The 72089-nt window shown below is 44.2% G+C and overlaps 1 protein-coding gene across 1 annotated transcript; it reads right to left on the reverse strand.

Annotated features, from left to right (window-relative positions):
- Positions 1 to 7527: 7527 nt before the first annotated feature.
- On the reverse strand, positions 7528 to 13747 carry MSX2 (msh homeobox 2). The gene is made up of 2 exons (XM_052772141.1): positions 13290 to 13747; positions 7528 to 9564 (listed from the first exon to the last, which is right to left on the reverse strand). Exons 1-2 carry the CDS (start codon positions 13642 to 13644, stop codon positions 9140 to 9142), a joined length of 780 nt encoding a protein of 259 aa, XP_052628101.1. The 5' UTR covers positions 13645 to 13747; the 3' UTR covers positions 7528 to 9139.
- Between the last annotated feature and the right edge of the window lie 58342 nt (positions 13748 to 72089).

Genomic DNA, 72089 nt, shown 5'->3' on the forward strand with positions numbered 1-72089 from the left:
GGCAGCAGAGCTGAGCAAAACTCCCTGCAAATCACAAACTTTGACACATCCACCTCGGTGCAGCGTGACTGCAGAGCAGGAGCGCCTCGCTCAGATTCTTCCAGGTTAGCGGCCAGCTTCTCTTCCCTCCGCTTTCTTTTCCCTTGTTGCACTTTCCGTGAGCACTGACAGCAGATCTGCTGAAGGGGCAGTTTTACAACCTAATCCCAATAAAAGACAGCAGCTGCCGGTGCGGAAACCGTGGACAAGAGCAGTCCGAAGTAATATGTTTTGGTATTAATTGCAAACCCTTTTTGCATCTGCCACTTTCAAAGCAGTTTAAAAAAAAAAAAAAGGAATGGCAAATATGCCAAAAGCAATTATTTATGCACATTCAGCGTTATTTGATCTCGGTCAATTACTACTATGTTCCGAACAAGAGGCTGGAAAGGCAAATTTCCCCCTCCTCTCCCCCCCCCCCCCTTTTTTTTAAGGAGTTCGGGACTAACATTTTCACGTCGTCAAAGCGATGACGCCTCACTCCACTAGCCAGGGTGTTTAAAAAGAAAACACGCGTTTGAGGGGGAAAGCTGACTCAGTGGCCGCACGCTGCAGGGAAAAAGAGGGTGGAAAGGGTTTGTCCGCCGAGCGGGATGGGGTGCCGGCCCTGCCCGCAGCAGAGGCCCCGGCACCGCACAGGGCTCCGGGTTTTACCGGGCTATAAATAAGGTAATAAGTGGTCGGGAATGGCCTCTCGGAAGGTAGCGCCCGCGTCTCTCCTTTCCCCAGGCAAAGGGAATAAGATCTCTCTTTTTTATCTTTTCTTTCTTCTTACTTTTTTTTTTTTTAAACATAGCTTTTCCCTCTGTAAGAGGTGTACGTTTAATTATAAAAGGGCCTTTTTCTGTTGTAATCTGTTTCCAGTTCAATTCCTTTGCTGGATAAATCCCTTAAACGTGTTGTCATTCCTTATTTATTGATTGCAGGTATTTGGGGTTTAATTGAGCAAGTCGGTCGTGGCCCAGGGCAGGAGTGGCGCTACATGAGCAATTAAATCTGATTAGCCCGAGCCCTTTAAGCCCCAGCTGGGTGATTGATAACCGAGACCAACATTCTTCAATTGACTCGCTACATCAAAAAGGAGAAAGGCTTAGAGGAGAAACGCATGGGTCCAACATGAAAAATAGCAAAGGAGCCGAGCAGATTAGATTTGCAAAGGAGCTGAGCTAACGGCGAAGGGAGCAGGGAGAACAGTCCTGGTCAGCCCATAAAATAAATCCGTAAGTGTCTCCTCCTTTAAAACTCAGCCAAGGCTGCTTTTTTTTTTTTTTAAAAGAGGCTAAAGTGACCCGAGCTGCAGCAGGAATGGGCAAAGGCGGCGGAGCTTGGATTTTAACACCCCTCAGCCCTCGGAGCTGAGCTCCATCTATAAAGCTGTCGTCTGTTTGTTAGTGTGTTTGTCTGCTCCGTCATTACACTTTTTGCCCGGTAGTTTAAGAAAATAAACTAGCCGGGAGAACAGGAGTGAGTAACCCCTATTTATCAAGCTGATGGATGTCCCCTGTCTCCCTTTGGGGGCGGGGGGGGCAGTGGCCCGCCGCGGGGAGAGGGGTCTCCCTGCCCGCAGCATCCATCCCCCTGCCCCTGCACCCGGGGGAGGTGGTACCCGCCGGGCGCTCCGGGGCAGGGGCACTCCCGAGATTTGGGGGACAGGGATGCTCCGAGGTTCAAGTCACCGCCTTGGGAGACGTCGCAGTGCTGCTGCTCTTCCCAGCCGCTGAGCTGGCGAGTGCTCCATCAAGATCTAATGCATTAGCCCTGTTAAGTTCTCGGGAGCAGCTACCGAGAAGCACCCCCCCCCCCCCCAGGACATACACACGCCCCCCGAAGCAGCCTGGTTTTCTGCCTGACACCAGAAACGAGAGGGCGTGGGAGGGGGGTGCAGGCAGCTCCGGGATCCGCCGAGCCTCCGCCGTGCCAGACCTCCGGGATCCCGCCTTACGCGCGGAGCCACCGCGCCGGCACCGCCCGCCTCATCCTAAATTACAGCGAAAGCGACTTGATGGGAGAAATCAAAGCGAGGAGGGGGGGGGAACCTCGGCGGGGGGACACGGGACACACACACACACAGAGGACACGACGACAGGGGGGACCCCGGGGGCAGCGCCCCGGGCTGGGGCGGGCGCCGGTGCCACCCCCGGCGGGGGTACCGCGGGGCCGGGGAGGCTCCGAGGGCGCTCCCCTCCTGCCTGCCGACTTCTCCCTCGGATGCAAACAGCTTGAAAGCAGCAGAAATCACCGGGGAGGGGAGGAGGACGTCAGCAGGAGCTGGACTTCTAAAAACCGTTCCGCCCCATAGGCTTTAATATTAAAAACCCCCTAGGAGTCTCAGACACTGTATTAATTAGTGCAACCACCCATGAAAAGTTGGGTTTGGAACAGCATTCTTTGCCCTGTGTGAAACAGCAACCCTAATAAACAATTGTTAACTTGGCCTATTGCCTCTGGTAAATTACACAGCATTAAAAAATAATGCTTTTCATATTAGGCAGTAATTAAAGGTTGGGACAGCTTTAAAACAAGAGGGGGAGGGGGAGGAATCAAAGAAAATATAAAAATGTTCTTTCAAGAGTTATGGGAGGCTAATAAAGTATGTCTGTTATAGTGCACCACTTTGCCCCCAGCTACAGCCAAACTGGAGCCACTGCAATTGCCTCTCAATAAGATAATGATATTCCTTTCTCTGCTATTAAAAGGCTCCCAGTGCAAACTTAAAATGATTTATTTAATTTAAGAAATTATGAGGTGTAACTTCAAAGCGTAAGCCGTTAGTAATGGAAAACACCAGGTTGTTTAAAATTATAATAATAATTGTTTGGAATACAGTGACATCAAAGTGCTTTCATCACCAAATAAAATATAGCACAGACCCCCAAATCCAGTGGAGTTTATTGAGTAGACATTTTTTGGTGTGTTTTTATTATTTCCTTATCAAGAGACATTATTTTAGCAGCTCCTTTTCTCAGCTTTGATGTTTTGACAGTCTTAAATTAATTTTATTGCATTTTTTTGGCTCGGAGATGGGAGATTATTCTGACTGCTTATTTTTCATTATGACTTTTTTGTTTTCAAGAACCGGTTTGTTATTTAACACAGCACCTTGATAAGCGCAGTTGAAATGAATTGGCCATTACAGGTCATTAAAAAGCAAAGAATTCTGTTTTCAAGCAATCCATTACACGTCTGGGAAAATATTCCTACTTAAAACAAACTTTGGGTTGAACGCTGGCATAATCAGTTTAATAAAACGGGTAGCGCATACTTTTAAGGAACATGGTTTTTTCTTTACGAGATTCTTGCTTATTCAAAACACAGCAATCTAAGAAATACATATACAGAACATTTTGCCAAAAAAGACCTGCCTTTACAGTAAGACTATCACAGAATGTTTTTAATTTCCTTGAACAGTGTTATAAAACATTAATCGTACATACATTGCTTGAGACTTTTCCTTCCCAAGCAAAGCAGAATTATTCCAATCCCCTTTAAAAAAAAAATGGTAGCATTTTAAAATATACTGCAGTTGCAGCTTTATAGACCGGTATTTCCACTAAAACAGCAGGGACAGAATTGCTCTGGTGTTAAAAGACTGAAATATAATGGATGGAAAGATTTTTATTCCTTTCGTGCAACTAGTTGGGAACTGCTGGTAGCACCCGCCAAATGCCTTATGGATTACGGTGGGAAACACACATCGAGGGACTAAGGGAGTCAAGCCCAACCCAAACCAAAAAAGCTCAACAACAAGACAAGACCCCGAAGTCACCCCCTCTCCACGGTGGTGTCCGGCACCGAAAAGGAGCGTGAACCGTGCAGCGGTTTGTCCCCGGGTTTCCCAGTGCGGGGGTGAGCTATGCAGTTTCCCTGAGACCCCTGATGCTTTTCGCTGGAAAAAATAGCCCCCCTGCTCTGGAAGGGAAAAAAATCGGAATAACCGCTTTGTTTTTATTTTGCGAGAGAGACTTCCTACGCAAAGAACGTGGGCACTGCCGAAAGTAGTTTAACTTCGAGAAATGACCCCCGGAAAAAGTTTTTTTAAATCTCCCTGGTGGTTATTGATCGTAGGCACGAGAGAAATACAGTCACACCGCGGGGGAGTGTTGTTCTTTGTGTGTTTGTGGAGATGTTTTTGTCCCGTTTAATGATTTTTTTTTTTTTTTTTACTACAGAGATGGTCCGCGGGGATAAATAGAAGGGGGAGATACACTTTGGAGAAAGCAAAATGATAACTTCCCTTTCTGAACAGCCCTGGGGTCGGCGGGAGCTGGATCCACCGCAGCTGCTCCGCGGACTCTCTGGCTACTTGCGCGGGAGCTGCGCGCAGCCGGGGCACGAGTGCGTGGCTTGGAGCCTCCTCCCGCACCCCTGGGGGGGGGACCGGGTGGGGTGGGCGCTTTCCGGGCGGGTGGGTCGTCCTTTGTCATCCACCCCCTCCTGCCCTCCGTGGGCTCCCCTCCTCCTGCCGTGCGTGCCCAGCACTCACCCCCCCAAAATCCTGCAAAGCTCCGGGTGTGCGCAAATCTGACATTCGGGTGCCTATGGCATCGGTGTGGCGAGACGCACAGACACTATATGGCAATCTGCAACGTACAGCTCGCCACTATAGCGATGTATGTGCGCGCACACCCAGGCGCGTACCCGCACGGTGTACGAGTGCCTGTAAACCCCCCGGCGCGGGGTTGCCCACGCCAAGAAGACCGCGCAGGGGCTGGGAGCCGGGGGAGGGATGCTGTTGCGGGACTCCGCTTGCCACCCGCATCTGCCCGGCCTGGAGGTTAGCTGCTCCCCCCCCCGGACCCCCCTCCCGGGCTGGGATCCGCGGAGCAGGTGTCGGCTCCCGCGCGGACCGCCCCCCCCGGCGGCGCGGAGCGCTCCCCCGGTGCCGGGAGCCGGTGTCCGGCCGGGAGCGGCTCCATCCCCGCCGGTACGGCCCTTGAGGGGCCGGGGTCCTCCCGGGTCGCCTCCGCCGAGCTGGGTGCCCGCTGCCCCCGGCCTCGCAGCGAGGCTCCCGGCGGAGATCAAACCCCTGCGCTTTCGGGCACGCCGGCTCACGGCCGCGCCGCAGCCAGCGAGTTTTCCTCCTTGCCCATAAAATGCAGGAATTCCGGGCTTTGACAAGGCAACGTGACAACATGAAATGCAGGCTCCGAGCGCCCGTGGCTTTAGGTAATGAACGCCCGGCCGTAGCGAGTCAGAAAGCCCATTCCTAACTGTTTATGTCAACAAATCCATACGTCGTGAATTAAGGTCCCGGGAGAGCTGCGCTGTGCCCGGCTGGCCTGAGCCGCCGTTCAGCAAGTCGGGATTTTAAGGATCGGGATAATTTATCGCGTTGTTTTTAATGTTTATTATTTATTGCTCTAATTATTTTTCACTTTCTATTGGGAATTTAAAATATATAGATGTACCTGGAACAGATGCCAACTCCTTTCAGTCTCACTCGACTTCTAATCATCGCATCTGCTTTGTGTCAGAAAATACTTTGGGAACAATTTAACTTTGCATTAAAATAACTAATTAAAGCCACACCTCCACAGCCTCTTGCGAAAGTGGAGGAGGAATTTCAGTAAGTGCATCGCTTTTAATGGTAGCATTCTGATTTCCCTGCCTTGCTGTAATTTATTCAGTTACAGATCTGCCTGCGGGGCAGCTCCCATTAGGCCGATGATGAAGTCTCATGAGTAAAGCTTGACACCTCCCTCCTAATAAAATATAATACTCAATTAACTCGGCCTTTCTGAAGGCTTTAATTGGAACAAGTTAATAATGGGCGCAGGGTGAATTGTCATGCCATCCGCAAGCTCGGGGAAGGTGTCACGGATCCGTCCTGCCTTTCCCATAGCAGAGGTTGTAACCGAGATTTGGAAGCTTTTCCTTCAACACCCTTGTGTTCTGCAATAAATCTGTATCCATTTAAGGATCTATCATAACACACACAAAGCTCCCGCGCTCAAAGAATTTCCAGCGAAAAGATTTAGCCGTAATCCCTGACACAGCTGATTTATACTGAAGGTTAAAAAATACCGCTGGTTTATTTATAACCGGCCCGGCCCAGCTAAGAAAGCACTCGGGACAATCGGACGGGGAAGGATAGGGCCGAGGGGGGCTTCACCCTGCCCTGGAGTTAGGGGGATAATACTTCAGAAAGAGAGAGCCCGAGAAAGAAGCGGTTGTCTCCGGTTTTTATGCGGCAGTAAATGCTAATTTGAAAAGTCTGCACGGAGATTAGATTCCCCCAGCTTTGTTCCCTACAGTTGCGAAGCGGGAAGGTTAACAGGGGTTTTTTTTTTTCGGAGGGGGGTGAGCAGGGCAGGATCCGCGCTGCCCGGGCTCCCGGAGTCCTTAAGCCAGCCCGCAGCCCCCTCCTCCCAGCCCAGGTCGGGAGGTGTTTTCACCCCCCCGCCCTTTCCCTTCTCGCACGGCCGAGGCCCGATCCGGCCGGGTGCTGAGCACCGCTCTCCCGGCCCGCACGGAGGCAGGCGGGCAGCGAGGCTGGGGGTCGGGGCTGGGGCTGGGGCTGGGGGGGCGGCCGGCGCCCTCCCGGGCTCTGCCCGCCCCACCGGGCAGCGCTGCCGAGGTGGTGCCCACCGGCGTGGGCAGGGAGAGCGATCCGCCTTCGGGAGAGCTGCGAGGCTGGGGCGAGCGCTGGAGCGAGGGAAAGCTCTCCTCGGCGCAGCTGAGAGCATAGCCGAGCTAAATCGCCCAGCGGTTTCGACACAGGAAAATCCACCTTTTTGTCCAGCTGGGCTTCCAGTGGTCACTCCTAATCCGAATAAGGCTCCTACAACAAAATTTACATTGGGCCAGCATGGCACTGGGGTGTAACGTGGTAAACTACCCCCGACCTCCCGAGTACTCTTATCTGAGCAAACCCGAGCCCCCCCTCGCCAGAAAGGCCAGGGGCGGGTGGTCCAGCATCTGCTCTCCGGGCAGCACATGAGTGTGGCCCTTGAGGGAGGCCGCCCTGAAAACTATGGGACAGGCTGACAGCACATGGGAGCCCTGAAATGCAACTGTACTGAAGTATTGCAGGGTCCCTGCCAGGCCTTACCTGTACAAAATTAGCCCCAACTACTGTGGGGGTCGAGACTAGCCTCCCACTAAAGCACAGATTTGAGGTCGATGGAAAGGCAAGTCGGAGGGACAGTCTTGAGCAAAAGAGAAAGGCACACGAGCTAAGGAGTGATGGAAACATCACCAGAGTATGATGTTGTAAAGAACAGAGGCGCCTAAAAGCGGTTGTTAAAAACAAGGAAACCTCATAAAAGGTTTGGCTTTCGACTTTGAATTGTTGACTTGCAATTCACCTTCATGTGCTGCAAATTTGGCTTTAATTCAGATTCAGAAAGGGGAAATAATCATAAAGGCAACCCAAACATTCCTTTGAACTTGACCCAGCGGTGCAAAACACACACGGAGAGAAAATACTTTTTAAAGAACTCCAAACACTCACAGACCCACACGCGATTAAACATGTTTTTTCTTTTTTAATTTAATTTGAAATAAGAGATAAGAAATAATAAATCTTCAATAAAATATATAAAATTGTACAAGGCATCCCTTTCAAAGGGACTTTCCTATAATGGAAGATTGGGGGTGAGGGGAAGGGAGAGGGCAAGTTCATCTATAGTGGGTCCCAGGCGGCGACAGCGACTGGGTCAAAACAAACCAAAACCAGCAAAACCTTGTGGCTTTTTTTTCTTTCGTTTTTCTGCTTTTTTTTTGTTTGTTTCTTTTTTCTTCCACGACAACATGCTAAGAAAATAAATCCAGAAGCTCTGCCTTCAGTGCTCCACAGCCTTTGGAGTAACTTTCTCACAAAGTTTAGCAAGAGTAATACACATAATACAATAGTTACAAGGAGAAGCCTGGGGAAGATACTGCCAGCGCTCGGAGAGCTCCCACGGGGACAGACAGGTTACGCAGTCTCTTGGCACCCCACCGTCCTACTAGTAGGGTTGTTTGTGATACCTGGATCTCTCTTAAGAAGGGCTTGAAGCATGAGTCACTTATATTGGCATCCTTAGCAAGGAAAGGAGAGGAAGACTCGGGGGGTTCTTCTCTTTGATAGAGACTGTTGCAAATACTAATAAAAAACCCCAAACATCTCCCAGAAGTGTTCAACAATCCTTTGCTCACCACCACTGTGGAAACAACCCACGTCTTCTCTCCCCAGTAAGCTTCCTTCCCTCTCTCCTGGTTTTCAAAGAGCATTGGAGAGCCAAGATTACCTGGCTGTAGCCAAAAATTTCTAAGCATGCCAATAGGAAGAGATAAAGACCAGACTGCCTAATAACCCTCCCTTGCACTTTACCTCCCCTCACAGTGCTTTACAAATGCTGAAGCTATTTATACAGATAAAGGCATTACAGGAGCCAATGGTGGATAAAGCTGTGCTCTACATTTAGGGGCCCTGATGCTCATCTTGTTGCAAACATCTGTCGAGGCTTGGGATGCAAAAATTTTCCCTACCCCCAGAAATGCAGGAACTTGCTGGCTCTGAACTTCGCTCAGACTCTACTGGGTCTAGTTTCTATTTACACAGTGTCTCTAGCTAAGGGCTCTGCTTTCTTTAAAAAAAAAAAAAAAAACAAACCAAACAACAAATCCTTGATTATACCTTTTTATTTCCCTCCCCCCTGCCCCCATATTAAGTGATGGCAACTTCAATTGTGGGTTTAGGGCATGCACCCTTCTTACTTTAAACATGTGTTGGGCCCCATCAGGAAGGCATTGGGAAATCTCTGCCTCCATGAGATTGCTTTTTCACCCGTTCGTTTTTATTCTAGTTTTACGTGCACTGTATAAAAACCCTACATTTGCTCAAATGTTTTTCTTTTTTTTGTTTTTTTTTTGTTTGTTTTTACATATTTTTTTTCTTTGAGGATCAGACTCTGAGCGCTCAAAGCACTCTCAGAAGACATCCAACCCATAGCATACAGGATGCCTTGCTTTGCTAATGCAAACTCCCGTACACTCAGGATGGCAGATAGAAGCGTGCAGAAAGAACGGCCAGTACTGGTTGGGGTACTGCCTTCTCAGGGTTGGACATGATCCACCAGGAAGTCTGTCTCACTGTCGCTTTGTCTTTCTGATCTTCTTAGGATAAGTGGTACATGCTATATCCAACAGGAGTAGCATAGAGTCCAACGGGCGGGATAGGAAGCACAGGTCTGTGAAAAGGGTAGGATGTTCCATACAGTGAGGCAGCCTGGATGGGAGAGTTGATGGGGAAAGGGAGGCTGAACCCCGACGGCAACATGGGCTTCGCTGCCATTTTGAGCTTCTCTAGCTCAGCCTCCTGCAGTCTCTTGGCCTTGGCCCTCCGATTCTGGAACCAGATTTTGACCTGGGTCTCTGTGAGGTTGAGGGAGCTGGAGAACTCGGCTCTCTCGGCGATGGACAGATACTGCTTCTGGCGGAACTTGCGCTCCAGAGCCAGCAGCTGGGAAGTGGTGAATGGGGTTCGGGGCTTCCTATTCGTCTTGTGCTTCCTCAGGGTGCAGGCAGTGGGGCTCAGGTGTCCTGCAAGGAAGCGAAAGGCCGGTTATCACAAAAGCAGGGAGACCTGGGTGCTCTGGAGAAATGCTGTGCTTGAGAGGGCTGGGGCAGGAGAGAGGGGTATGTGAAGGGAGCGTCCCGCCAGGTGATACCCTCAAAACAGGGGATCCTTTTGCAAGTGGCTCTGGAAATGTTTTTCTGGCCAAACTTATGTTTGCAGGACTTCAGCAGATGTCCTGGGAAGTGAAATTTTGCCTCAGTGATTTCAAAAGGACAGCTTGTAGGCAAAGAGGGCACAAAGAATTCACAGACACACACAGCAGATCGCTTTAGGAGTCACATCATAGGGGTCTAGAGCACACAAACCAGCTGTCTTGGTAGCTGCAGAACTGGAGGAGTAACTCCAGCAAAGCGCAGGACAAACATATACGCAAAAGCAGGAGATTCACAAAAGGACAGTGGTGCAAGAGACAAGCCCAGCCCAGCCCCGCTCCAGGATTTCTCCACCAAGAACAACAAGTCAACCCTATCTTTTTTCTGACAGCTGAAGAAGTGGGTCTGATAATTTTTCTGGTTTAGATAACTGGGTGTTTTTCTTGCTATTTCTTCTTCAAGAGCAAGTTTTTCCTCTGCTTAATAACTTTTCTTTTCATGGAGTATTTTCTGTTTTTCAACAAGTATCAAAAAAAGAAGAAAGCAGCGCATTTTTCATTCAACATTTAGCTTTTATGACATTTGCCAATTAAAAACCCCCCACATAGCTGCAGCATCTGTAGCCAATACAGGTCAGGAAACCTACTACCTTTTGGGCTTGCCTTATAACCCCAGCCAGGTTAGGCACATGTGCCTGGGATGGCCCATCGCTGACTTGTCTTTAGATTAATTTTGCATTTCACTAATAATTTTGCAATCTAAAGAATTATTAAAAAGTGTGTGGCTGACTTCAAAAGCTTAGCAATTTGGCTGTGTTTCGGCTCAGTCCCGGGGCATATGACAAGCCACCCTAGGTCCCCAGCTTGATACATGAAATGACACACAGGCTGCTCTTAAGAGGCTGCTAAATTATGTAGATGGTGTAGTGTCTGGTTCAAATGCTTGTCAGTATTTACACATCGTGTTTTCTGGACCCCTTTCACTTTCCTCTTTTATTTTTTAAAAATAAACTGGACCACAAAGCTGTTTAAGTGCATATCATGCAATTAAAAAATCCCACGAGGAAAGCATTCGAAAGATCAGAAAGGGGAGGGAGAAAACAGCTACAGCAGAAAAAGTTAAACTTCTCTTCTAACACTTCTTCTAGATACTGAAAGTGAAAAATAAAGCCCTCTTAGAAAACAACTTGTCAAATACCTTCTTATGATCGCACGAGGGCATTTTAATAATTAAGGTGCTCACCGTGACATTTGGTTCACTCCTAAAACTACACTAAACCCAAACTACACTAAACCGACCCTAAATTCACCACCGCTCACCGCGTTATTCCAGTCCCTCTTTTTAAACGCAACCTATTTCTTTTCTCAAAGGGAAGCTCTCCAAAGACCCCGCTAAAAGGGGGCTCCTTCGGGGGTGGGGGGGGGCTTTACAAGGGCGACCGTCTCTCCGGGGATCGCTCCCCGTCCCAGCGCCTTCCCCGGCTTTCGGGTTAGCCCGACCCGTCCCGACTTCTGCTACGCACGGGGGAAACCGCGAAAACATGCTTTTAAATTAAATCCCGGACAAATATTTCCTCCGGAATACACCCAAGAGTTCACGGGCTTTTTCCCTCACCGTCCCCCAAGTGACTGCCAAACTCTGATAAGAAGCAGGGACGGTCGCCACCCCAGACCCTGTAATTGTGTTTATCCCGTGTCAGTCCTCAAGCACTCGCTGCAGTGATTTGTTTCGCTGTGTTTTTCTGTTTATCCTCCTTTTTCTGGCCAATGTCGGACAAAAAAAAAAATCATCACTTGGAGACGGTTCCCTCTCCGTGTTGCTCAAAAATCTAACTTTTACAGCTCTTTCCCAGTTCATCCCACCCGTAATATTAATAATAATAAATCGAGGAGCTGCTTCTAATGTCAAAACCCTCCACGGACAGACGGGCTCCTTGTGGGAGAACCGGTCATTGCCTCCTGCTGTCACACCGGCTCCGAGGGGGCCGAGCGCCGGGAGGTGGGAAATCTGGAAGATGATCGAGGGCGAAGGACCTTCCCTTCCCTGATCATAATTTTCCGCCCCAAATCCCGCTGAAATCACCGCACCTAAACTTCCTAGCTATTGAAGTCCTTCACAAAGCTATTTTTGCAGATCTCACGAACACCCGATTTTAATAGAGAAAGAGGAGGAATTTCGAAGAGGAAAAAAAAAAAAAAGTATCGGGAGAAGATTACGCCTTGTCTAGGTCTGGGGTTTAGGGCAGTTTTAGAGAAGGGCATCCGGGTAGGAGCACACGCTTCTTTTCACGCTTTTCCAGCATACTTGAGGGTCCATTAAAATCGCAAACCGGAGCTAAGCAGGGAATGACACGGGCGGGCTGCTTCCCTCCCGGCCCCTCTGCCGGGCCCTCTCGCAGCACGTTAGAAATCAAATTAATTCGGGGTTATGGCAAAGGAAAGGAAGCGACTGAAAGCCAAATCGAAATGATTGTCCAAAAAATAAAAGAGAGGAACTGTAATAGCAGTAAACTTCCTTCTTGCAATATTAGATTACAGGAGCAAATTCTGCGAGACTGTCCAGTTCAAGAGTTCGCATCTGCAGAGTCACTAACTTAAGTAAAGCAAAGCATTTAATTTACATCAGCCAAGGTAGGGATGCGTGGAGGAGAGCGGATTGATCTGCTAATACAGGTGTACAGCCGCCACGGCTCTTAGCGACGGGAAGGCAGAAAGCCGAGCACTGCCGGGCTACGTTTTTCACCTTTTCCCGAAGGTAGTTTTGGGGTTTTTTTATTTTTTAAAAGCCATTGGGTTGTTTTTGGGTTTTTTGTTGGTTTTTTTTTTTTTTTAAAGGGAATCTCACCGAAAGCGAAATGCAATTCAGCGCAGACACAGCAGTGAGGCTGGAAGAGCAAAAGGGTTTAAGAAGTGACCTGTCACCTCCGGATCGCGTGTCCCTAAGGCGGTGGGGACGGGGTCGGGAGAGATCGCAGGGGCTAAAGAGGTCAGGGCCAGCTCGGGGAACCTCGCCAGGCTGCATGCAACGAGGGAGAGAGAAACAAACACCGTGCAAACACCGGAGAGACCGCGGCGGGAGTCAGCGCGCAAGCCTGGAAGGGACAATTCCCGGCTTTAAGAGATTGCTTTGCAACGTGTGGTGTAAGGGAGAAGGAAACGGGGAGAATTTCCAGTTCTCGTTGCAACGGGATAACATAAACGGACGAACCAGCAGCCGGTGAGCCGTGTGCCGGGAAAGGGAGCTAGACCGTGGTAGCTCCTGATCTTTCTATGGTTTTAAAAGCACGATGTATTTATATACCTAGGTATCATTATATATATAAACACACAGCTGTGTAACCCTAAAGATAAGATATATGTGAAGAAATAGGTAACATACGTATGAGAATCTCACGCACGCAGACATAAACACACACGCAAAGTATTCACGTGCCTCTGTCTACACCTAGCGCGCTCCCGCGCATCCCGGCGCCCGGGGAGCCGCGCAGCTCGGCGGCCGGGGCCGGCAGCCCGGGACCGGAGCGCTGCCCGCCTGCCCCCGCTCCCCGGCCGGCGGCGGCTCCCGCGCAGCCCTCCGCCGCTTCCCCGGCCACTCACTTGGCGGAGGGGAATATCTCCCGGCCTCTTGGATCCAGGACGTGCCGTCCTCCGAGTTCTCCGATTTGACGGACGCCGTGTCGAAGGTTTTTGTAAGCGCCCCGGGGGGGCTGTGCGCGTCCCGGGAGCCGTGGCCCGGCAGCAGCAGGTTCCTGGAGGTGCCCACCGCCGCCCCGTCGGCGCTGCCCCCCGCCGCGGCCAGCGGCAGCTCTTTGGGGGGTTTCTTGTCGGACATGAGGGCTTCCACGCTGAACGGCAAGCTGGACACCTTGACTTTGTGGTGTTCCTCGGCGCCGGCCGCCGGGCCCTCCTCGTCGGAGGAGAAAACCTCCTTCGCCTTGGAAGGAGAAGCCATCGCGGGTGCGGAGGGAGGCTGGAGCGGGGCCGCCCGGGGAAGCTGCGCTGCGCCTCTGCCCGGCCCTGCGCGGGGACTGCGCGAGTGAGGCGCCGCGGAGCCGCCCCCCTCTTTTCCCCCTCTGGGGGCTCCCCGGCTCTTTCCTCCTTTGGGAAGTGGAGTAAACGCCCCGCGGGCCAATCAGGGCCCGCGCTGGGGGCTGACGTCGGGGGGTGACTCATGCCATTGGCTCGGGAGGGGGAGGGCGGGGAGAAACCTTTTTTTTTTTTTTTTTTTTTGCGGGGCTTATTTTGTTTGGGGTGTTCCCCCTCCCCCCGTCCCCTCCGAAATGAATTAGGAGTTAATGACACGGGCAGCCAGCGGAGCTGTGCTATTAAGGAGCCGTCCAGGGCTATAATCATCCCAAAGCAAGAAAAAAAGCCGCCGCGGTAATTAAGGCTGATGATTAGGCGAAGAGGAAACTTTAGAAGATCGCGGCTCTGCCTCCTCTCGCCGCCGGCCCGGCTCCTCCCGCCCACCCCCCCGGTCCCCCCAGCCTCGCCCCGGCCCCCCCGTCGGGTACCGCCGCGCCCCAGCCCCGCCGGACCCCCCCAATCCCCCGGACTGGGGTCTGCCCGGCCCACGGCCGGGTCCCCTAGAAATGAGGTGCTTTTCCGAGGGCAAGGGGTTTGGGGGGGCGGGATGCTGGACCCTCGCCCAGCGAAACGCCCCCGCGGAGAAACGCGGGCGCCTGTTCCACGCCGCTCGCTTTTCGTCCCAAAAGGGGTTTTTTGTTTGCGTTTCCTCGGCAGCAGGACCCAAGTCGGGCAAAACCACTCTGCAGAGGTTAGATCTGTAATTATTATTTTTTTTCCAGCGTCAATTACACACGTGATGAATAGATGAGCTTTAATAAATTAGGGGCACGCAGCCCTTAATTAAGAGGCATATCAAACCAGTACTATGAAAGCGATTCTCTCACTTTTTTACTTCCTAACAGTGGTATGAATAAAGAGTATCCTTTAAAAAGCGTTTCTAATTACCGTGCGGATAAAAGCAAATACATATTGTTCTTTTCATAATTATTTTAATCTTACGCCGGGTGTTATTTCATGCTGTGCCCGCAACTTTCTCTGCTTCTTTTTTTTTTTTTTTTTTTTTAAACGTCCAGGAAGCACAGAGTTTGGGAGCCGTTTTGGTGTTATAACTGAGGCTCTAAACCCCCAAATACTCTGGGAAGGTGGCAGTGCATCTGCTCTGGGGCTGTGCAGCACAGGTCCCTCACCCCAAGCCCTGGCTTCAGGGCCAGCTCAGACAAAGCTGTGGGCTTGGTCCTGGGCAGCTGCAGGGCTCTGCTTCCTACGCAGTTTTGGTTATATCCCTTCTGCAAAACATGCTGGATTTCACTAGCTCATCTTGTGCTCGATTTGGACTCCTGACTTTCCTGCCAGTCCATGCAGCAGTCTTGGAAGTCCCCAGTCCTGCTAACACAAATCACGACTTCACACTCCCTCTGCAGCCTGTGCGATTATACCTTTTCCTAGAGGGCAGTTTGGGAGCCCATTTTGGGAGAGGAACTGGGCCGGAGCGGATTTTCTTTGGGCCATGCTCCTCTGCCCAGGCCAGGCCAGGGTGTGCCTAAAGGATGGGGCTGTATTGAGTGTGCTGCTCTGGGCCCAGGGGTCCCCTTGGCCCCTTACAGACCTCATCAACCAACCTCCCTGGTCAGCCAACAAGTATCAGAGCCACCCCAGCCCTGATAGCATCTCACCTGGTGCCACGGATAGCAAATTGGGACCAGGGCATGTGATTGCGGTGTGGGAAGGAGTGTGGGAGGACGCATACAAGAAGCCGTGTTACAAAACCCCACTCATCAGTGGGTCTAATAGTAGGGTTTGCACACTCATTACTCCTTGCTAGCAGTGTTACTGCAGACCTCGATGGGTTAAGGATTAAAGTCAAGCAAGACCTGCAAAGAGAAGTGATGCCTTTCACTGCTCCAGCCCAACTAACCTGGCTGAGGCAGCCTGCAACGTTTCAGGCAACATGGCCCTGATGCGGGCTTTTCTGCAGGTGTGAAAATAATACTTGATCCCACAAGCTGATGCCTCTCCAGCTGTTCTTGCTGTCCCTAGTTTGTCACTTCTCCTTCCCCGCAGAGCTCATCTCTTTGCTGGGAGATACTTGCAGAGAGATGCAGGATTGCAGTCAGCCAGCTGTGGCCTTGCAAGCCCTGCTGCTGCAGTGGGGTTGAGTTTGTCCCTCTTCACCCCCCCCCCTTCCTTTCCCTTCTCCATGCTTCCTGCACCGTGACAAGTAAATGAGAATTGATGGACATGCAGGAACAATGCATGTGTGTCAAGAACAATGCACCGCCCGTGGAAAGCCATTGTGGGGCTGCTGAAAATGCTACAGATAATTATACTGCGCTCCCAAAGTCAATGCCCGCTGGAAGGGCGCCTGGGGAAGGAGAGCTCGCAGGAAGGCAGGTCACAGTGACACTGATCACGTCCCTTGGGTGCAGGTTCTCTCCCCCGGGGTGCCTGGCTGTGGCCCGGGTGTGCAAGCTCGCACACCGTCCTTGTGGGCTTGGGGAGGCTTCTCTGCACTGCCATCCTTTGGGAGGCTGGAGGAAGGAGGGGGACCAAGGGACAACCTTCTCTCGGCACTGTGAGGCACGGAGCAGCAGAAGGAATGAGGGATGAGCATGAGGTGGCTCATCCAGCCTGGTTTGGCTGGCTTTTGGGTGCCACAGGAGCACCTGGGATAGCAAAGCATGGCAGGGTTTGCTCATGGCGTTTGCCCTCTTCAGCATTAGCCCATCGCGAGGTTGGCACATTTTCTGTCTAAAGTCTGAGCTTGGAGGTTTCTCTCCTCCCTCACCCCTCCCCTCCTTCATCCTCCTCCTATGAGTTAAACACAGGAGAATGAAGCCCCACACGGCACTCAATGCAGGGACGGCAACCTCGCCGAGACGGGGCTTGGAGAAATTTCTAGGAATTAAGGCTTTCCCCCCTACCCAGGATCTCAGAGCGGCCGCCCAGCCTCAGACCACCAGGGAATTCTCCCGGCCCGGGGAACCGACGTGAGTCCGGGGGCTTTCCCCTGCGTCGGGCTCCCCACTCGTGTCCCCGGTGAGACCCCGCTCCCGGGGAGGGCTGTCCAGGGGCTCGGCCATCTGGGCTCGGCTGTTTCCCAGCCCCACGCCCCTGTGCCCCCCCGCTCCGAGCCGCCGTCAGAAACCGCCGCACGGGGCACGGCCGGATCCCAAGGATGCCCAGAAAGCCCCTAACCCCCCCGTGCCCCTCAGCCCCCCCCCCCCCCCCCCCCGCTCAGGCAGCATCAGCCCCCGTGAGCCGGGGCGGGCTCTGGGCGCCCCGGTCCTGGGGCTCTCAGCTGGAGTGGGACGGGGAGGGAGGGAGCGCAGGGGGAGGAGAGACGTTGCAGACAAACTGAGGCTGTTTTGCAGGCGCCAGGAGCGGGGAGATGAAAGGGAAGCTCCTGGGGGAAGTGGCTGTGCAGTTTGACCGGCTCCAGCAGCAGCAGCGGCAGCAGCGACGGCCCGTCCCGGCCAGCTCCGCCTCCCCCTCTGCCCCCCCCGGGCTCCAGGCTGCCCCTCGGCCCACCTCCGCCTCGCCTTTCCCAGCCTGGGGGCGGAGGGAGGCGACGGGCAGGCACTGCCACAGCATCCTCGCTCCTCTATCCATCGGGCCGTGGGCAGCATCCCCACCACGAAATGCCACAGCATAATTAGTCTGTGATGGCTCCTGAATTGGGGGGGGGGGCTGTCCAGTTTCTCCAGCCCCCCCCCCCCCTTACGGGCATAAATCAGGAGGAAGCCCATTCGGATCATTACACGAATGATGTCCTATATCCCCAGTCCACGCAAAGCACCAGCCCGTGTCCTTTACAGACAACTCGCGGGGACAAAACGCCCGCGGGCAGCGGGGAGCGCGTTTATTCTCCGGGAGGGACAACCCTACAAGCATTCCCCCTCCTTTTATGATCGATTTAGTTAATAAGCCGTTTTCTAAAGAGAGGAGATTTTTTTAACGAGCCACCGTGAGGCTGGCGTGTGGAAGTCCTTTAAGAAAGGAAGCTAAGGCTCCCGATTCGACTAGAAAGAAAGGCAAGAAAATGGAACGAGAGTGTGCACCAAGTTTAAGTTTTACCCCGAAATGAGGTGTACGCCGAGGTAATATTAGATGTGTCAGAGGTTGGGAGATTTTTGTCTCATCCCCTTGCTCCGGATGAGACCTGGAGCCAAGAGAAAGGCGTTGTAATAATAGATATTATGCATTTCTCTCCAGACGCTCGAAAGGAATTAAAAGGAGCTGAACATCAGAGCTTCCGAGGGATCGGGTCTGGTTAGCGACGCTTCGATCTGGATCCTCGTCTTGAGTCTTTTGGACTCTGTTTCTGAAGCCGTCTTGGCTGATGGCTGTTCCTGCGGAGCCAGCTCCCGGGCGGCTTGCGGGGGGGACCCTTCTCCGGAGCATCCTCCGGCCAGCCCCTGGTGGGTGGGGGGGCCACGACACGTGTCCCGCGATCCCGGGCAGGCTGCGCCCGGCTCCGGGGGGGGCCTCTGCCTGCCCGGGGCGGCGGGACGCGCTGCCCGGCTGAGCGCCCGGCTCCCGGTGCGCGGGGAAGGTGGGTGCGATGAAGCAAAGTTGCGCTATATTCGGTGCGGGAAATGGGCAGTAAGTGCAATCACGCGTTATAATTGTCCTCTGTGTCACCCGACAATGGTTCCTATTTATCGCACCGGTGTCATCCGCTCGTTGAGACAGTGAGTGTACAATGAACCGTGATTATTGCATAATACGAGCGTCTCCTTTCCCACCCGCCGAGGGTTGTTCTCTCCCTCTCTCTACGCAGGTATTTCATTTACGATCAGATATTTCTTCTGTTTGGCAAGAGGCAGGGGATAGTTGAGAGAGATCAGATGTTTTCCTGCTCAAAGCAGCTAACAGTTTTGCCCTTAAGGATTGAAAACGATTTTTTTTTCCGAGGTAATAACTTTTAAAATAAACACATGGGAAAGCTTCGAGGGAGGAAAGCGCTGTTAGAAAGGTTGTATTTACATGCAGAAAACTATCGGATGGAGACTTGGGTTTCGGAGGCGATACGCGGCCCCTCGCTGCGAAGAAGAGCGTGACTCCGGGGGTGCCCGTTGCCGTGGGCAGTGACCGGGGCTCCCTCAGGCGACCCGGGACCCCAGAGGGTCCCGCTCTGTCCTGGAGACCAGGGCCGGACCCTGCTCCCCTCGAAGCTAGCGCAGCCGGCGCTGCTCCCCGAGAGCGCAGGATTGGGCCCCGAGGAGACAAACCCCGGGCACCTGCTGGCGCCGTGCCGCCCGGAGCCGTCACGGAGGGACACCCCAAATCCACCATCGAAAAAAGTAACGTGGGCAAAATACTTTGGGGTTTGGCCCCAGCCAAGTGCAGGGACGGGCGCCCGGCCGGCCCGAAGCTCCCGCCCCGTCGGGGGGCCGCGGCGACGCCTCCGCTGCAAGCGGCGCCCGGAGGGCAGACGGCACAAACTCCCCGAGACTTCGCAGATCTCTTTTCTTTCTTTTTTTTTTTTTTTTTAAGAGGGAGAGAAAAGGAAAAAAAAAAAAAAGAGGATCTATGACCTCAAAACTTTTTTTCCGGGCTCCGTCTTTCCGTTTGCAAACGGTTTCCATCGAACTTGCTGCAGTGAATTTTAATTATCGCACACACCTTCCTGCTTGTCTGGGTTATGAATACATCAAAATGATTCACCCCAGCGCGGAAAATAATATGTGGAGAGTTATAAACTAAAAACTCCTGCATTGAGTTAGATTCGAGCACCCGATTATTCCCAGAGACCGCCTACACACACCCATCTCCCCATATAAACAAGCAGCTGAGTTTATTTTTATACGCGCATTTTACTTTTTTTGGTCAATTTTCATATACATTCGTTTTCGATGTTTTGCCTGCTTGCCTCCACCAACCTAAGAAATACAGGCGGGATGTGAGGTGGGCAATATACTGAATTATCCCGTGCTCAAACGGAGCTCCTATAAAAATCCTATTATTTATGCAGTACATTCGCAGTGTGGAGATGTGTCCCACGCTTGATGCAATTCTCGAATTACAGTTATCTGCTGTCAGTTATTTTTTCCCACTTAGCTTCCCGTCTTTACTTTCCAAATCTACCCCGAGCCCCCTGAATGATCGCAGCTTTCCGACGTACCGTTTGTCTCCCGTAGCTGCCCATCTCTTTTTGATTATCTGGGCTGATATAATAAACCAATCAATAAATCGCTTTTGAGTCACAGACTTAAATTTGGTACAAATTGATTGTGGGAGCGTGCCCGACTCTGTGAGATCATCTGGCTGATTTCTTTACTTCTCAAACACCATTACTTTAAAGAAAGCTTAAATTGTCATCGATTGCAATTTTTAAAATTTTTTTTCTCAGAAAAAAAAAATTAAATGAGGTTTTTATTTTTACTTGGTAGAATGAAGGCGGGGGACTGATCCACGCAGCAATCTGGCAAAGCGTTTTGGGGCTAGGTTTAGTTCTGCCCGACGAGTGAGACGAGAGATGCTTTCGACGGGACCCAGCCCTGTGCCTCAGAGAGCAGCGGTTTCAGTTCAGCCTCTCCCGGGTGGCCACAGCAGCCAACACACCGCGCTCCCCCACGCGTGATGCTGCGCCGGAGCCCTCGCGTGTCGCGCCTGCCGTCCTTGGCCAGTCGTGCTGGGTGTGAGCTCACAGCTGGCTGCTGCCAAACCCGCGGGGTTCCCCGCAGGAATCTGGAGAGAGCTAAAATCCTCAGCCCAAACGTGCTTTTACACCCAGCCCTGTCCAGCTCATTCCCGGCACTTTCTCACCCAGGGCGCGGGATGGGAGTGGGGTGGGCAGCGAGCGCCGGAGCGAGCACATTCCACTCCGGATTCCAGCCAGCCCTCCAAGGTTACAGGGTTTTTTTTCCTTTCCTTTATTTAATTACATTCAGGGTTCTTTCACGGGGTTCGCAATTACTCTGATTGCATTTCGAGATGATATTAGCTTTGCGGAGAATGCCATCAGGGTCCCGGCAATGTTATGCAGGGGTGGGAAATTTATTTGGATGCTCCTAATTCCTCTGTAGATTCTATCGGCTCCACGTTTTTTTAAGAAGGGCAACAATTTTTATTTGTGTATATATACATATTTGCACGGAAAGTTGTTACAAGCAAAGCAAATCATACTTTAGAATGTAACAGATGTTGGAAGGATGTTCATTTAGCAAATGACGAAATTAAATCCATGCAACAATTTTTTACAGCTTTATTTTGCACAGCCTCTCAGAAATCAGAATCACTAACATATCCAGTTTGCAGTCCTTAGATGCCTGTTAGTGTAGCTTTCCCGCATTCTATACATGTATTGCTGCATATGTAAGGTAGTTAGCAATATCCCACACTGTCTTGTTTCCATAATTTCCTTCTGGAAAATAACCCTCTTTCCAATGTAAGCACTATCTTTGCCTATGAACTTACAAAATACATTTTAAACAACTTCATTTATTGTCTCTAAGGTAAAAAAAAAAAAATTAAAAAATTCTTTAAGTCTAACTCAAGGCGGCTGCTTGCAGAGATTGTGGGGAGGGAGCACTTTCAGAGAGAGCTTGCCATCAGACACTGTAGTCTGTTATATGGGGTTTTGCTTCCTGTAACAGACTGACTCAGGTTTTGTGTGCTTTTTATTTAAAGTCTGCATTTTCTTCTGACTCCCCAACCCCAATTTGTTCCACTGCAAAGTTCCTTGGATAGTAGCTCCCCACAGTTCGTCATCTGCAAAAATCTGAGTTACTCTACAGTCAAGTCAAATTGTTTTTTCAACACTTGTTTTTTTTTTCCAAAGTGGTGCTAACAAGACCGCTATGCTCAGAGATGCTCTCGGTATTTTAAGGATTTGGTTTGTAGCTGGACCCTGATCCTGTCAGTGGCTTGGCATTGGTCAGCTTCCACAATTGTGCTACATAACAATGTGGTTCAAAATATTTCAGGATGCAGGCAACCAGCTCAGTCTTGATTTCCTAAGCAGCAGTGACAATGGTGGAGAAACGTGGGAAACAGAGATTTGTACCAAGCAAAGACATTTTTGCAATGTCAGGGTGTTTGACCGTGATAATGGCGAGCTCTGGATATTTAACGTTCAGTTAATAGAGGTTTTATTTCATTTGATTTACTCCAGATGGTTCTCAGCCACAACACAGAGACTTAGACAGCAACCAGAGCTCCAGCATGCAGGAGTATCTAAGTAATGAATTTTCATTTGGCCCACAACAGATAACAGCCTGGGCAACACTTGGATCTGTAGCAGTTTGGATTCCAGAGCCATACGCTGCACAGGGGGAGGAGGAGAGGGCAAGGGAAGGGGCTGCTGCTCTTTACAGCACAGTGAAGCCAGATCCACGTACGCCAAGAAAATCATCTTAAAATTATGCTAACAGTTTTCTACATTGCAGAGGGATAAATCTCAAACTAACAGCAATCAGAATAGTTTAGTCAGCCTTGGTCTGCAGTGATAATACTGGCTCTGCTTCTCCATCATTATCGGTGTAGGTCCAAAAAAGCCAACCTCGTTATGACCTAACTCCACTTCAATTACAACTGGCCTAATCAGACCAAGGTCTAATATGTTAACAAAGGCTTTGCACGATCCAAAATTCCCACCAGATCTACTGGAGCATGACAAGTACCAGCTAAATTTGCAACACATCTCTGTGCTAGCGCAGGCAACAACAGAAAAATAAAGTACCCTTTGCCTCTTTTGCACTTCCATTTGTGCTTTAAATCATACATTTTTTTTCTCTGTGTAAATACATCTTTCACAAGTATAAATTCTTAGTTTATTCAGTAAGATTTTAATTTCTTTGGTCATGTTTCAAATAGGTCAAGATTAGGTATATCCACGATTACGAGAAAAGAAGGAAAATGCCTTGCCGTGAACATCTACCAGTTAGTAATAAAGGAGAAACTGGCAGGAAACCTTGGAGGTAATTGCTAATGGTACGATTAGAGTTATTATTGGTGTGGTAGAATTCAAAGAGGATAATGCAAAAGGCAGATTATACTCAATAAATATGAAAGTTGCTGATGCCTTCTGGGAAACACTAGAAGCTTTTCTCCATAGCAACTATTTATCACAAGTGTAACATTATTGTTAGTGATTATCCCTTTGCTTTTCTTTACTAGCAAAAAGGCTAGCATGTAAAATCAGATTTTGGGTGTGTGTGTGTGTATTTTCCTTCTGCAGATCAGTTTGCAGCAAAATGCAAAGTGTTCTCTTTCAAGATGGTGAATGCCAAGAAAAGCAGCTTCTGCAGGCTACAAACAGCACAGAGCAAATCACAGGGCATAGGTGTCCTCGATTTACCTTCACCATTCCCACTGGTGCTTGGATTCAAACGCAGAACATCACTGCAGGCATAGCATGTGCTGCAGGGGCCAAAAGGTCCTAAAGAAATCAAAGGGCTGATTCTTGGTTTTGCATTGGCCTTGGCATTGGAAGAAAAGCAGATTAGAATAAGGTAGTAAATGCCCACATGGAATAATGCTTGTATAAAGTGGCGCCTGCTGCCCCTTCTCCCAGATCATTGTCGGAGACCCCCGGAGGTTGCTGGAAATGGTCTATGACTGGCGCATGTTCTGCTCTGGCCATCCTTGACTGCAGCATGGTCCTGTACACAGAGGTGTGCTGTGCTGTGGCTTCGCAGCTGGCTTTTCTCAGCCTGGCTACATGCCCACAAGATGGGCAGAGGCGAAGGAGGAATGGGACAGCATGAGCAGCAGCAAGCACACCTGGAAGAAGGGCAGTTTCACCCTCTCTCCCTAGTGCTCAGGATCTCTTCCAAGCAGCCCATGGCCAGGGAGCAGGCTGTCTCCCCACTCACCTCTGTTGCCCCCACACTGGCTTTAAACACTGCCTCCAGCCCTGGGCTTGATTCAGCAGACGCTGGAGCGCTGCCCAGGTGTGAAAGGAGAGGTTGTGAGCTCCCATCTCGCCTCTTCGGTGCCTTCCCTCCTACTGCCAAGAGAAGCATCTGTCCTGTTTGTCTCCTCCTGCCCTCCTTGCAGCCTGGTTTCCTAGCTCGTGCTAGGTTGCTCTAACTTCCCCTGAAGGGCTGGCTTCTCAATACGAGGAGCAGAAAGGTTGCTTCCAAGTCTTCAGACCCAATTCCACTTCTTTTTCCTCCAACAGTTTTTCTTCGTTCCTTCTACTAGGCTCTAAGCTGGCTCTTACGTAGCATACGAGTGGTGTAGATTGTCCACTGTTGCAGGCAGAGGGATGACACTAGCACAGGACGTACAGAGATGAGGGAAGAACAGAATTTTCTAACCACCACAGAGTATGTGTCTCTGTCAGAAAGGCAAATCAACTCTTGTCTCCTCTTTTATTTTTTTTTTTTTAGGTAAAGGTTTCCAACAACAATATAAAAAGGCAGGAGAAACATGAGATCATCCAGTGCTGGATTTGAGAGAGACAGACACTCCTTCATGTGTGTATTCTCCTGCTAGCTCTGTGCAATCTTTAGGGAGAAGCATAAATACTGAGTAATTTTATTAACTGGCTCTTCTATGGGCTTGTTCAGGCCAAATTTGGATTTTGTAAAACAAACAAACAGCATCTTTCTTTTTTGAAATCAAGAATGTAAGAAAGTATAAACAGGGGGATATTAAGTTTTCCAATTAAAAGAATTATCTTATATAATTACAATCCCCACCACCACCTCCCAAATTCTGTGGTGCCAGGAATGAAAAAAGTATAAATGCAAATGACAGTAACTTTTTCACTTCCACAACCCAAGCAAAATGAACAGCTTGGTATGAGAAAAAAAAGTAGAGAGAGAAAAAAAAATGGTGATTGAAATTCTGTTTTCTTGAGTGCAGGTGTTAGTAGTAGCATAAGAGAAAATGTTTATAGTTTTTAGGCTGTTGTTGTTTCACCAAAGTTTCTGGACTAGTAAAATGGAGATCTGAAAAAATCTGATCACCAATTAAATGGGAAAAACATAATGGTGTTTAAAGGGGAACACCAGAAGATGATAACAGCTTTTTCAGCCCTAAAATTTACTCTGGATATCCAGAGTAATGTGTGTTTGGTATCTCTGGACTGATGTCGTGAAAATCATTTGCCGCTCTCTGAAAATGTTTGTTTTATTATCTATGTTCAAGGTAGCTGATGAGTTAAAAGACGGATAGTGCCAGGGTTTCTTTAGTTACCTCCAAACAAACTCTTTTTATACTCTCCAAATTGTATCTTCATCAAACAATAACATACGAACCCTTGAGATCTGATCCCAAACATTTTTTTTAAAATGCGTGTGTGTACATCTCTCACTATACCTGTATTTATAGCAACTGCATAGAAGAGAATCTCTGCTGCTGAGATCTCAGATCATTCCTAAAATTATACAGACTTCAATTAAAAGCTGGTTAACACAAAGACGAGAGTATAAAAAGATTATTGTCTAACCTTAGTTTTATAAATCAGTGGTTGAAACAGAAACTAAGCTCTGGAGCCCTGACTTCCATTTGATTGAATGACTTTAGAATCGCATTTCCCACATCCAAAGCTAGATCCGTCTAAGTTAGTTGCAATTTGCATTTTAAGTCAAAGGAAATGCAATATCCAGTCAAATATACATTTCAGTTGAAGTTGGTTGATTCAGTCTTGCCACTTCTAAGTACTTTGAGCCAGCAGAATTCTCCATGGAGTTTGCAGGAGTGGTATTTAACTTGCATCATATGTGGCAAATTGCTCAGTGCAATTTAAGCAATATTAACCTAAAGGGAAAAGAAAGGTCTGTCACTTAAATCTGGGCTGACTCCTTCGTACAACGTCGTCGTAATTGGTAACTTTGCTTTCATCCTCCTCTCGTTTGTTTTGTCATGTTTGACAATGTACACATTTGAAAATTAATGGGTTAATCACCTGCATAATGGCTTTATACCAAACACCAAAAGGATCTTCCTGGATTTTGTTTGCAAGTTTGAATAAGCACCTTCATTTGCACTGCTGGGAGAGCACCTTTATGAAGCAGGCTGGTTTCAGGAAGGAGATTTACTTCTTTCTTTTTCAAATTCTGGAAATGTTGAAAACAAGTTTTCATTTTGCATTTTGCATTTCTTTTAAGAACAAAATCAGTCAGTACCCACATGTCTATTCACTTAATTGAGTCTGTTCTCCTTTAAAAATAAGACTTTTTTCATCACTTCAGTTATAGAGATGGATTCAAACACACAATTTAACACACACTGTGCTTCTTCACTTTTTCTGAAGTATCCAATATGACTTTCAACACATTTCTAAACATATTTTTATTAAAAAGTGAGATTAAAACATCCAAAAAGTTTTGGGAAAAAAAATATCAACCAAACACAAAAGCTGATATTTTGATGCTGGGAAAAGGGGCATTATTTTAACAAATATTTCATTTCCAAGTTGCTCAGTGCAGCATTTTTACAAAATCTGTGGCACCTTGTGCTGACTGACAGGGCACAAGCTTCTGGAAACATCTAATTGTAGGTCTTCAGGCTCGGTAGCTTATCACAGCCATTTGAATAGTCACTCTTATACAAATACAGGAGTAATATGATACCCAGCCTTACACCCTCAAACCATAATGTAAACTTGTTTTTCCATGAAGCAATTAGAAGGATACATTTAGACATATCCTTAAAATAAACAACATAAGCATATCTGAAAACATTATTTAATGTTGTAACTTGTGGGTTCTTAGAATGACAGTTTACAGTTACCGAAATACCAGAGAAAATATTGATCAAGAGGTGCAAGGAACATACATGGGAAAGTCAGGGTCATGACCGGACGGATGAAGGAATTTCTATTCTAACCCCTATTTTGCACAATGATTCCCCTTCTCTGGTTTACAACCGAGGAAGGGGCAAGTGTCAGAACACGGGAAAACTCCCCAATATCTCGCATACTTCAGGCCCTGGCACATTTATTTGCTTTTCTGTATACCATCTTCAACTATTATTTCTGTTAATTAATTCATTAATATAAAAAACCCCTCCTGATGCCATATATCTGTTATAAAGGAAACCATCTTATGGTCTTATACTGTTTAACTCTGAGTTTTGCCTAATTTACACCTGGAATCCATCGCTGCCCTTACAGCCACACTAAGTCCCCACTCAAAGCACCGTGAGTCCCCGAAAGCAGAAGTGGCAGTAACTGGAGTCTGTGTCTGGGTTGTTCTGGCTTTGCAAAAGGTCCTGTCCCGACTGCTGCTGGGTGACACCTCGGCTGATAACGAAACCCCTCCCAGACACCTCTGGAGTTTGGGAAGCGCAAGCCACTTGTATTTTTCCAACGGCCTCTTAGCCAGAATTATTTTGGGGTCCAGCCTTGCGGTGGTCAGTGTCTTCTCTAGGAGGTACCAGGTGTCCACGCTGCAGACCTGGGGACTGGGTGGTAAAGCCCTGATCCTAACCTGAGCACAGGAATAGGAATTAACTGCTGCTGTGTACGGAGCTACTGCCCAGGGTCTGCAAACCTCAAGGCACAACCCTTTCTGACTATACCAGCATCTCCCGCGCTTGCTCCTTCCATCCCCTCGGTGAAGGGCATGTTTGCTGTTCAAAGAAACAAACGCAAAGGGGGTAAAATCTGCTTCAAAATTTAAAGATAAGCTTCAAAAAGGCAAAGAATCTCAGCGCATTTATTATACCTCTCTAGCCAATGATGCAGCATTTCCACCCCCTTAAACCACTGGTTTTTTAGCTTGCTTATTTGTCTTTTTTCAAGAATTTTCAGATGCCAGTGTAACCACAGTTTTCCTGTCAGAACTGCTACACTGAAACATCTTTCAGTGGATCCAGTGTACTCTGTAGTTTCTGGAGTTTATAACACAGCCATAAAAAATTGCTCAAGGCTGAATCTTGGCATATTAAGTGTCATCACAGAGGTAATTGCTTTTCTTTAAACACCTAGGAAAAAAAAAAAAAAACAACATCTGAAGTTGCCAAAAGGCTATCATGTCCAAACACCTACACTTCCACAGAAGGTTTTCTTGGCTTTTATTCTAGTCTTTCTTTGCATTTTTTTTTCCTCTCAGCTGCTTTTGCAATTGAATGTAAGCATCAGAAAACAAGCGAGGTTATTAACCCACAAAAATGTGTCCAGTTGACAAAATGTTAGGAAACACAATGCCTAGGACAACGTGTCCTTATTACACCCTTTTCTAACACAACAAGTCTCTAGGCTATTAGAGGAATGAGTAAAGCATGGGACTGAGGTTTGAATATGGCTCCTTTATTAATCCGTCGTCAGCTCTGACAACAGAAATACTCTAATTCAGTTTATTTCTTTAGTCCTTCAAACTTTGTTACATGTCAGTAAGTTCAGATTTACACAGATTAAGTCCTGAAATAAAACGAGGATGGGGCCACGCTGGATTTTCAGGAGTAGATTGTTGTCTCTCTCTCCCAGAAATCTGCAAAAATTAGATTATGATTCACTCCTGAAAACTGCTCTGGGTTCCTAATTCTGAAAAAGCTTTCTCTAGCACCATCAGCTAGTCTGAGCCATCCCTTTGCAAATGGTACAAAAATATCTTCGATTCAAGGAGTTCCTTTGGATATTTGGATATTTACAAGCTGAAATTGGAGGACTGTGAATGAATAAAATACCCTAAAATAAAAAAAAGACCTGACAAACGAAACAGTAAATAAGTAGTAACCAAGCCAACCATTTTTCTAGTGTGTATTTCTGGTGTGATTTTCACTATTTCTCATAGCCTTTTGGTTATGGTTTTAGACTTTTCAATTTTTTTTCAGGAACCAGCCAGTCATTTCACAAACTGTTGTTGTGAAGCGTTTTGAGCAGCTGAATGACCCCACTGTACTCTCTGCAGCCTGCATTAATCCATCATGTTCTGGTTAATTTTGTGTGGCTGTCACTTTTCAAGTATGTTTGGGGAATGCTACTGTGTAGCTGATCTTTCATTTAATAATACCTCCAGCTTTCCCTGTTTCTCCGACCCAAGCTGGAGCTCCGGCTGTCTCACTTGTGCCATTGCACTGCAATAGCCGAGAGCGTGGTGCCAGTATTTCATCCCGTCTTACTGATAGATATAATGTTGTCTTTAATTAATTTTTTTTAGTGTGTAAGAGTTTCTGAGTTGAGTGATATGATGGTAGGAAATAATGTGGATCTCTGTCCATAGCTTTGAGGCTGTGATTTGGAGCATGACGTTTGGGTGCTATATGCAAAGAGGAGCATGACAGCTGTCCTCTTCTGGTGAGGGGTTCAGAGCACGCTGCTCCTGCTCCTGGAGGCTCTTGCTCTGCTCTTGTTTTTCCTAGGACCTCCTACAAGTGTAAAAGCTCCCTTTAGACCCCTCTTAATCCAGTCTGGGCCTCTCTAGCATTGCTCTTGCCACATTCGCCATGGTTGTTTGTCTTTTCCAATCCTTAAGAGATGGAGTCGTGGCTCAGGAATGAACACCACATCAAAAAGGTGCACATGAAACCAATACAGTTCTTTCCAAGAACGCTGCATGCTTGAATACAACCCTAAACAGTCATACCAATTAACATGCATATTCCAGCATTTCCCATAACTAAGTAAGAACGTCTTAGTCTGTCAGCACGTCAGGAAATTTCATCACCTCACTGTCCACTTCTTTCTGCAACTCATTAAAAAAACCAACACATTAAATCTCACTACTCTGCAGCTCTGACATGAGAACAATCCCCGGGTTTGTCTTTCCTTTGCTCCGGGGGTTACAGTGTACCTACTGCTACTTGGCAGTTTTAAGGCAAGAAGATACTTTCTCCCTTGTCCCCAAATGGCTATTTATTTTCTATAGCTACCCGTTACGGAGAAGCCTTACATAAAGTCTTCTGAAAATCCACCAAATGCCTCTCTGCCCCCAAATAAACGATCTCCATTCAAATACATTTGTTTACCATGACCTACATTTGAATTTCTCGTGAAGAAATATTCCTAGTTAATACACCCATCTGGCCAGGCACCAAGATTACACCACATTGAAGCTATGTCCCTGGTTCAGATAAATCAATGGTACAGATAGTGGAGCCAGGGTATTTACTACAGCAGCACAGTGCAGAGGATGGACAAGGTCTGCAGATGGCTCATGGGCTGCAAAGCAGAAGTCTCTGAGGAGGGTTTTGATGGGAGGGCCAAACAAGAAACTGCTGCATTTTAGGAAACAATCAAGGATTTCGTGACAGGCCGTGCATTCATAAGCAGATAGGTAGGTGGAAAGGAAAGGTAATTTTGTGGTTAGTGCTGCGTACTCTCCCACAGGAAACACAGGTGAATTTTTAAGCCCTGGCCATTGTCCCTTGCTTTAAGTAAGTCCTACGACCTCTCTGGGCCTGGGGTTGCCACATATGAAATGGGAACAATTGTATTTTCTTCCTTCTGCTCTTTGTCTCCCCATGTCCTGCCTGTTTATTTTAGCCATTATATGTTTGTACAGTACTTAGCACAATGAGATCCTGTTCTTGTCCGAGACCTCAGAGAACTCTATAACACAAAGGTCGGGTTAATGAGAGAGAGGATAAACCTCACTGGAAAAAAAAAAAAAGAATTCTTGTCATTTTTGTTGGAATTCCAATAATGACCAGCTCTGAGCGACTAAACCCCAGGTGACTCATAGAGCAAGGAAAACATGCAGCAAGTTTTTCACAGTTGGCCTCCAAACACGTGGGTTTTCTTTAAACAGCAGCAGCAACCCACTTTCCAAAGATCACAAGTCTCCTGCTTTCTGAAAGGGGAAAAGAAAAAGAGACTGTCTTTAGTGTAATCTGACACTTCCAAATCTTGGCATTAAGCTTTTCTTATTTTGGGGGTTATTTGACATTCTGCTAGTGCTTCTGAGATGAATAATGCAAGATAAGTGTTCTCATCTCATGACACAAAAGTCAGTGTTGCACCCTAGTAAAACATGACGTTTCTTGCAGGGACGAGTCTCCCACCTTATTGCATGGTTTGGAATTGGCCAGCCGTTGAGATCCCCCTCCAGCAGGTTTTCTCATCCTTTGTTGGGAGCAAGTTTTGACAACAGCAATGCTAATTGATTAAACGTTCTAATCAGAGATTACAGCTAAAAGAGAGATAACATTTTTATTTCATTGTGTCTCTGAGAACATTAGCCTGTAAAGATCTAGCCACTTTGGCTGTGGAACGGTATCAAGCTGTATTAATCGACTTGCTTCCCCCTTCCTTTTTTTGTACGCAGTCCCTGAGGTCAGGTATTTAAAAATCTCATTCAGTATTTACAATACATCTTTCACTAGGATTCAGGTGGGGGGAAGTCTCTTTAAAAGAGCTTTTGCAACTTTTATATTCCTTCTTCTTTGGTAATTTTTACATCTAAAGCCAGCTGGCATTCACAGTAAGTGTTTGGAAGCAGAAACACTCTCATTGAAGAAAATGACATAGGTTAAGCTATGGTGAAGATATTGGTGGTGAAAGGGGCTATGTCCGGAACTAGCTTTTTCACATTTATTTAGCTTACATATGTACAGATTGGCAGAATGCAAAAGTGAAATGAAGGGATCATCCTGTGGTGAGATGGAACAGAATATTCTTAAATAATGTATGGCAGTTAATTTGTAAAATTTTTTCTTTAAAACCTTTCCAAGGACTATAAAAATCAGGTGTTATAGGCTTCCAATAACATTTAGAGTATGAATAGCTGTTTTTTCAGATTGAATTAAATGGTGCAATGGGTGAGTGAATGGATGAGTGCACAGGCTCTGGAAACTCTTGCATCTTAACCTGCCACTGAAACTGATTTCCCGTGGGCCTTGCGCATGTCACTTCTATTGTTTGGATATAATCTCTAACAGAGAGAGTTATGCTTACTAATGGGCAGATCTAAAATCTTGATTTTGATTCATTTTCTTCTTTATGGACCATGTTTGTGCAATTGATATCTTTCAGATTTCAAGGAAAAATTATTGCAGAAATTTTCCAAACCATGTTTCCTAACAGGGCACTTGAAGAATCAACGAGCTGATCTCTGCAACACCTTTAATAAAAACAAAGAAACAAAAAACCCACCAAAAAACCCCACCAAACCAACCCCCCCACCTATGATGTATTTTTTTATGCATAAATAACTGACCAGTAAGATTTTTGGTTTTTTATTTTTTGAAGGATAATGCTGAGTTCATCTCATATATACAGATGGATGCTACTGCTGGAAGTGCAGTTTGCAGATAGAACTAGATTTCTCCTGTCCTCTGAATAATTTACCTCTTTAGTTTCACAGTAAAATATTTGAATGAAATCGAACTTTTGTAGGATTTCATTAATATAATTAGATGCTCAGCAGTGGCTGATACTTGGATTGGTTTTTAGATGCTGATACTGCTAGTGATATAATACTGTCATTTTTTTAATTTAACCCAGCTATCAGCTTTCCTTTCTCTTAAAAAAGGGCCAAGATTAGATGATTAGAGAAAATCTTGTAGTCCAAGTACGTTAGCAGGAAAACTCTTTAGGAATGTAAGAAGGCAGAAGATAACAGAAACGTAAAAATATGCTTGTGAATAGGAAGGGTAATATTCAGGGCCAGATTTTGATCTTTATTAGACTAGTGTAAATCTGGAGTAGCTCCACAGACCTCAGTTCAGTTGCTTTGACCTTGCAGCAGATTACAGATACACAATGTAAATCACCAGAGAGATAGCTTTGTATCTTTATGAGAAGAGGTGGGTTATAAATATATACAGATATTTATGCAAACATATGTGGCATGAAAACATCCCAATGGTTGTTTTTATATGAACATGTCCAACGTTGTTTAATGCAACCACCAACTCTGATGCCTCTACATTGATGTCTTCACCTCCTTGACCTCAGAGGCTGTACAATACTATTAGTACATTAACATTCAAGTAATAGCAAAGGTATTTTTGGCAGATTTTTTTTCCCTGTAACTGTGCTAGGAGAGAATGCCTGCTGTACATAAGCAAAGCATCAAGCAAAGCATCAGATGTATAAACTACATGTGAAACCAAGATGCTGGTATCATTCTTACTGATTAATAATTTTATCTTCTTTTTTCTGCCATATGATCAGAAAGAAACCAAGCCCAATGTTTGCACTCTGTGCTCCCATGTGTGGACTCTAGTGATAATTCACAGTAGTTTTTCATTTTTTGAGAAGTTTTCCCATCCAGTGTTCTGAGTGTGGAGTTCTGTAAGGAATTCCAATAACTAGGGGTTTCCCCTCCTGATCGCAGCAGCTCTCTTCCTTCCCCTGCAGGTATTTGAGGTGGCACAGGGCATGGGCAGCCTGCTGCCCCCAGTGGCTACTGCTGCTGCAATGCATCTGAGACTCAGGAAGACGATTTATGAAAAAACAATATTTGATACGTGCATAGCAAGAGCCAAGAAGAGAAGAGACCTTGGTTACGTGATTATGATTGACTTGAAAAGAAATGTTGTTGCTTCAGATTTCAGATATTGGCATTCCTGAAAGCTCTTCTGTGTCTCAAGGTGCTACTGTCTGCAAGGAAGAGGAGCTATTGCCCAAAGATCACATACCTGCACGAACACTTTCATCACCTTTCCTTTTCTGCTGTGTCCTGGAAGCAGGTATCTGGTGGGCCAGAAGTCCCACCTCCCTCCTCTTTTTCTATTTTTCTGTTTGCTAGGAAGGACACAATATTTGATGATACTTTATTTTTTGCTGCTTGCTGCAGCAAACGGTATTTTTCTTTTGCTTTTCTAGACAGTTCTTCTTGGGCTGACAGGCCAAGTTTGTTCTGAGGACTATAGGGGTCTGCTGCAGGACAGGGCGGCTGCAAGTGATACTCATCCTGTCCCCTTTCTCCCTCTTTTAAAAGTGCTCTCCTAAGTCATACATTAGATGCAGAGAGGCTGTAGGAAGAAACCTAGATAGAAAGTGCTCCCATCAGCTGCCAGCTTGTTACCCAAAGCTTCACTGGTGTTCAGTGCATTGCAGGAGATTTCCTGCAGATGGGCAGCACTGATGGATGTTACATATCTGCCTTGATAGAAAACCTCAAGAATCTGTGAGATGGGGTTCCCTTGGGAATGTGGCCATCATCAACTTTTCCTTGAAATTTCCCTGATTTCATTAGATTTGGCAATTCATGACTGTGCTTTATTTTGAGTTATTTGCCTCTGTAAACGAGTTGGGAAAAGAAGATATTACCTTGGAAAAGAGTAATGAATTTTTTCCCTTCCATCTCTTTCCTTGATTTTGATTTTTCTCCTCTGTTCATAGTCACATACGTGGGGACTCCTCTTCTTTCTCTGGAGGCCTCTGCTTTGGGTCAACTGGTAACACAGGAAACAGAAGTCATGCTGCAGAAATTAAAATGGGCAGCATATTGGGAAACTGCTCTGAGAGGGCAGCTGCGAATTTTGAGGGAGAAACTGCTTCATTCTCATGATAGCTCTTTTCTAAAAGCTTCATCAGATCACACCACTTAAAAAAAAAGTTATGTAGAGATGAGTAATACCCCGATCTGAAGTTCACAGTATTCGCCCAGAAAAGCCATTAGTATCCTTTCTTCCTGTAGCTGGGAGAATCTGTACATACAGTTCAGGTGTTCTGTATTATTAGTAACAAATAGTAATAATGACAGTATAGACAAAAAGGAAGTAATGGGAACTTTTTTGTCTCTATGGTAAAGGCAAATTGTGTGGAGGCAGCTGTCTGCTGTGCAATGTATAGGCAAATCCTGGCAGAGCTATTCTGTCCTTCTCCAAGTTCATTTCTTTTTTCATCTTTGTGTCTTTTTTTCTCAGGCAAGAGAAATCTTGCATTTTATTTTTTTTTACCAGTTCTGATTAATGCCCTTCTCAGCCCCCTCCAACCCTCTTTGAGTTTTTCATTTTAATGGCACACAGCTCAGATTTTCTTTTTCCTAGGGGAAATAAGACTGTTCTTGGAAGCTACCTCCACACCATTCGTGCAGAGTATTTTCTAGGGTGAGTTAAGGGCAAAATCTCCACAACATTATTACACCAGGTTTGTCATCTCACATTTCATAAATCCTTGAAAATAAGCTCCTGAAAAGCAGGGATAAAGTGACATTTGGGAATGGAGTAAAATCACAACCTAAATGTGAACTCCAGCAATGGTTGGGAGTTGGGTTACCCGCTCCTCCGTCTATTTAGAATGGCTTAGAGCTGGGCCGGAGCTGTTTGCTTAGCCCTGTTACGAACACAAGGGTTGAACTCCTGGCCCCCTCCCTCATAAATAAACTGATGTCCAGGCTAAAGTCAGATGCCCATCTTTTCTTGAAGTGACATCTACAGCTCACATCCGAAAAAATCTCTGGGGTGAGGAGGGTTAAGAAACATAAATCTCGGAAAATAGTTTATTAATACTATGATAGAAGCTCATGCCTATGAAAGTCAGCAGGATGGATTAGGCTGCCTGTGTGTACAGTAAGGAGGGTTTTTTCCCTTCCTCCCCTCCCGCCCCTTTTTAATTAGAAGCAGATTTAGAAAGTGGGACTTTCCTGAATAATCAGCCACAGTAAACCTTTAATCTCAGTCACCTCCGTGAGAAAAGAATAGGAAATCGATGTGCAGAAGGAGGGGAGGCACAAATGAAGGGAATGACAAGGGAAGGACAGGTCACTGAGTTCACCATTTTAAGACTATTGTTATTATTTTGCATATGTGTATGTGCTGGTGGCTTATACAGCTCAAAAAGCCTTTCTCTGAAGCATTTGCCATTGTGAGATATCAGGAACCAGAGCGCAGGGATGTAGAGCCACAGATATGGAGCTAGCTGAAATCTTTTTCCATAAAAATCATCCATGTGTGGTTTTGTTTTTGTTTCCCAGGATATGAGCACTTTTTGATGCACACGATTGGTGGTATATGTCAACCTCTCTTCTCAAAACAAAAATATTAGAAAAAAGGGTCCCCCAAGGAAAAGAGGTATAAGCAGCTCTGAGTCCAGAACAACCATGTTCTGCATCGTGCTGCTGGTCTGGGCGCAATCTAGGCTGAGTAACATCACTGCATGGGACCACAGTTATGCTAGCTGTAAAACAGGGCTAATGGTAACTGAAACCCTCTGCAAAGCACCTGGAGGTATGGCAGCAAAAAATTTTGTAGAAAAGCTTGATAGCAGTATTACTCAATGTCTCTTGTCTATGCAGAGGGATGCCTGCCTTCGTACTGATGTCTTGTTTGTTTTTCCCACCCTCAGCAGTGCTCCAGCAAGAGATCTGTGCCCTTCTTAACTCTGTTTTTGAATTGCACCATCAGTGCTTCACCATAATTAAAACTGGGTTTGCTACAAGCCATGACTTGCATCAATAAGCCAATGGGTCTTCTAGATGTTGTATTCCATCCCAAAATGTGGTCTCTGTAAGCCTGGCCTGCTTGATCCTGCTACTCCATAAATTGCAAAAAATCTGATTCTGGGAAGGCTCAGAGTAGTCCAAGGAAGCCCAATAGCCCAGGTTTTCAAATGGCTGGAAACTGAGCAGCAGAATAAAGGATACCTTTGTCACAGTAACTTTTGCATTTTTTGGTTATCCTCTGTCCATTTAGCTTTTGCACATGGGCAAAGCCCTGAGTTTTGCCTTGACGGACAACCCCTCTAGGTTAACATTTCCCTTCTTTAGACTGTTGCTAAAGTACATGTTTGTGGTATGGACTTCTTCAGTCTTTAATGGCATCTTTTCTTCCCCTGGGATCTGCTGAATCTGTTGCTTCACTGCATGCAGCATTTCCTATATATTTACTTGGATAACTTGTTTTTCAGCCTGTATGTATCCCCCAAGCTCCTCTGACTGCAGTGGATGAGCACCACTTTTTGCAGACTCAGTGTCATGCTTTCCTGTGCTTTCACGTTCTAAATAATTGATTTATTAAGCACAACATTTTGCAGAAATAAACTGATGATGAGCTGCCACTGAAAGCCTCCTGATATGGAAGTTCAGGCCCACTGACATGGACAGTAGAAGTCCAATGAGGCACACATTAGCACCAGAACTGGCAATGAAACAAAGCTGGTTTTGGACCCTACTTCAATCATTTCCACTTGGAACGCCCCCAAAGCCAATAAAGCAAATACGTTAATATGATTAGCTTGAAACAATCCAAGAAAATGGTTTGTGTATACATCTTGGCACAGCTTTTGACAAGTATATAAGATAAATCAGAATAAATTTACTTTAGTGAACGGGTGTAAAGTGTTTAATTTACTTAGTGCTGGGATTGCATCCGACTACAAGCAGGGAAAAATAGTTCCTGCTCTGTACTAACTTTATGATTGTAAACTGGGAGGAGGTGGGGGGAGAAAAAGAAAAAGGTCATTTTTTACTCAGTTTATCCACAAGAAATACTTTTCATTTATTCACTTAGCACCGTTTGACCTGATAAGTGTCTCGTAAAACAAACCCATAAAGAGACAAAAATTACTCGTATGGAATTAAATTACTCATCATTAGTAGCCACTGATTCTTCTAGATTAGGACTAAACTGTGTTTTCTTACCTCAAAAACCGCTTTTCATCTCTAGACATCAAAGTATGCAGGCCTTTTGAATAAATGCTGGTGGGGCTTTTGAAAACAGGAGGCAGACACAGTACAGAAATGAAGAGCTGTTTGTTTCTCTCAGGGTTATCTTCTAAGATAGACAAAGAACCACCACTTGAACTCATCTGACTTGACTCCAGCCCTGTGCTTAATCCCTTATGACTGTTTTTCCTCCTTTCCTAAATAGAGGTGAGCCTGGGAAGAGGAAAAATTAAGATATTTCCTACTCACATACCCCCGACATATTTTTCTCACGCCCCTCTGCCACACCGCTTTTCTGGGTTAAAATACACTTATGATGGGTGAGTTCAGCTACTCAATTTTCTTCTTTTCTCATTTCTTCCAGTTTTCACCTGAAAACCAAACACTATTTGTCATCTGAGAAGTACCAGAAATTTTCTAGACAAAACTGTTTGTATGAGATTTCACAGTTAAGTTTTGAAGGTCTGAAGTGGATAAGCTTCCCAACTCACAGAAATTTGACTCCAGTACTTGTAATACCAATTTTTTTTGAAGTTTCTCAGCCTGTAAGTAGCTTTGAAATGAATAAGGGCTTGCACTGTAGCTCTGTAAGGTGTCTTCTATTCAATTAGAATATGTATCATGTTAACATTCTTCAGTGTTGTCATAATTCCTCTTTTTTTTTTCAGTGAGAATTAACTTGTCAACTGCGAAGAAGCTTAGAATTTGTTCATAAATAATTTTGCTGCAGGCTAAAATTTGACATGCTGTAGGTAAACACATTTTCTCTGGAAAAAAATGACAAATATACTATTACCATTTTCCCCCTTTAGAACAGAGTCCCTGATGTCTCCAGTTTATGACTAAACCCAATTTTCTCCAAATTACATTACACTGTATTATTACATTGTCAAGGTAAGTGCTCACCACGAGGTTGAGAACTGCAGCCAGATCAATGGTGGGATAATTTCAAAATTTGGCAAGGGATTAATTTTCAATTCAGATTCCTGCTTTGTGCTTGTATCAAACTGTTTCTCCTCACCTTTGTGCATGTGAGGCTACAGGATTTTCAGGATTCTGACCTGACCTTGAAAACCCTCCAGATGTCGGTGAGATCTGTTCCTGGGGAGAGCTTGCTAGATTCACCCTAGAGAGGCTACACAACAATTCCCTCTCTTGTATTTCAAACATGCCTCACTGTGCCAGCGCTGTTGATTTGCTATTGAGGCTGAAAATTTTTGACAAGTGACTCATCACCGCTCCAGCAATATGTTACATTTGATCATGGAGTCCTAGAGGGTTTTTAGCAAGCAATTAGGAGGTGGATGTGAAAATAATTTGTACATTTGTCTGTTTGTTGTTTGTCTCCAGCTCTTCTATAATCAGTTACTTCCCTCCCTTCCGCTGTGGGCAGGAGGGGCCAAAGAAATGTGGCTGTGGTCCCTCTGGGCAGGCTGGGCTTGAGCTCGGAGGTGCCTGACCTGGGTATTCTGCGTTTCTGGTGTACAACGTGTGCTCCGGGAAGATGGGAGAGGGTTATTCTGAGCTGTCGTGCTGCTACTTGTCCTCTTCCCCAACAAAAACGCTCTCCACTAACAATTACCGCATCGCTGCAAACAGACTGAAAAGAGACATGATGTAAAAATTAAATTACTTAAAACATTTTTGGGCTAACACTTGGCTTTATATAAACTCAGAGACAATTCTATAAGGCACTCAGGGCAGATTATAGGTTTGGGCAAAGCTAGAAAATTGCTGCCATTATATTGTTATTATTAACACCTTGTAATTAGCCCTAAGGAATCCTGAAGTTCTCTCTCCTGATTTGGCTTTAATGAAGGAAAATTGCTACCTTTGCAAGTTGGATGGCGCCCGCTCTGATTAGTCTTAAGTATATAGGACTATTATTTTGAAAATGTTTGTTGTCATGTGAATATTAGTATTGCATGTAAAAGGGGGGAGGGGAGCGGGGTGGGCTCTTTTATTTCTTGACTGTGATGAGTCACATGTTCACTTTAGTTACGGTCGTCCCCTCAAAAATCAAGAATGGAAACCTTGTCAAGGTATCCCGACCACAAGCTAATGAATTCAGGAGGATCCTGCGGCAAGGGCTGCCAGCTGCCCTACCTGCTGATTGCATTGGCTGATGGAGTAATTGTTGCATGGAGATAGTTTTATGATTGCTTTGAGAGTCTGAATGAGATCATGCATGAGTTAGCACACTAAGTGCAATAAAAATGATTTTATTTGCATGTCCCAGAGCCTTTCCTGATTCCTTTGCTGCTTTCACAGGCAATGTCTTCCCAGTGAAATCAAGCCAACATTAATAAAACATCCCTTCCATACATCTCCACTCCTCTCCTCCCACATACTGTATGCTTTCATTACCATCTCTGGGAAAAAACTGACATTAAAGAAAATTCATCTGATCTTATCTGTAATTAATTTGTATTTTGATAATATAGAAGAAGAATTTTTGCATGTAATGACTTACCTGTTCATTATTTCTCTCCTTTGAACTCCTGTGACCGCTTAATAACTCATGCCAAAGCAGAACTGATTATGACATTTTCCCCACCCACTATCCAGGAAGGTTGAAGGTGTTGCCTCTCATACTTAGACAAATTGCTCCAAATAATGACTTTGTGCAAAATTAGTCATACATAATTGAGAAATTCTATAGATGAATAGGAAAGTAACTCGAGATGAAGTTATCATTTTAATGTTTTTTAAGTTAACGTGGAATTTGACATACCAGTTCAGACCAGCAGTCCACCTATAACAGTCAACTGCGTTTTGAGGGAATGGCATCAGAGTCCACTCCCACTGGAAGCAATGAAAGCTTCTTGGTTGTCATCACGGAGGGTGCAGAAAGGCCTGGAGGGTACACTGGACGGCACCGAGGAGCATGGTGTAAAACAACATGAGCTACACTGGCTATAGCATCCAAGAGGGCTCACTCCCTGGCTGGTTGGTCTTGGCTCTCAGGCTGCTGTCCCTATGCTGCCAGTGACAAGCTGGCTTTTCCAGCCTGGTGGCACTGATAGACTGTACAGCCAATGATAATTTCTAACGTTATTTGTATTCATGTAAAATGGGGATGTAGCATAGTGTCATGTTGTCCACCCAACACACTGAGACACTCTCAGCACTAATCAAAGATTCATTAGTTGGCTTAAAAACAATTCCTGAGGCCCCTGGACACATATGAATTACGGTTTCAAACTCCCTTTTGCCAACATGGGTTTTTTTAGAAATTCTTGTCCTTCTTCGTCATCCCCAGGAGAAATCTAACCTTTTTTATGCAGCTGTCAGATCCAATAAGCAGGTCTGTTATGAAAGATAGCTCACGTTTCATGATAAAAGTATCACAGGTGGTACCAGAGAAATCAAATCTAAGAGAAATAAGAATCAGGTCCCAATTCTCCTATAACAAGTGCAAACAAAATGTACAATATCACATCAAACAGGAGACATACCTTCCTCTTTCCCCAGGGAAATACTGGATTACACTGTGAAAGCTCTACCTTTATAACTGCCCAGGCCTGAATAGTAACACAAGTGTTCAGTGATCATAAAATTATCCAGTCCCTCTTTTAAAGACCCACAGGAAAGGAGGAAAGTTAAGTCAAAGTTCCAGTGATGTAATGGGATTATTTATAGCTTTTCTGTGTTAAAAGGGAGAAATACAAAGTCTAGAAAGAGGCTTGGGTTCCAGAGCTGTTCAGGGGTGAAGCTCAGGATCTAGCGTTTCTGCTCTAGCCCATCATAAAGCCATGGGTCAGTTGAACAGGTCAACACCTGAAGGTGTTCAGGTTTCAGAAGCTTTGCTCTGGCCTTGTTCTTTGTCTTCCACTGGTGGATTATTGGAATTGTTCCTTAAGTTTGCCACACTAACTAACAAACCCAACACACTTGTTCATTTTTCATTACATTTATGACATTCTATGCCTTGACTTCATTCATCAAAGGCCAATATATTAAACAAAGCATTTCTTTTAGTCTAATTTACATATATTTTGTATTATCAAGGTTACTGCCTCTCTCCCTTCTCCTTTGCTCAGATTATCGAACATTGCCTGTTCCATAATACGATCTATCTTCGGCGTATTGAAGCAAGAAAACTGGGACAGGGCAACACATTTAAAAAAAAAAATTCTTATATTTAAAACTGAAAACGTTGTGTGTTCACCATGAGGAATCATGATGGACATGAATGCAGAATGATTGCAGGCTGCCTTTTCAGTTCCCCAGTGAAACTGCTGACCCTGTTTCTGGGTGTAGGGAAAGGTAGTAACGTTCTGTTGGCGAAATGAATGATAAACTTGATAAAGACAATGATGGACAGTTGATAGACATGGCCATATCCAATGCAAATTAAAGTTCAGAAGAGTGGTTTCAATTGGTTTGTGGGATATTAGCACAGGACTCTATTGGGAATGGAAAGCATCAGAGAGAATTTATTGAACTATATGTGTTTATTGCAGCGTATAACATTTAAAAGGTGCCTGCTTGCTGTCCACCGTGCCTTTGGTGTTATTTAATTAAAATAATACAGTGAAGACCAAACTAGCATCTACCCACCCACAAACCTCTAATCTCAAGAGGGCTGGCCCCAGCAGTTTTTTAAACAAGTGCTTCATGAGGTCCTGGCTTCCATCAGGTATTATCATTACACCTACTTAGAGTGATTTAACAGGTTGTAGACAGAAAATGGAATCAACTTGCATCATAAATCAAACCAGAATAAAATAGGGGACATAGGAGCTTTTAATTCTTTGGCTACATAGGATGTTTTTTAACACAGGATGAGGGAAGCCATATGCAAGCCCAACTCTACGGTTAAAACCTTAAATAAACAAACCATTCCTTATAATGATATTGAGACTTCTGGTTGGCTTTTATCAATAATGGCCCATATTACCCATATGCAGCCTGGTGTAGAGAAGAGAAGGGAATGGCACAGGAGATTTGTGGAAAACAAATCAGCATCTTCACTAAAGCATGTTGTCACCATATTGTCACCTCTGATTCCCCAGTGGCTGCCAGGAGAGAACTGATTCATCCAGCTGAGTGGGTGGGTGGCCAGGACCTGTGAGGAATTAGAGATTCATTTCACTGCTGTTCAATTAGGCATGTTGTCTGAGAAAATGAGTGCTTATGATGCAATTTGTAGTACAAGTTCTGCTTCCCTGAGCAGAAATACTCCCTTTCCACAATTTGAGCTGACTATGGGAGAGGCAACACTGCGGTAGAGCAACGTTTCAAGTGGTGTTAGTGCAGCGGTGGGTGTCCAGAGTCCAGTGGGAATCCAGACCTCTTTACAGTCTCCAGGAGCTCATGCCAGAGAGCTTGGATTCATCTTTGGGATTTGTAAAAGACTCCCTCTTTGCAGCAGCCCCATAGCTCCCAGCCTTGCAGTAAACTGGCTGTCTAGAAATAGCATCCCTGTGAAAGGGCAGAGCATAGGGAGGCTGACCATGAAGGGTTGTCCCACAACTTCACTTGACTACAAACTCACAGAGGATTTTTGGCACTCAGCTTTCACCACTGGGAGCAGTGCAAGTGCACACTGGGTGAGAAAGCCCAGTAGAGGCAAAAGTGTGATTAAGTGTTCTGTTAGAAATGTGGAAAGGTCCTGTCTTGCCACTCCACAACAGCACTCTTAATCACGTGCTAAAATAAATTCATTGGCGTCAATGACACATATCTCTTCCTTTAAAATCAAAGGATGACGGTAATATCTGCAAATCTGTCGCAATGAGATTTCTGCAGACTGAAATCCTCTTAGTACGCAGGCAAGCAAGACAGCCTTGATGATTTTCCTACCATTTAGGCATGAACTTAGCCTGGAAGAGTCACATCAGCATGTGAAGGAATGAAATCTGGATGTTGCTATTCTGTGAAATGGAACAGGGAGAAAGGTAGTGAAGAAGGCTACACAATTAGGTAAATGCTTCCTTCTCATGTGGTTGGGGAAAGTACACGAGGCACATATTGATGCAATTGTGTTAATATTTGGCCCCTTTGTCATCTCTGAAGATCCAACCCTGGAATTAATTATTTCTTTAGGATAATTTCTAGGATTTGAAAGAAGGATGTCATGGATGGTAGCTTTTCTTCAGTGTCAGCAGCTATAAAATTTGATTGAAATGACCAAAGCCAAGACAATAAAAGGCCAGCAAAGACTAACGGGACATTTTTTAAAAAAGTTCTTAGACATTTTGTAAATTTAAAAAGGCCATCTCTATAACACAAAGACCCCTTCTGTTAATTTTATCTTTCAATTGCTGTTGCTATTTGCTTGTTTCCAATCTCAGTAATGGACATCCAGCCACTGCTCTGCAGAACGACAGAACAGTAGTTTCAGTGTCGTGGTTTCAGTGAAACGAAACCAGCTTCGGGTGCTTAGCCCAAGAGCTCAGTGATGTAAGTTCCCGCAGCAATTAGCTGCTTCGTCTTCTCTTCCAGCTTCATGAGTCAGCTGCACAGATCAAGAAGGAGTGAAAAAAAGCCCACAAAAGACTTCTATAAAAATTCACAACAATTATTTTGCAATGACTAGAAGCTACCAGGGATACTATAATTGTAACACTTTGCAGGTTGTATAATAGTGTGACCTTTATATAAGGTGCGTTGCACTATGATCTTTCCAAGCACAGAGGAGAAACTGCGAACAAAGGACTGCTCAGACTTCTGAGACTTCTGCCTTTCTAACATATGATTACCTCATCTATTTACAGTAGGTGAGGAGAGATTTTGTGTGCTTTAAGTACATGTGCTGCTTAGTTCTTTGGCATAACCTTATTTTTATAGCCTCTGCATCCTTTAATCCTGGCTGAGCCTAGTACCTACCTTTCTGCCTATCTGGCTGCCTGCTGGAAGGCACTGGTTCTCTACTACATGTTGCATTGAAAACATATGTTTGAAGGGACCCACCTTCATTGCCATCAAGAATTGGAGGATGGCCACGATTCCCTGATGAGTATCTGTGCTCCAAGGTTTCTTCCCAGGTGACAGATATTAAGAACTAAGCTTTGCACTTCCTCGGAATCATTAAAAGCATGTATAACAAACTGCATCCCAAACGAGACCATACTCCCAACTGGAGATTTGAAGAAATATGGTTAAAGTTTCCTGTAACATAATTAGCTTTGAATTCTTTATTCCACAGAATGGAACTTCTTCCAGGTATGCCCATCACCTTGACTCCAGCCTCCAAAGCATCCATGATGTTTTTGATGCCAACTGAAAAAATAAGAACTATTAGTATGAGTAGAAAAAGGGCCAAGGTTTTTCTTCATGCAGGCAGGAAGGCAATGGGGGCAGGTGATGCGAAGCATATGAACTAAGGAAGGGAACCCTGCTGAGCAAATTATTTGTCACTATTTATTGGGAAAAGTTTTTTGGGGGTTGGTTTTTTTTTTTTCTGAATTATCCAGGAACTTTTTTTTAACAAATTTGTGCATTGTTTGATGATTAGGAACATATGCTTACAGGAAATGTCATCCTGGATCAATCAGAAGTCCAGCAGGCCCAGGGGGTGGGATTTCAAAAGTGCCTAAGTGAGTTAAAACACAAATCCCAGAGAATTTCCACTAGACAAAATTTACTCCAAACCCTCATTAGTCAGAAGTTCACATAAGCCCTGAAGAATGTAGGTTTATAGCTCTTTCAAAAGTCTTATTTATTTTTTTAATCTTGATTATTATACCTGGCTATTCTTGTTACTGATACAAATATCTAATACCTTTTTGAATCCTGCTAAGCTTCTGGCCTCAGCAAGACCTTGTGGCAATAAGTTCCCCAGGCTAACAGTGCATTCGCTTTGTACACCAGTGGCTCATGGTGGGATTTCACTTTTGGTGCCAGATCACCGGTCACACGTGATGGACAAAAAGATGTCAAGAAATCCAAGGAAATGGGTACAGCTGGGCAGTCTAGACTCAGGCAAAGTAAGAAAAAAAGATTAAAGAGATGAATGGCAGAACATCAGCATACCTGAATTCCCTCTGGAGGTATCTTTGTCTCTCCCTTGACTATAAAGGGAAGCCAGGAGCAACTGGGCTTCTGATTTAAGTGTCTAAATTTAGGTGAGATGAATTTGGCCCAAGAATCTTGTTCTACCTTTAGAACCTCTGAAGTGTCAGAACAGTGTTTTCTGCCTTCAGAAAAAGGAATAAATAAACAAGAAGCAGCTCTCCAAAGCTTTGCAAGCCTGGTGGAGTTCTTCAAGAAATGTTAGAGGTACCTTAAAGCTTGATGCACACCCAGGTCCCCTCCCTGGTTCCTGCTGCCCCTCAAGAGGTTCTCCAGGAAAACCTCTTCCCTGCATTTTCTGCCACAATCCCTGCAATAGCTCAGTGTTCACCTTTAGAGAACAGAGATTTTATTCCTTTCAAAATAACCCAGCACTGATACTTTTACTTTCCAAGATTAAAGCTGAACCTGACTGACATGGGAATTAGGATCAAAGGTTAAACCCATGTCAGACTGAAGATAAAGATGCAAAAGGAACAAATGACTTGACCAAACTTCCTTTTTATAAAGTGTTTCATGTCAGCAATTAAGCTGACTGTTCATTTAGCATTAGCTGAGGAGATTCTGCAGTTCAAATGAGATGTAAAGGAAAGGTTTTCACCTGCTGGCCACTAAAAAACCAGGGAAATTATTATTCTTTTTCTGATCATTTAACTGTGCTTCGCCTTGCATCGGGCTTTTTTTGGCATTGGGAGTGTTAGCCCTTGTGATTTAGGCAACTGGCCTCAAGGTACAAAAACCAATTTATAACACAGAGAAAGAAAACTTTAAAATATACAAAACGTCTTTCATTCCTCATTTTCCCTAATGTTACTAAACCCAAATAATTATACATTTTAAATTTGAAGTTTCTCCCCCCACCCCAATGACCAAAGAGGAAAAACAAAACCAAAATAAATGACTAAGAAAATAAGGGATGTAAAACAATTTAGGCTGAAAACAGAAAGAAATAGTATGACTGACTTGCAAACAATGGATCAAAGAGATAAGTAAATAACGCACAGAACTCTCCTAAGCTTCAGCAGCAGTGCAAATAACCTCTAAAATAAATGAAACTGGAATATACAAGCTGAAAGTTTCCTTTAGGGTTGGGGAGGGTTGAGTTTTGAATCCAGTTGGCATGAGAAGAACCTTGCCTAGAGTGAGGTGTTTTTTGAGGTCAGGGCTCTCAAATTTGGTGTTTGGAGAAAAAAATCTAGTAAAGGGGAGGATGGGAGACCTCGAGGAAAATGGCAGTTTTTCCTATGTTTGAAGTATCTGACTTTTGGCAGGATTCTTTCAAGTTGAACTGACATTGAAAACATGTTGAGATTCGACCATCATTAGTCCTAAAAAAGGATCCCTTTGGCTGTGTATTAAAGCTTTGATATAGTATGTAACTGGAAAAGGGGGGTAATTTCTCCTGATCTGCCCTTCTTCAGCCCTGAAGCCCAGAAAGCTGAGCGCAAAGATGGCTCTGTCCCCCTTGATTCATCCCTCCTTCATACCAGTTCAGTCTGGGGGCCCCCATTCTTATTAGCACGCAGTAAGGGGTAACTGCTCAAGGTTGTTGTATTTGGCTTCGTATGAGTCAGAGCTATAGCCAAGGACTAATTTTCTTTACAAGAAAGAGGCTTTTACTTTGAGCAGCCACCCCCCGCCCTGCCATTCTGACCAAACAGAATTTTAGTGCACTGCAAACTGCTTAATGAAGCTTAAAACAATTCCCATCCTTTATTGGTGTGAATTCCCCTCTTCTTTTTCATCTCTCTCTTCTGTTTTGGTATGCTGTAACCCACATTTTCCAAACAATGGAAAATTTCCCCCCCACCTACCTACCCACTGGTTCTCTCGAGTGATTCTCTAAAATGACAGTAGGTTGGGGAAACCTTCCCACCAACAGAGTACTAGGTATCTATCTATCTATCTATCCCTTCAGAGTGCTGAAATTATATTTTATTCTGCTTTAGAGAATTCCTCTGGTTTGCCACAAATACCTGAGCATTTTACATCCTGGCTTTGGGATATCTTTACAACAGGCTTTCCATGGTACTCTACAGATCAAGGACTATATCCTGCTTCTGCAGAATCTCTTGATGTTGATTTGGAATAGTTGTAACTAGCGTTCATTTGTGTACACAGGCAATATAAAAGGATCACTTTACCTTTTGCTGGGATACAATCACCTCTTGAGTGCATCATCTCTGCTATTTAGCAACATACGACCATGTTCCAGGGATGGAAGTAAAGAACAACAGAACCATACCCAACTGAAACTGCAAGGGGGACCATGGCAGGCAGAATGCAATTTACTTCAGATGAAACCGTCAAACCCTATTCCTCCAGGGCTGCTATTATTAATCTTGAGAAAACTGTCATGGGATTTTTAACAACCGTAAGTGGTCAAACCTTGGTCGTCTATCTCATTCAAATAAGAGCGCCTCCAGCTCTACCATGCTTTTACCATACAAAGACAGCTGATCAACCCTGAATTGCTCCCAGAAGTCCACTTCAGAAGAATCATCCAAACTTAGCTGTAATCAATGAAAAAAACTCAACAAAACCAAGCTTTTGTAGGCTTTGTAACCAACTGGGTGGATGTTTACTAATGAAAAGGACCAACAATAGAAGCTGTGTCTTTGTTGCTGGATGTGCCAACCTGGATCTGCCCATATTCCCCTTCCATTCCTCTGCAGAACAGTGAAGAATTGAGTGACAAGGAGGAGTTAGACTGCCCTTCATCTAGCTTGTGGTTAGCAGGCACTTTGTAAAGGATACTATATAGGTATTTTTAAGCTGGTTTATTTAAGTATGATTCCTGAGGATGTACAATCACTTCACCACACCCCTGTCCCCCCAGAATAGTGCATCTTCTTGGAGAGGCATCATGTCAAACAGTAAGATACGACATTCACAACCTTTGGCTGTATCACAAGATAATATATCTGCCTGGGAAATCTGAAAAAAGGCACTGACAACTGCCTCAGGAAAAAAAAAAAAAGAGAGATGTAAACCGTTGTTATATGGAGAGAGGGAGAGAGAGAGAAGAGAATATTTGCAGTAGAAGTTTTGCTTCTAGAGACCTGACTTGCCGAGTAAATAACTTCATCAAGTGCTGTCTAATGTACAAAATTACTTTTAGCTGTCTGCCACATAGGACAGAACAGCCCTTGTTTACTAACCATTTATCAGCATTTATGACTTCTCTTAAATTCAGCACTTAAAAACAAGTGTAGAAAGCGAACTTTGTGACATATCTGTCTTATGCTCTTACAACATCATGACATTGAATACAGCCCTCAACTGCTATAAATAGACACAGTCCCAATAGAATGAATGAGCTTACACTCTTCTCGATTTACAGCAAGTGAGAAGCTAGCCCAGCATGTTTGACCAAGCAATTGGGGCCAGCCCTATGAAAACAAACCTTCTCCAAAGCAAATGTATTCTAGGATTCTCCATTCCACCCACTTTCTCCTCTCCTGTGTCACTGCCATGCCCAGTGCTGTCACAGCAGCTTCACATGTGTTCCCTTGTTTCCCATGTAGGGAGGAGAGTTATGACATATTTCATCACTCTTTATCCAGATGAAAGCCCATCAGCAAAAAGCAAATTCTAGCTCTACTGTTTTTTAAACTATTCTGACTTATACAGGTTAGCCAGAAGTATAAACGAGATAATGTAGACCTTTGTCCTTCAGATAATTTGGGTCCATTAAGAAGCCTTAGTGTGTTCTTATTTATTTTTAAACAGTAGGTTCTAGCAATAGCATAACTTAAAAAACCCTTTTATTCAAGGGAATGGGAACTGAAATACATCATGCTGCTAATCTTCAAGTGCAAATGTAAAAATCTTGAGTAACACTAATCTAATGTTCTCTGTCACTTGCTTTTTTTCCTTCCCTTTCCCTTCAAACAAAATGTTACTGTTTGAAAATCTATTAGAGAGATCAAGATTACATTTTCCCATGACAAAAACAAAATCAGAACCACATATCCAGGCAAAGGATCAATGGAAAAGTACCGGCAGAGCTGCTCAAGGTAGCTCAGCTGGCCTGGGATTTGTCAGCATGATGGGCCAAACAGGCTTGAGCATCTTCAGAAAATTGTCCTAACCCCAAGGGACACCTCTGGGCAGTGCCCTGCCTTCAGCATGCTGTGGAGATTGCACTTCAAACCAGCGTGGTGGGGAGTACATCAGCCTTTGCTATCTTCCCAAGGGCATCGAGACCCACCTCGCTCCAGAGTGATATATCTTAGTCCAGAAACACAGAGGAGAGGAAAAAATAACTCTCAGATTTAAGTGAATTTTTCAAAATTCAGAATGAACATTTGGCTAACAATTCGTACTGGATTGTTCTGCTTCCTATGTGGTTATCCAGTCCCCAGTCTGGGGGACAGAGTACCTGTGAAGGTATCCTTTCTCGCTCTTCCACACGAACAAGTAATTAACTGTCTTTGCTTTTCCTGGTTTGACTTGATTTTTTTTTTTAAACTGCATTTGGTCTTACATGTACAAATATGTAACTGTCAATTATAGGATTACGGCATTTATTAGTCAGGAAAATTGTTAGAGTCCCTTCATGCCTGTAGCAAAAAATTGTGGCCTGCCCCCCTCTCCCCTCAGTTCATAAAACCTTTTACATTTTGTTGATTTTTTACTCCATCTCAGGCAAACCTTAGAGATTCACTTCTGATTTCACTTCATATTCTTAGGTGCAGTGCTTTACACGAGACTTTTCACAACTCTGCTCGACCCAGACAAGACACTGATTTTGCTGTCAAATACACTGATGGGAAAGAAGTAGAATTTTTAATCACAAATTGTTTGAAAAATTTGTTCTATTTTTTTGTCTGTGACACAGGAAATAACCACATTGACTGCCTTAATCCCATGGTGGGCCATTGTCCTGGTTTTGGCTACGATTGAGTTAATTTTCTGTCTAGTAACTGGTCTAGTGTTATGTTTTGGATTTAGTATGAGAATAATGGTGATAATACAGATACAGAGGTGTTTTCGTTACTGCTGAGCAGTGCTTACACAGAGTCAAGGCCTTTTCTGCTCCTCACCCCACCCCACCAGCGAGCAGGCTGGGGGAGCACAAGGAGTTGGGAGGGGACACAGCCGGGACAGCTGACCCCAGCTGACCCAAGGGATATTCCTGACCATATGATGCCATGCTCAGTATATGAAGCTGGGGGAAGAAGGAAGGCGGATGTTCATAGTGATGGCGTTTGTCTTCCCAAGTCACCGTTAGGCACGATGGAGCCCGGCTTTCCTGGAGATGGCTGAACACCTGCCTGCCCATGGGAAGCGGTGAGTGAATTCCTTGGTTTGCTTTGCCTGCGTGCGCAGCTTTTGCTTTACCTATTAAACTGTCTTTATCCCAACCCACGAATTTTCTTGCTTTTACCCTTCTGATTCTCTCCCCCATCCCACTGTGATGGAGGTGAGCGAGCGGCTGCATGGGGCTTGGTTGCTGGCTGGGGTTAAACCACAACAACCATAGAGAACAGCTTATATCAGGATGCCATTGTGGTGGGAAGGCTTTCTCCAGGTGCATTTGTCTTATGGGGCAAATGATTGTGGGTCTGTCTCAGGAGCAGGCAGATGAGACATGGGGAACTCTGTTCTGCTGGGCGAGACCTGGCTGTGAACACAAGGATCCCCCACCAACATTTATTAGTGTCCCAGAACTTGGACCTCGGCTTTGGAGATCCTGCCAGCTTTGTGCAATGTTGAAGAACTGGATGAATACGCTGTTACATAATAAATGAATGATGATTTCCCTGCCCTTCTTTTTCTCTCTTTTTCTGTTGTCTGTGAAAAGTTCCTGATTTTTTTTTTTCCTTTAGCTCCTTGTTCAGAATTGGCTGGCCTACATTTCTGATCTTTGACCAAAAGTTGCTTGAAAATATTTCTTGTTTGAAGCCCTCAGATCCATTTCTTCTGCTCGAGGGTAGGATCATTAGGGTGCCCTTTAGCCACGGGTCAGACCAGGAGAAAAACAGATCTTGTACACGTTTCCTGGCTCTGCTTCTGGCCGCAGGAACCAGGCTCAGTCACACCATAGTTTCAGAGCCACCAGAAGGGTCAGTAGCCAAAGCAAAATATCCAAAGACATGTTTCAGCCCTGAAACATGCTTCCTTCTTGATATATGCATACTCTGGGAGCTGTTAAGGGTGGTGTGGGGGAGGTCTTTGGTTGTCTCTTAGTTCCCCAGAGCAACAAAAAATGCCCAAGAATTTGCTTACTGTTAACGTTCTGCACAAGTTGCTTAAAATGGCTGCTTCCAGTCATTTTCTTGTTAATTAGACTTGTCTAGAGTTGAAAACAAAACCAAGCATAAGTTCTGGGAACCAATTCAGAGCAAAATCTCTCTCCTTTTCAGAAACAGATAAATATTCATGGCCATGCCTCATTTTTTTCTTTTCTCCGGATCAGTGGCATACTTCAATATTAAAAAAAAATCAGTGTCCTTACCCAAATTATACCATGGTGGCGGCTATATTTATCAGAAATAATACTGAGATCACCATTCTCCCATTGTGCCTCAGAAGGATTGCTAAACAAAGTATTATAGTATTTCAGTCCCAGCCCCAAAGCCCATTTGCCCTATATATTTTCCAGTTGTAGAAAGTTGTCTCCATTTGAAAGACCCAGAAAGTACATGGATGAAAAGAAAAAAAGAGGAAATTTCTAAGGTAGTAATATATCCATCAGGCCCTTATAAAAATACAACAGGTCTTAACATTTATAACTGCACCTGGTCCACGGCGGAACATGGTAATCTTACCTCCCGTAATTTTGGAAAACAGGCTTTTGGGACCAAATGTTGTTCACGCTACTTCCACTTGCTGGAAGAGCTGCTGCTTGCAGCAAGCCGACAGCGTTCAAGGAGGGCAAGGCATCACAGCTTGAAACAGTGGAAATTAGTCAAATTTGTCCATAGAACAGGCTGGATTATTCCTGCCTTTGCAACAGGTGATTGTTCCTCAGCACATAAACAGAACAACAGCTGCAGGCAATTGTTATTTCCTCATTAATTGCATTTTAGGGCTCACTGAGGTTTTCTGTGCTGCAGAACATTCCCAGTCCCTTGAAATGCTAATCGAAACATTTGAATATGTTGTTATCCTGACAGCACACTTGAGGAGGTTTTAAAACTGACCAGCTGTCTAACTACTCCCTATAAATCAGTTGCCTTGACCTAGCGGTACATTTTTCTTTTCTTTCGTGTCTATTTGCTGTTTGACACAGGAGCCTGTGCTGTAACTGCTCATTTAATACCAGACAGTGTAATACCCTTGCAGCCTGCCATGATTGTCAGGTTGATTTCATTAGTACGATAAGATGCATAGACTCCTTTTTATCTCTTGTATTCTCCTTCTCTCTCTCCCTTTCTCTGTAATTTGGGTCTTTAAAGTCCCTGCTGTCTCCTGATCTACAGATAATTGTTTACTGTAATACTAGCCAGGAAAAGAGCTGATAAACTCCAGATGTAGCTAGGTCTTCAAATTCACTTTCCTTGCTCTATGCCCATGGCTATGGACCTCAGATAATATTTTGCTGCTGTCTGGGGTCCTCTAAACCTACTAATAAAAAGAGGCTATTTAAGATGGACAACGATTGTATCATATATGATCTGGGTGGCTCATTAGGGTTTCTCTTCTGTTTGGGGGGTTGTTTTGGGTTTTGTTTTTTACAAGCTTCTTACTAGCCCCAGTTCTTGTTGCCTGCCTGTATCTGCCCTGCACTGTACTCTTTGAAGTCTTATCATGCGTCTTAGTGACAGGAGCCAGGATGCTACATGTTAACCCCCATAGAGCAAAGAGATGAGACTGCTTTTCCCTCTTCAAAAAAAGAAAGAAAAAAAAAAGAAAAATACAATCACTCTTTTCTGCCTTGCTGGAACTTGTGGTTTGTTTGGTTCTTTGCACAGTGACGTTTAGGGAAGGCAGATTGTCAGGGGTTCATAAACAAGAACCAAGTTATTGCCTCCAGCTTCAACAACTCATGAAACAATACTTTTCACAGGTTTGATAGCAGTTCCCTAGTTTATTTTTTAATTATTGTTCCTTAGTTTTACATACCTCTGAACTTCTCCCTTCCACCCAGCACTGAAAGGCAACATGCTATCAAAGAGGCAGTCCTCATATCTCTAGCCTCATTCTAAGGACCGAAAATAGCCCAAAAGGCCCTGCCTACATTTCCACTGTGAACCGAGTTTATAACCAGTTCATGAAAAGGTTGACTATAAATATTTTTTGTGCCCACACATAATGTGGTTAATACGGCTAGTAGTTGTGACATCCTCGGCTGGCACATGGAGATCTTCCTATAAACTGGTTTGGCACATTATTTTTTGCTATGAATTCAAGACCACCTAACCATGCCTGTGTAACCAGTTTGTCTGGTTCCTCCATGCTCCAGACCTGGGTGTGGTAGGATATCCTTGGATGCCTTGTCTCTCGTGCTGCTGGGGAAAGCCAAGGTGTAACTTTTCCGAGCATTCTGGTATGTGTTCAAGGACTGTGGGATATCTGCCTGACCTGGGTGCAAGCCTTAGGCAGTATCCCTGTGGACACACCACTGTGCAGCCCGTACACTATACAAACACCACATGGTCGCTTTCTGAAAACAGCTGCCATGGGGATGTAGGCAGATGTGTGCTTGTGTCACAGGAGAGGATTGAATGCTGGTGCAAAAAAACCCCAAACAAACAAAAAACCCAACATGATCACGCTTGTCCTTTAGTCAGAACCTGGGCTTTTTTGACCTTTTTTTCCACCTTAATTTCAAAAAATCAAAACTGAATTTGGATCTGGCCATTCCAATTCTTGGGAGAGGACTGGAAACCTGAAGTTGGATATAAATTTTATGAAGGTGTCTTAATATAATTCATTAGCCATTTTACACACATCAGACCAAATTCCTTGTGAATGACCTTCCCATAGCCTGAGGTTTTGGAAGGCTCTAATATCCAAGGTTAGATAAGGAGGCTGAGTGCCTTCCACAGGATGCCCCTTGCTCCTTTGCCCTAGAGCAAGGGAGATTGGCAGCCAATTGCCCTCCCTCTGCAGTGGCATACCTGTGGAAAGGGTATCTTTCAGGAACAGGGTGTGAGAGTTCAACAGCAGATCTAATCTGGGAGGTACCGACTCTATGTCTCCCTGCTCTTCAGGTCTTCCCATTTCATGTTCCCCCAAACTCCTCTTTGTTGCAGGCAGCAGTATCAGACCCCACATCCCAATTACATTCCCAGAATTCTTAGACAAATATTTTGTTTCCACTTGGTATTGCATGAGATGAGTCTACAAGTCCATTGCTTTCAGTTTAGAAAGAGAGCTGTGGTTCATTAGTAGGGGAGGCAGAAGAAATGACAATCACAACAGTGATCGGCCTCCATTATCTCAAGTAGGCTTTTACTTTCTCTGCGAAAGCATCTTTTCCTCTCTTTTTTGGGCTGTTTCATTTCACTGCAGGCTTTCTCAGGGCAATGAGGTCCTGCTGGACTGGGTAGCTGGGCATTTCCAATAGGTAATGAATGACATATAGCTTTTTTCGCTGAAGAGAGGAGCTGATGGGCACAACTGTCTCCTCAAAGGCCAGACTGGGCTGCCACCCCAGATGTCAGCAGAGGTTTGTAAGACCCACCTTCTCTAGCCCAGTATCATTGAAACCCTTGGATTAGCCATCAAATTAAGTAGAAATGGATTGGTGTAACTCTTCCCTCATAATAACGCTGTTTCATTGCCTTGTAATCCACTTTTAATTGGGATTTGCTTCCTGGCAACAGCATGTAAACAAGGAGATGGTCAAAGGCGGCAGGGGGAGGGGAGGGAATAATGCACAAATGGGTCCCCCCTCAGTCCAGCTTCCCCTCTCTAAAATTCCAGAGTCTGGGTTGCTTCCACAACCATTTTGGAGGATGCATTTCCTTTCCCTACTCTTCCCTCAGATTTTAAAAAAGGGTCTATTCTCCTCCCCTCTTCATGTAAACATCACTTATCTTGTTCTATAGGCAGCATAACTAGCAAGAGCAAGTACTCACAAAGTGTAAATTAGCTAGTGACAATAAATTGTCAGATTGCCTCTGAGGCAGAAACAAATGAATAGCTTAGTTTATTAATCACATGGCACCTTCACCTTTGATGTCTTGATGTTCCAGTTTTGGTGCTCCATTAAGCAACCCTGAGTGACTGCTGCAGCAGCCTCCACTAAACCAGAAATTTTGTTGGCAGCACATTTCAGGACTTCAAAGGCGGTAAATTACCTTGAGATTGTTTCATTAAAGCGCCCTTCCCAGTGTGAACAGCAATAACAGGAGAATCGAGATCAAAGAGCATCCATCTTTCTAGATTTGTTACATAGAAAATTACATGCTGAGGGTGTCTTTTTCACAAATCATGTCGCCTCCCATTTCAGCAAGAATGGTTCTAATTAGAGCAGAAGCCTCCCTGGCTGTGCGGAGAGTTATGATTGTCATTAATACAGCACTGGAAGCTTTTTCCTCTTTGCACTCCCCAGACCCCTACCCAATTCTCTGCAAAGCTAGCAATGTTTGTGATGTGCCTCTGGAGCCTAATTAGAAACAATTACGCTGATTAACTGATTACAGGCAGTTCTCTACGGATTCTTGGGAAGAGCTTTTCCTGGGATGTATATTTGTTTATTTTAAATATTCTTTCATTTCCCTTCCCCCTCCACCCCCATGGGCTGTCTAACTTCACATAATCCTGTGCTTTGCTTTCTTCTGCCTAACCATCAGGGATGTGACCTAAGCAAACCATGCTGGAGACAGACCAGAGAGAAGGGACTGCTGGAGGTCCTCCTGGTACATGTCCCGTTTGATGTGATGTACCAGGCGCAAGCCAGCCAGACAAAGGATCTATAGCCCTGATTCCTGTATGATTTAGTTTCATTTTCAGGCACTCAACAGTTGGCTTCAGCCTCCAGGTCATGAGAAGCTTCCATAACAGGTTAAATCCCAGCAGTACCAGCTATAAAGTATACAAAAACGAGAGATATCACCTGTTGACGAGAGATATCACCTGTTGACCTGTCTCTGTCTCGAATGGCTGGTACCTTCACAGAACACCATTTGGAGAAGCATGGGGTGGAGCAGCCGTGGGCAGGCAGGCACCGATCCCGTGGTATAACTGTTTCTTCCCGTCTCACTTGCTGTGCACAGGTGTGGAGGGAGACAGCCAGACGGGCATCACTACACAATTAGGGCAATTCTTACGAAACCTGTATCATGTCTTCCTGAGAAATCCCTTTATCAGCAGGCTGTGGAACTTGTCCTCCTGACTTCCCTTCCTTGCAGCCACTCACAGCTGTCCTTTGCACGTCTTTTTGAACACAAAGGCACTGCTGTTGTCTAACATGGCATGTACTTCATGATTTCGTAGAAATAATAGCAGTCCATAGAGAATATAACTACTCCATAATCACGGCAATTCAGTCTGCTTCAGAGGAAAGTATGAGAAACCCAGCAGTAGAGGCAGTCACAGAGAAACCTTCCACAGAAAGGTTCATCCACTCCGGATGGTTAGAGGCTGACTTCTGCATTCAGACACAGCATGTTTACATCTGTCCACTCTCTGATTTGATTCCCAGGTCTTACTCACTTAAATCTGATGTTCTTGCCACCTAGATAAACATCCATCACAACATAAGACTGAAGGCAAAAGCTTAAAAGCTGCCCAGGTAAAGTCTCCTGGAAAAGGTCTCTCTTTTAAAGGTGTTGCACTCGTGTACTGTCCGAGGTTCTTCTGGTGTACTGTGAGGAGTGGAGGCATCAGTTTGGTCAGACAGAATAGTGAGTGTTTTAGGAAACCTTTTGTACATCTCTTACTAATCTTTTCTCTAAGCAACTAAGAAACTTTTCAGTTTCTCTGAATGTGTTTCCTTTCTAGACTTTTAGGCCAGAACAATTCCAGAGGCAGCTGTAACTTTCGGTGTGTTCAGTAGCATTGTCTGTCCCATTCTTTAGGCTTCCTGATATGTTTTGGTTTATTTGCTGCTACATAGCCCACTAGACTTTTAGCACTTCAGTCACAAGATGACTTTTTCTCCTTAAGGTAATATCATCATTTAATATACTGTGTTATAGCAGCATGAAACTGGGGAAAGTAAGAGAGATGTATGCACTAAATCTCTCCCCCCCACATTCCCCCAGACAAACATTCCTATTGGCAGTGTCCTACTGGAACATTTCCATCAGGGGTACATGAAGAAAGTTTTCTTATCAAAGACCATAAAAGTATTCATGTGCCTAACACTCTGACAAAATAATCTAACACTCTTTCCTGGTTGTAACATATGAAAATTGGATATGGAAGATACAACTCCACTCGGATATTTGTGAATTTGACCTCTGATTTGCAAATCTCCAACCACAAGTAGATGTGAATGAAACATTCATAGCCAGAAGTGAAATTATTCAGATTATAGTTTTTTTCATAATTCATTGTAAATTTGAAATAGGACCAGGAAATCACTTTTGTTCTAAAAAAAAAAAATAAGGCAAATGCATCCATTTTCCTACAGATTATGGGCTTGTTGAAAGTGAACGATGGTATCAAAATGCAGAGCTTGAGAGATATGGACATTTCATTTTACTCTTGTGTTTTATGAGACCTTTTTGTCAAACATCAAAAGGGAAGCAAAACATGAGGAGCATAGAACCGTGGGAAAAGCAGCAGTGAAGACTTTTGTGTGAAATCCAGTGGAATCTCTTTCACCAGCTCTGCAGCACTCTGAATCCAATCTGCTGGATCCTGTTCCACAGAGAAGAGATTGAGAAGAATAAACAGCATGCAATGATTTGTTGGATTCTGGTGAAGACATACCACGCCTGATTTCATTGTAAAAGGAACATACACAGCCATTGATCAAAATGTCTTTGTCATGGCTGGAATTACGCCAGAACTATCCTGGTATTTCAAGAAGGATTCGTGTTGCTTTTTGTGATATGAGGTCAGAATAAATTAAGTAGGGCCTCTGACAGCTGATTTTCAATGATAATCTTTATGTTAGGATTGACCTGTTTATTCAGCCCAGTCAATCTTGCATCAAAATGACAGCTCAAGAGCACCGTAGATTATTATCCCCAAGGATGCATAAAGATCCTGTCACTTGAGACAATAAAAGCTGATTAGTACAAAATTAGAAAATAAGACTGAATGAGAAGAAAGCAAAAAGAGATCAGACTTTCTATCTCTGCCACAACTTAGAACAGAACATGCTGAAACCCAGACTGCAGATGTCTTGTGTTGTAAAAGTCCTTTTTATTGGAATGGCTTGCAAATTTGTGATGTAGGAGAAGCACTAGTCCTTGCAATCTGATGGGTCTTTCTCCATCGTGGGGCTCAGGGTTATGTTCTGTTGCCATATCTGGGTAAATGGATAGTGGCGCCATTTGAAGATAATGGAATTGCACTGTCATGAAACAGATACATAAATGTGACATGAAAGACAGGCTCAGAACTGATGCCTGAGAGATGGTACTATGGAACAAGATTGCAAGGCACCATATGAGCTGTATGGTGTGTAGGGTTAGAACCGCTGACAACTTATATACTGTGGTTGTAGAAGTATTTTGGTACAGCTGTTGGTAGTGAAGTCTGAAGTGTACTTGTCTGAACAGCTCCTGTAGAGATTGATTTCTGTTTATCACTTTCCTAAGTGCAAAATTTACACATGAAATTAAAAAAAATTATAGTAGTCTTTCTAATTGTGGTTGAATAGTCATACTGCTAATAAGTGCACAATATAACTGTAAACAGATCACAAATCTGGAAACATATTCATTTATGTTACCTTTGTTCTCATTCCAGGAAATACAAGGATTTGATAAGTTGACATTGATTTAATAGTCTGAAAACTGGAATCAATCTTTCTTTTCAGCCTTTTATTTTTCCTCCTGTTGCAAATTACAAACACATTTCTGCTTCCTGCAAGCTGTGCATAGATTTCCATGGCCATCTTGAAGACCTCTCCCCCTCCTGCCCCCACTCTTGCCTAAGCAAGAAATGTCTTGTTAATTGAGATTGCAATTCAATGTTTAGTGAAAGAAACGAGCACAATACAGTTAAGGAAATTCAGCTTCACTGCATGTTCATTCTGCAGTGGCTGATTACTCGTGTGATGATGATGATGATCAGATGTTGTTTGAGAACTGAGATACAGTGATTGGTTTTGATAACCTGAAATTAACAACTGGATTTATAGCTTGTAAATATTCCTTGTGGTGAATTCTCACATTGCTGGCATAATCCCCTCTTCCTGTACAGACCTCATTTATGAATCCCAAACCAGTGACATTATCCCCAGGATGTGAGACAATATTCTCTCCTGTAATGCACACTGCATTTAGTGAGTAGTCAATAAAGTGGCATTCTCAGACTTTTTATGTGGACTGATTAAATTGTATGCGACTGTGACAGTTAAATTTACACACACTGACCTACTGCTTGGTTATAAAACTGCAGGCTCTTACTTGCACAAGATTTCTACTACAGTGTTTCTCCTCCATTTCCTCCTTTGTGGTAAGGAAAGATCTCTTATTTTGGGTTTTGCGATGTGATACAGACACTCAGTGCCAGGCTGGTGCAATTTGCCTGTCAGGCAGTGGCAGGATTGCCCTATTAAGGGGTGCCCTCCAACAGCATTGAGTCAGAGAGCTTGCACAGTGTGCGCAAAAAGACACCTCTACACCATTGCAGTGGTGCTTTTGGCCCCGTCAGCCATTGATAGCTGGGCTAAGTTAAGGCTCCTACGGGCTGCTTCACAGAATCATAGAATTGTTTAGGTTGGAAAAGACCTTTAAGATCATCGAGTCCAACCATCAACCCAACACCACCATGCCCACTAAACCATGTCCTGAAGTGCCTCATCCCAGCCTTGTGGAAATGGCTCTGCTGGGCTGCAACTAGAAAAGGGGATGCAAAGATCAGGTGGATGTCACCCTCATATACAGGTCTACCAGCCCCTTTGATACCTCCTTTTCCCACTGCCTGCCTCTAAGAATATGGGAATCATGTCAGGCTGGCAACTCTTCCTGGAGCCTGGGACAATTATCAGAGAAGGGAGAAATATTCTTTCTCAATGGAATGATTCTGAAACATTTTAATGCAGATTCATATTTTAATTTGTTGAAGAACTTATTTAAATGCTGCTTCAGTTTTCATTGCCATGTAAATCAGAAGTACAAACACTGAAGTAAGAGTGCTAAACCATAGAGCGATGGAGATGTCTGTTCAGTGGTGTCCTGAGATGATGGGGGGGGGGGATACATAGCAGTGGCAGACTTTCAGAAACATTTAGGCCAACATTCAGATCTTTAATAATACTTATAATCCTCCTGACTTTGCTTGCTGGTCATGATGAGGAGTGAGCCTTTCTAGTCAGGAAGCTGGCAGATAGAAGAACAGCAAGAACTTGTAAAATCATTGAGCTAATCTTTCAAAACCCATTACTAAGGCAAGGAGCAGGCAAAGCTGATGTGAAGTTAAAGAGTACAGTAGGAATTGTCCCATCTTATTCTCTCTATGTTGCTTTTGGTTGACATGAAGTTCTTTACTAAACAGAGTTTTAGAAAAGGTTTGACTGGTGGTTCTTTCCCAACAATGGATGCATTTCTTATTTTTCTAGAAATGCTTTTCCTATCACCAAAGAAGCTATACTTGGGGTCTCATTTAAAAATACTCAGAGTGACTGGAGCTTTGTTGATGATTCTGACCCTTTCATGCTGCTGAGCTTTCCAATTCTTCTTCCTGGGGGCACCACCGGAATGCAAGCTGGGCTAGTTTCAGCTTTGGGCCATGCCTGATTGCACTGTGCCAGACAGATCATGGTCTAGATGCAACTAATGTTAACTGAGAGGCAGGAGGCTGGAAAAGTGCCTCCTCAGCATGCTAGAGAAGGGGTGCTCTGTATGGATAGCCAGGGAGCTGTTGAGGGCTTCCTCTAAATACTTTTGATGTGCTCTAAAGATTTTGAAAGTACTGTAATAATTTTGATGTGCTAAAAGATCCTGGTGTCAGAAGGTTGGATAATAGAGAATTGTTCCAGAGAGGGGTGGTCCTTGCTGAGCAGCATCCCCACACTTGTTATCATATATGCCTATGAGCCTGTGCTAAATAGAAACCAAAGTCAGAATAAACTAAACCTTTATTTTAACTAGGCTACAAATGTAGTTTTGGTAAGAGATGGGACTGGGTATCATAGAAGAAAGAGAAGTACAAACATTTTCACATATATTTATGGGATATCATGTCCAAGACGAAGGCAACCATTTGTAAAAACATTCCTTTTAAAAAACACGAACTAAAAGTGAACTAGACGATGTTTAAATTATTATCCTTTGTGGGCACCTGTTTTGTATGTTGAATATTTTGCAAAGGTTATGTGCAAACCACTAAAAATTCAGGGAAGTGTCATTTTGTAATGAAAGTATGCTTATTCAGTAAAAGGCAAGTATGATTTCTGCTTGAATAGTTCACTGAAATTTGGACCATTGCAGGTCTCAAAGGCCTGATTCTGTTTTCAATATGCAGTCAAAGCAAGTTAGTGGAGGCTCTTCCCGGGTAGGCAGTAGGGAGTGAAATCTTTTATGCACACTCTGTCCTCAAAGAGATTGTCCTGCTTTTTAAAAATGCAATCTGTTATTAATATTTTTCTTAATTATCTACAACTGTTAATACACAAATTGACTTGTCATTGCCCCTGCCAGGAAACGATGTAGCAGAAGCATATTTTTATAGGACTGAGGAGCCCACAAGTCTAATACACTCAGTGGACCTGCAAATTAGCATGATAATAGAATTTATAATCTGTTGAGGTAAATAGAAACCAAAGCCCAGAGAGACATCCACATGTGGTAAGACCGGTTTGCTAGCCAAAACAAAGTCTACTTGTGTTGTTCACATTCTTGAAGAATCTGAATATTAGAAGATGTCTCGGACACAATGAGGTAAGTTTCCAGACAAGATAAGTACAGAAGGAAATATAAGCTGAGAGTGAAGAATAGGGCTACTGTAGGAATTTTAGCACTAAAAAATTGAGTGAGTTGTGGGAAGCACGCCCAGTTGGGATTCTGGTTTTCACAGGCTCTTTGCTTGTCAAACTTAATATCAAGTAAAATAACCTAATTTGACTTGGCAAAGGCATATAGTATATAGACTTGATATCTGTGACAGAGGCTTTTGAAGTTTCTTATAAACAGTGTTTTCCTTGCTTTGGAAGAGATGGTTGAATAATAAACAACTTTCCCGATTCTGACTCCTACTGCTGAAAAGAACAAATCGTAAGTAGCTCATTGGCAAAGGAAATCCCTCTGCTCAGCCTGTCTGCCAAAAAAGGACTTAATAGTGTGCTCAGTCTTAGGCATGTGCTTAAAGAAGGCCCAAGTAAGGGTGTGTCACGTTTTTAGGTTTTTTTTCTGACCCATGACCTCATGGAAGCATGCTGCAGGACTGTCTTTCAGGCAAAACATGTGCTTTTGCTCTCCTGGATCTTTTTTTTCTCTCTCTTTATAGTGGATTGATGTGAAATCTGAATGTGAAAAGAGAACTCATTTACCCATTAGGAAATTATTATCATTATTATTATTATTGTTGTTATTATTACTATTAGTATTACTATTATTATCAACATAATGATTGCTATTATCCCTGATTAGGAAACATGCAGAAATAGGTTGCAGAAAGGATAACAAAAATATTTTGGAGGAAAACTTAGACCCTAGGCAGAAATGTATTAATGTGTTTGAGATGTGCTATGTTATCTTTGGAAATGGAGCAGATTTAGCCACTGGTAAAAGAAACATTAACTGGAGGGTGGTGATGGGGAATCAGTCAAAGCAAATCCCCAGAAGAGTATGGTTCTGTCTTCTTCCATGATGTCCCAGTTTCTTAGATTCCCTGAGTCAGATTCAGCACTGAAATATGGAGGTACTCTCCTCAATGGAATTAATAAAAGCTAAATACAATTACTTTTGAATTTTCATTTAGTTGGCTATCAATCAGAGCAAAATAGGAGTGGCATCAGCTTGCACTACAATGATGCAAACAAATGGCCCAAGAAGTGTGGCTTACAAAAACAGCTGGGTTTTTTTCACATCTTATGAAAAATGGCAGATCTCCATCTCTCCCACCTAGGAATAAACCATCCCTTGCTTTTTTCTTTCCAAAATGTGCTTTCTCTTGCCGTTACTCTCCTTGTCTTTGTCCTTCTTTTTCTCTTCTGCTGCCAGTTTATAAAAGGATTTATGCTCAGTATGTCAAAATGAGAAGGAGCTCAGAGTTTCCTTTTGAATCTCAACCCTTAGTATTTAACTACTTGGTTCGCATACTTTAATTTGCCAGATTCCTGCAACTTTTATCCTATTGATAATTGATAGACTGTTCCTTCCTTCCCAATTTCCTTTATTAGTTACATCAGGAAGTTTATTGGTGTTCCTTGCATGTAACTCAAGAAGACGGATAGCGCCACGCTTGTTTTCAGGGCTATGTAAATTAATACTGTCCAGAAGTCTAAAGGCAAAGATCAGCAAGCCTTAAAACCCGGAAGATATCTGGTTACACGCCAGAGGCCTCCTCTTCAAATGAAATGACAGGAATCTGGGGCTGAAGGACTTCCGTTTGCTCTTAATGAACTTGAGTGGCTCTTGCCTATAACCAGAAATGATATGCAGACAAACAGCTCCTAAGACACATGTCATTCCTGTAGCTTGCAGTCTATTATTACTTTTATTCTTTCCAGCGTCCCCTTGTTACACTGCAAGCCTAAAGACCAATCATGTAAAGCATGAATAATAAAGTGCCCAAGAAGGCTGCCACTGATGTCAAAAGTGTCTTTTCATCAGAGTGGAAACAGAAAGTCCGATCCCTTAAACCTGGTGTGGCTCTTTGGACAGGTTCAGCTGATTTACATTTATGAACAAAACTCAGGAGGATTCCTGGGTTGACACAGCTGGATTTGAGAGATTCACAGGTGTCCCTTGATCACCAAATCCAAACATTTTCTCTTGTCGTTCCTGCTTCACCTGAACCAAGATGCTAGTATACGTGTATGTGCCTTTGTACGGATAACAAATAACCAAAACAGTTTGTAATGATTTACTATCTGTGGTCCTCTACCAATACGCATGTGAATATAAATACATTTATTGAGGAATAATAAAAGGAACTTAAAGCCACAATGTGAAAAGCAGTGTATGAGAAGTTACCCACTCAAAATGTGGGTGTGTCTAAGTCTCAGATGTAACAATTAAATGCTAACATGGTGTAATACAATAATATGGGCACACAGTGTTTCATTCCAGTGGCAATCCTAATTATAACACTACTTAGTACAGGAAATTGCCTGTTGAACTACTCTGCCTGAAAACCTTAACAGAAAACCGTGCATATGTTTGCTTACATAGTGAAATATAATACAGAGAAGACTCCAAACAGCAAACCTCAAGATCTCCTTCTTTCCTTTAAACCTTCTCTTCCCTCCAAAACTGCACATGGTAGAGAGTAACACTGCAATTTATTAGCAGCATGAAAGTGAGGCAAGAGCCTGGTTACAAAAGCCAGTGACATATGATAAAATGATGGCTCAATCAAACGGTTGTAACATGCTCAAAAACAGACTGGAAGGGCTGTGTTCCAGCAGCAGCAAGGAAAAGAGCTTGTCAACACGGTGTGCGTATTTGTCCACATGAATATCAACGGCTGTAAGCTGTTGCGCTACCTGGACTTGCTGAAGTAGTTATAAAATGAGAGCTCCCCTTCCTCTCTGGATTCTCAGGAAGCTTTTGAAGAGAAACAAGCCAGATATTTATGAATTAAAATGCTTTCAATTACATCTCTCCCAAGAGGGAGATAAATATCAGTTTGATGTTCTTCTGTGCTAAAAAAAAAGGATTTTGTGCTTTTTTTGTTCCCTGAGAATGGACTGAAGAAGACATTTTTCCTAAAGCTTTGCTTTTAATCTCTAATATAATGAATTACTTTACTCTTCAAAGCATGTAGTTTTCCAGTTAGTAAAATATCTCCAGGCATCCAGCTTGGGCTTGGGACAATGGGATGAATGATTCAGGTCTCTGTCTTGCTCCGTCCTTTATCCTCCTTGATATACTCTTGATTACAGACTGGAGAAGATCTTGATAATAGCCAAAACCTCAGCTGCATAATAGCAAATTTAGGCACCAGTTCAGGAAAGTCCTTAACCATGTGCTTAAACTTGTTGCTTAATCACGGCCAAAAGAGCAGACAAAGAACTCAAGCAGAACAATACATAGGCTTGAGAAAGTCTCTGCTGGGGGCTTTGGTTTCTTAACTGTGTGTATACTCCTGTAATTCTATTGACCTTCAACATCTACAAAAAGGCAGTATGATTTACTGGAGCAAAGTTGTTTTACAAGGCTCGGTTGAGACTTGAAGTTCTTCCCAACAACAAACAAGTGCTGAGTCAGCAGCTGGACTCTCCTGCAGGAGGGGAGAGTGTGACTGTGGGACTGACAGTTTTATACTCCTAATACATCTAATCAAAAAAGAACTAACTGTATTTTACCCCAGAATAAACACTATTTACTGAATAATATCATGTGACTGGACAGACCGTATTCTTGATACTGCAATGTCTTCCCAAAATTCCTGCTTTCATTGTCTGTAGCACCACTCTCAGTGTTTCTTTATACTTTCTTACCACTCTTGTTATAAACCTTCTAGCAACAATTTACTGACGTTTGATTCTAATTTGAGCACCACAGTCTAATGAAACACTTTATTGTAGAAAGAAAAGCTATTGGCACTGGTCTAGCATATCAAATCTTAAGGTTTACTTCTTCGACTTTACAGCTGTACTGGCATCTTTCTGTTGATCTGATTGTGCCAAAGATTAGTAATGCCCAGTAATAGACCATATGCACTTAATTAGATGGATCAGCCCGTGGAAAACCTTCACTTGTAGTGCCACAAGAGCAGACTCACCCTTCAATGTGGCGACCCCATGCATTGTCTTTTTCAGTGGTGATGTGGAAGCTGGGGAAATCTATGGGACTATAAAATAGTACAAGACAAGTGCTTCAACTCATCCAAAATCAGTAAAAAATTTGAATATTAAAGAAGGTAACAAACAGGTGCAGAAACCTTAAAAGGGGTGTTGTATTGTCTTCTGATTTCAGTGATGTTGGCACAAATCTTGGTTAGACCACTGAAAATTTCATTCCTAGCTCTGAATCTCCAGAACAGATTCTTATCTTGATGCTATGACCAGCTTTCAGAACTGAGTTACTAAAAAGTGATGGAAGAGAATGATTTTGCCTGTTGTTTCTTAGGACAGTTTTATGCCTTTCTGACTTCTTTGTAGCACTGTGAAAGAAATGGAAGTTTAAGGATGTGGTTAGACATGGATGACTGTGTATGAATCCCATTTCTAGTGGTAAAAGATGAAATGAAATATCCTTGCAAGTGATATAGCAGTCTGGATATGCCCATTCTGTCCTACGCCTAATTACTTTTTTTTTTATGTACACAAGTATTTCTCTTTACTCATCTCTGTTCCCAGTTGTCACAATTCTACTTCTTTAGCATGCATCAGCCGTGCTTAATATGTGCCATCAGCTGTGCTTAATATGTGCCGTAGCTTTGTTTATGGATACATTTTACTAATTCTTATTTATTAAAATAATTGCCTTAATTAATCCTAATTGTTCATTGTTAATCACTCAGTAATACGCTTCCATTTGCTTGTACATATACTTTTGTATTAGTCATTATAAAAGCAAGACATAAAGCAAATGGTATAATTACTCACAAAAGACCGGGAGCTCAACCAATAAAAATCAAAGGGGAGAAAATAAAATGCTTTCAACATTCCTATATAGTAACTGGGACATCCTGTGTCACAAATGACTTTATGAGCTGTCTGCAGGTGGGATTCCCTTCTAAAGCCCCAGGAGGCTAAGAAATGAAATGAGAAACCATCTTACAGCTGAGATGATGTTTCCAAATTTACATCTTGCTGTTTGTCAGCAAGACCAGGAGAGAAGGTAAAAGATGTCAGTACCCTACTGAACTAAGATAGACTGCCTGGGAGAGCCTTGAAGGGAATGAAATTTGAATAACAATGTCAAAAAACCTCAGAGTTTCGTATTTTCTTTTTTTAATTTTCTGTTGGAGGGGAAGAGAAAAAACAACCACCTACTATTGTTAGGCAAAAGCTCAGAAATGTTTTAATGTTGGTGGTTACCGAAAATCACAACATGACTTGATCTGTTTGCATTCACACTGGGTCAGTTCATGATCAGACAAGTGCATGGGGGCGAGGAAAGAGGAAGGCTTGCTGAGAGCAATGGCAGTGCCATCACCCAGGTGGGTGGTTATCTCTTCTGTAACTCTAGCCCTTCCCTAAAGCCAAATGTAAAAACAGTACAAGCTATGAGGTAGCACGTGAATGTTCTGCAGAGCTACAGAAAGAAGCTCTGAAGAAATGTGTCTCCAGGGCAGTCCTGGGCTGGCAAAGATATTCTGCCAGAACAAATACGGCAGGACTATCAGCTATCGTACGTCCTCCGTGCACATGGCCTCTATCTTCTATGAGAAAACTGTTTTGTTTTTTCCATTAGCTGGAAAGTAGCTTTCACAACGGGCAGAAATGGTCTGCTCCACTAAATAACTCTAAAGCAGTTAATGGTACAGGTCTTGCAACGTGAGCCCAAAAGGGAGAATGAACTCCCCAAGTGCTTGTTCTACTTCACTGGCCCAAAGTGACTGAGGTACATGGACTTCAGGGAAGCCATGCTACTGCCATCAGCTGAGAGCCTGATCCATATTTATCTGTAACATACTGATCTTTCTGTAACTTTGTGATATTGTAATTGTCCTTAGTTAAATGATGTTCACAAATGATTTATTCAACAGTTGCAGTTCCCACAGTTCTAAAGCTTGTTGACTTCATATTCTCTGGGTAAATTATTTGTGGCTTAATCTGCTGGCAAAGTCCCAATGGTTTTGAGGAAGTTATATTAACAAAAGTTTTGTCCTGGATACGTAGATTTTCCTCTCTAGCTGACAAGGGTTAAATATCCATTGATATAAGTGCAATCTCTTTTCTATAGGAAAAAATGGTAGTCTAAAGTCAGTGAGGCATTTTTCAACTCACCTTCCTTCTCCAAACACTGACCCTCTGTAGTCAGGGGAAGTCCGTCTGCAAGAAGTATGAGCTTATTCTCCCACATTTCCACTTATTTTTGTCTTTGATTCTATTAGGCCTTCCAACAAACACATGGTTAGTGGCAATTTTTGGTGGCTTCTGTGATCTCGGAATCGGAACTGCTACAAGAGTTGAACAAATCCACTTCTTCCATATCTACAATCTGGAGTCACACAACAGAAAGGTTTTCTGTACTATGTCTTCTCCTTTCCTTTTGACCATTGTTTTCCATGCACTGAGCCAACTCACACTGCCTATCAAAATTGGTGAATGCAGTAGGAGAGAAACACCTTGTTTGAACAGCCACTACAGGCTGGTGAAATCCTGATGACCCCCATGTTTGGTCAGAACATGAGGTGTCCTCTGGCATAAATGTGCCTGCATGTGAAGTGGGGGTGATCCTGTAACATGAATCTGCAGCTGAGAATGTGTCTCCTGAGGGCACCTTTCCCTGGAACCATCACAGAGATACAGCAACCATGCAAGGTCTCCAGTGGTGGAGTTGTAGCTGCACTCTGCAGAAGGCAGCCTATGACTTGGCAAGCTCATGGACTGGGCCTAAGAGTGGAGAGACACTACATACCCTTTGTCACATCTTCACAAGAAACAACCCCAAAGCCACTGCTCCCATTCAAGTATGTCACTTTAAACTTCCATACTTCTTTATGGATCCCATGTGATGGAGACCACGTCTCTACAGTCTGATGTTAAATTTATAGCCCAACTACTGCTAAACATGTCAGATGAAGTAAAAGACAGGAAAGGGGAAATCTTAAAGGAGTGAATTAATGGCTAAATTAATGCTACAGCTCCTCCTACAAATCCTCACTTACAAGCTCAGCAGGTTTTTCTTGTTTATCCACCCAGCTTGTCCTGGAAAGGGACCTCCTACCTCCTTTTTCTCTATTGCTGTTGCTATTAAGAGAGATTTTTGTAGTATACAAAAGCTCTGATTGTCCTCTCACTTATACTAATTTTGCAATTGTGTAAATCCATTGACCTGAGCAGAGTTATTTTTGATTGACACTAATATATGCTGGAGGAGAATCAGGTTTTAAATATCTCTGAAGGCAGACAAGCTTGGAAAAAATAGTCTTATTTTTAAGGTCCATAATTGTGACGATGTCCTTTTGTGCTGTGCTGTTCATTTGTTATTTGAATTATATTTGTCAAACATTCATTCAGGTCACATATTTTTATGTCCATTGTGTATTACCTTGTAAATTTAACTTAATTTGTTTGTAGTTTTTCTTTATAAATAACCTCACTTCAAAGTTATTTTAGAGGTTTTAAAGACTATGAAGCCAAAGTGAATGTGTATGAATGGCTCAAGTTCCTAAAGCTTCAATATCATCCAGGATTTCTCTTACCATGAAATTAAATGAGTCATTTATATCTTACTATGTGATGTGATCATTCTGTTACCATGATGTAGCTAGACAAGAACTCTGTCAATGATTCACAGTCATATGGTTCTCCCCATAAATCAGTGTAATACACAGTTTCATATGGATAGTCTTCAGTTTAGTCTCTTTTATGAAGTATTCAGTTCAGCTGAGCTGTGTAAAGTACTTTGTCTAACCACCAAGATGGGTCATTACAGTGTTACAATTGCTCTTTTCTATTTATTTCTTTTTTGTTGTTGCCATTAAGTCAATTGCTTACCTTTGGGCTTTTACAGCAGTAGAGAGACCCTTCCCCTCTGAAATCTTTCGCTTTCTACTCCACAACATATCATTGGGCAAAGCTAAACACTCAGCTGATTTCACCTTGAATTACTGAAGCAGTTTCCTGAAAATTATTCAATAGCTTAATTTTTGTGGACATTTTCATCAAAAACTTTGGCCCCATTACTGGCTTTGAGCTTTGAGCAGGGTTACGGCAGAAATTGCAACACTTATTTTTTACTACGTTGTGCGTGACAAGTAAGGATTTACAAGCCTGTCCAATACAGTGGCCTTTTGCATACTTCAGAGGCTGTGGTCTCTAAAGCAACTTGCCAAAGCCCCTGCTATGTAAAAACTTGTTGAGCCAATGTAGTATACGTATATATGTGTATTACATATATGCATTCTGTGTATTGCAGTGAGTCAGCTTGAAAATTCAAATGAAAAAACAGAAGTTGCACTAATACTGTGACCTCCACTTTAAAAGGAACATCTCAGTCATTTTGTGCCGTTAAATTTTTGCCTAACCAGTGCCCATTACTGCTAAGCTCTAAAGGCAGAGGATTTCTTCTATAACACAACATCTCTTGATAATAGTGGATGCTCTCTTCTTGAAAAATAACGTGGCTTGTACCTGGTTTGAAACTATTAGTGAGTTGACTTACTGTTCACTGTAGTTAGAAGAGATTATGTTAAATGTGGCATCACCCCCTGGAAAAATATACCAGGGAACACTTGGTGCTGTTCCAGCTCTGCATTAGACCAGTTGAACATGGAGTTAGCCAATATTACACATAAGTCTAAAATAACTGTGCAAATTAGGTGCATAATTGCATCCATAAATTGTTGGAAAATCTGGCTTTTAAATTACACATCATAAACAATAATAACCCACTGAGATGATTGCTGTCAGTTTACCTTAACTAAACTGCATTTCTCTTTGTCCAGCATAAGAATTAAGGGACGCTCTCTAAACTTAGCAGGGAGCAAACTTCAAATTAGCAATGAAAGTGTTTGCTCACAAAACATGTCAACAAGCTCTGGATGTCACTGCTGTAAGGAGCTGTGGGGCCTAAATCATAAAAGATAGTTGCGTTTTTGGTAGGTGGAGGTGTATTGGTTTTGTGTGGCAAGGTTTTGGTAGCGGGTGGGGTTACAGGGGTGGCTTCTGTAAGAAGCTGCTGGAAGCTTCCCCTGTGTTCGACAGAGCCCATACCAGCCGGCTCTAAGACAGACCCGCCGCCGGCCAAGGCCGAGCCAATCAGCGATAGTGGTAACGCCTCTGTGATAACGTTTTTAAGAAGGAAAAAAGTTGGGACGGCGGTATTCGGCAGCCGGAGAGAGGAGTGAGAACATGTAAGAGAAACAACCCTGCGGACACCAAGGTCAGTGAAGAAGGAGGGGGAGGAGATGCTCCAGGCGCCGGAGCAGAGATTCCCCTGCAGCCCCTGGGGAAGACCATGGTGAGGCAGGCTGTCCCCCTGCAGTCCATGGAGGTCCACGGTGGAGCAGATCTCCACCTGCAGCCCGTGGAGGACCCCATGCCGGAGCAGGTGGGTTCCCGAAGGAGGCTGTGACCCCGTGGGAACCCCGCGCTGGAGCAGGCTCCTGGCAGGACCTGCGGATCTGTGGAGAGAGGAGCCCACGGAGCAGGTTTTCTGGCAGGACTTGTGACCCCGTGGGGGGCCCACGCTGGAGCAGTCTGTGCCTGAAGGACTGCACACCGTGGAAAGGACCCATGCTGGAGCAGTTCGTGAAGAACTGCAGCCCGTGGGAAGGACCCACGTTGGAGAAGTTCGTGGAGGACTGTCTCCCGTGGGTGGGACCCCACGCTGGAGCAGGGGAAGAGTGTGATGAGTCCTCCCCCTGAGGAGGATGAAGCGGCAGAAAATAACGTGTGATGAACTGACCGTAAGCCCCATCCCCGTCCCCCTGTGCCGCTGGGGGGGTTGGTAGAGAATCCGGGAGTGAAGTTGTGCCCGGGAAGAAGGGAGGGGTGGAGGGAAGGTGTTCTGAGATTTGGTTTTATTTCTCATTA

This window comes from Harpia harpyja, chromosome 20 (genome assembly GCF_026419915.1).
Source record: "Harpia harpyja isolate bHarHar1 chromosome 20, bHarHar1 primary haplotype, whole genome shotgun sequence".
NCBI classification, from domain to species: domain Eukaryota; kingdom Metazoa; phylum Chordata; class Aves; order Accipitriformes; family Accipitridae; genus Harpia; species Harpia harpyja.

What these genes read in the sequence shown, in the direction of transcription:
- MSX2 (XM_052772141.1), bottom strand. Translation starts at nt 13,644, where the DNA reads ATGGCTTCTCCTTCCAAGGCGAAGGAGGTTTTCTCCTCCGACGAGGAG. An exon ending in GAGATATTCCCCTCCGCCAA is followed by an intron (nt 9,565 to 13,289) that starts GTGAGTGGCCGG and finishes GCTTCCTTGCAG; the next exon opens with GACACCTGAGCCCCACTGCC.